Source organism: Nesoenas mayeri, assembly GCF_963082525.1.
Source record: "Nesoenas mayeri genome assembly, chromosome: 1".
In the NCBI taxonomy this organism is placed as follows: Eukaryota; Metazoa; Chordata; class Aves; order Columbiformes; family Columbidae; genus Nesoenas; species Nesoenas mayeri.
The window spans coordinates 102434521-102506609 of record NC_137541.1 but is presented as its reverse complement, the minus strand read 5'-3'; the positions used below and the strand labels follow the sequence as shown (position 1 = coordinate 102506609).

The 72089-nt window shown below is 41.2% G+C and overlaps 1 protein-coding gene across 2 annotated transcripts; it reads right to left on the bottom strand.

Annotated features, from left to right (window-relative positions):
* Positions 1-37501: 37501 nt before the first annotated feature.
* Positions 37502-68159, bottom strand: CLCN4 (chloride voltage-gated channel 4; the record flags this gene model as incomplete). Of its 2 annotated transcripts, XM_080363692.1 has the most annotated exons (11): positions 68013-68159; positions 67569-67668; positions 61510-61697; positions 55954-56076; positions 54141-54347; positions 53968-54048; positions 52861-53406; positions 50385-50571; positions 47541-47939; positions 38887-39103; positions 37502-37592 (listed from the first exon to the last, which is right to left on the bottom strand). In XM_080363692.1, the coding sequence occupies exons 1-11, from the start codon at positions 68154-68156 to the stop codon at positions 37502-37504; spliced, it is 2283 nt and encodes a 760-aa protein (XP_080219818.1). In that variant the 5' UTR covers positions 68157-68159. The 2 variants fall into 2 exon arrangements, with proteins under 2 accessions (XP_080219818.1, XP_080219819.1); XM_080363693.1 differs by lacking the exon at positions 53968-54048 and having other exon boundaries at positions 68013-68102.
* Positions 68160-72089: the final 3930 nt, after the last annotated feature.

The following is a 72089-nucleotide window of genomic DNA, read 5'->3' as shown; positions in this document are numbered from 1 at the left end:
AGAATTACAGAATCATTTTGGTTAAAAAGACCCTCAAGATCATTGAGTCCAACCATTAACCTAACACCGGCACTAAGCCATGTTCCTAAGAACCTCATCTACATGTCTTTTAAATACCTCCAGGGATGGTGATTCAACCACTTCCCTGGGCAGCCTGTTCCAATGCTTGAGAATCCTTTCAGTGAAGAAATTTCTCCTAATACTTAATCTAAACCTCCCCTGGAGCAACTTGAGGGAGTAGAGGAACCTGAAGTGCTCAAAACCAATTCTCTGGAGACCACTGCCACCTCAGATTTTTACAAGCTTCCTTCAGTAGCAGATATACTATTTTTAATATGAGCTTTCAACAGACATAAACAATTAACATCCTTTTTTTAAGAATATGCAGATTAAAATTGTTGTTCATCTTTATTTCTTGTTGAATAATGGCTTTTTAAGGAAACTTCCACCTCCTATTGTAGCACTTTCTTTTCATCTCTCGTCCAAATTGTTCCTTCAAATTGTCAGAATTACATGGCCACAGCACAGCTGCATAATTCGTACATGATCCTTTGAGAGTAATAGAACTGGATTGCTCTGGGCAGTTGTTCACCCTGAGGAAGTGAGTGCTAGGTGGAATGAAACAGACGTGTCTATTTTTGGTGGATCACTTGGGAAAATAAAGTGAGTGCAAAGTTGACAAGAAACCTGAGTGCATCTGATTTGTCAAGAGACTCTGCTGCCATTAGGTAGCTTCCCATCAGTCAGTCTTGCCTGCTCTTATGGGTTTGTCATCTCGTTAATTTTAATAGGGTTGCTTGCTTGGCTGTGGTGGTCAACACTGATTAAAATTGTTTCAGACTGTTGCTGATGAACAGTAGCCCAGCTGTAATCCTAATGAGAGGTCAAGAAAGGTCGTGAATCAGATCCTCCTAGTTTTGGACAACTGGGCCAACAGTTGTCAGAAGAGTCAGGAGTGCAACTAATAAGTTGTTACAAGTGACGCAATAAACAAGTTAAAGGCAGCAGAAATACTGAGTCCTATATATTCTATATATATATTCTATATATTCCATATATCCTATATATTCTTACCATCGAGAGTCAGGAGAGATGAATCTCACTGAAAGGTACTGTACTTGTGAAGATGCTCTGCTTTTATTAATGGAAAGGCTCAGACTCAAGGAATGTGTTCTTGTATTAAAGACATTAATTTCTAGCCAAACCTGATGGTCTATATAAACACTACACGGAGTAACATCTAAATGCAGGTCCTAATGTGGTTCCCCAGTCACAGGCCTCTATTGGAAATAGACCAAGCTTCTGGAGAAAAAACAGTACTTCTGAACACCAACTTTTTGCACAAGCTCCATATGAAAGAGCTCACTGGATCCGGAGAGACCTTCGGTGATGAGCCTATGAGGTTTGTTTTGGCCAACACGCTTGCCTGCCCAAAAGCAAAAGCAGCATAATAAAAACAGAGGACAAAGGCATCTTTCATTGATATTACTACCCAAATGGCTGTTTCTCAGAGCCATGCACCTTCAGGCTGAACCTTAGCAAGCCGAGATCTATATGGGTAACCAATAAATCAAAATGCAAATAACGATTTATTTTAATGAGAAATTGCTAATTAGTAGTAGAATCGCAAAACTAGTACAAAAACTAAACTATGCGTTTTTTGGGGGGTTTGTTTTGTTGGTTTTTTTTAAGCCTAGGAGTTGCAGAAGTGATAGATGACCTTCCAGATGGCACATGGTACAGTTTTGCTTGGATGATTTTCATGATACCAACTTAATCTCCTTTGTCTTGAAAGTCTTGTTATGTATCTTCATGGGACAAACCTTCCTGTAAGATTTCCAGACATTAGTTGTCTCTGAATTTCATGTTAGAATGTGTTTTTTCTTGTGGAGTTTTGGTATTGTTACCTCTGATCTCAGGCCACTCTTAACTGTTGAATTCAACAGAGATGAGTAGGATAATTTTGAGCTTAAAAAAAATAATTTAAAGGCTTCTTAATGAATGTAAATATTTCATTCCTGAAACAGAGGCTCAGCTTCTGGAAAGCAGCTCTTCAGAGAGGGATCTGAGGGTTCTGGTCAACGGCAAGTTGAACATGAGCCAACAGTGTGCCCTGGCAGCCAAGAGGGCCAACCATGTCCTGGGTGCACCAAGCACAGCATTGCCAGCCGGGCAAGGGAGGTGATTGTCCCACTCTGCTCTGCACTGGTGCGGCCTCACCCAGAGCACTGTGTGCAGTTCTGGGTGCCACAGGATAAAAAGGCTATAAAGTTACTGAAGGATGTCCAGAAGAGGGCTACGAAGTTGGTGAAGGGTTTGGAGAAGCAGCCGTATGAGGAGTGGCTAAAGTCTCTTGGTTTGTTCAGCCTGGAGGAGACTGAGGGGAGACCTCGTGACGGCTACAGCTTTCTCAGAAGGGGAGGAGGAAGGGCAGGCACTGATCTCTTCTCTTTCGTGACCAATGACAGAACTTGAGGGAATGTCAGGAAGATGTGCCAGGGGAGGTTTAGGTTGGACATTAGGAAAAGGTTCTTCCCCCAGAGGGTGGTGGAGCACTGGAACAGGATCCCCAGGAAGGCAGTCATGGCCTCAAGCCTGGCAGTGTTGGAGACTGGACAACACCCTCAGACACATGGTGTGAACTGTGGGGTTGTCATATGCAGGGACAGGAGTTGGACTTGATGATCCTTGTGGGTCCCTTCCAACTCAAGACATTCTATGACTCTAAGTGGCTGAACAAGCTGCCGAACCTCTATGGTTTCTGCTGAGATGTCTGTGCTCAGCTCCCACTTGCTCAGGCTGGTGCAGGTAATGTTATGTGTGAACAGAATTGTGAAGACGATAAATGCAAAGTTGACTAGTGACAGCTCAGAACAGTTTAGATATGTGCATGGTCCTTGTAACTGAATTAAAGCTGCAAGCAATAAGATGAGGGTGATACCAAACATCTGACTACTGGCCTACCTTTGCAGAAAATTGAGATGAGGTCAAATATTGAAATGAGACAGGAGACTACCAGACAGAAGAGCTTCATGATAACTGCTGATATAGCTCACACTGCCAGCTCTAGCCAGAAATTGAAGAGCTCTTTCATGAGAAAATTTTGTTTTTCCTAAATTTCCTGCAAAATAAACAGTTCCTGCCATAACTAGTCACAGTAATATCAAAGACAGTTCCTGGTCTAAACAATGCAACTTTTGATGGTCAACCAGTTAGAAGTTCTGACTTAATTACCTCAGAAATCATGCCTTGTATTTGTTTTCAAGTGCTCATCTAATCCAAAGATTTTCAGACGAAAGAGTTTGACCTCAGCATACTAATATTATTAATACATTTTCAAACTATTTTTTAATGGGAATGTTTCAAAATAGTTCAGCATATAGAATTTTTCTCAGCTCCAGAGAGCAGCTGAAAACAACTGCTGAAAAATCTCCATGAGGGATGTAGCTGGGCATTTAAACATGACACATTTCACCCTAGGTCAATTGAATAAAAAATCACTGTTTGACCTTGTTTACATTGCTTACTCTGTATTCCATTAATGAGCTGTCCAAGCCTGTCCTCCTAACCCAAAGCTGTCCTACTTGCATTAAATATCTATTTTTTGAAAGTGATGAACTGCCCCTGGAAGTCTCAAGTTAGGTGAGATGAATTAAAATCTAAAATGCCATATACTATTAGTTTGCAAACTCAGAATGATACATTCAATCTAATTAAATCTAGCAGTGTTCAACAATTTATCTAGAATTGACTTCACTTTTTGTTATTTCAGCCACATTATTCTTGTCTTTCAGTAGTCACCAAATGCCACAGAGATTTGGGCCAAGAAGCAATTTTGGGACCACAAATAGATAAAATTCCCAAGCAAAGATATTTTGACTCTAATATCAAGAACAAGAGCAAGTGATCAAGGACAGGAGAGTAGGGGAAATGAGAAAGTTACATTGCAGAAACATAGTAAAAGCATAGTAGCTATGTTTACATTCCTTCAGGTTGTCAGTGTCTGATGTTCCTCTGGGGAAAGTGATATTTAACATGATGATTTGCAAGACAGCTGCAAAAATGAGTTTCTATAGCACTACTCTAAGCTGTGACCATGCAGGAGGCACCAGGGAACAGGATGAGATACAGCTGAAGGGGGACAACCTACATATGCAGCTTCTCATCCTTTGCTGTGATAGATTACGTCACTTCCATACAGCTGGGTTGCTCGTTCACATTTTTGCCCATTGCCAAAGAACAACTATTTCAGAAATAAATCCCCATTCCCTAACATTTGATTTCAGCAGCCCAAACAGACCTTGGTTGCTCAGTGGAAACCTCAGCAGCAGACTTTCTCAGTTCATTTTTCCACATCCTTTCTTTTGATAGGTTTATAAGTTCTAACGATCCCATACACACACACTCGAAGTCAACACAGCTGATAAAGTCTTACCTATGCCTTGTTCTAGGCACCTTTTCAGAGTGCTCACTTTCTTGCTTTGGACTCTTCTCTCCTCTCTGCCAAAGAGAACTCCATGTCATAGTAAACATACACAAGGTCTTGCTTCAAAGTCATTCCCTTGATCTGCCATGCACCCATGTGAGATTGCTCATGGTGCTGAGACCAACTTTCCTGCTGCAGTTTTTGGCTCCTGTTCAGCAGACAGCATTTATTGCAACTTTTTTTATCTTTTCTTTTTCTCTTTCATGTCAAATTTATATTTGAAAGAACTGTCCTCTAGGACAACGTAAGATAAAGGAAATCCTGATCAGAGGTTTAATGACTTCTGGTCTGGGTTTGTTCGGGTTTGGTTTTGGTTTTTTTTTACTTTTAATATGATACTGAAAAAATAACATTCTAGACTTCCCTGCATGGTTTTGAGAAACATTTACTGGCATTGAAAACACTTTATGGATTCCAGCCACTATTGCAATACCTTTGATCTGGAACTGGGACTATTCCAATAAACACATTCTCTGTACATGATACACTGTATTTCTTTTTCACCTGGTCTGCTTCATTTAAATGCTTTCCTCTCTGCATTGCTTTTAACTCTTTAATATTACTATTTTAAAGGTTATGCTCTAACCAGTCCATATAGATTTTCCTCTGCTTCTTAATACGGTCATAGAAAGCAAGAAATAATATAAAAAATTATTGGGAAGACATAAGAAACACTGGTTTGAGGTGAAAAAGTAGCCTAAATCTCTTGGGACTTGCTTTAGACATGTGTAGGGTATATGTACCTTTTAGTAACAGATGTTACATTCTAAAGCATTGCATTAATGTAGCAAGAAGTCTCAGTGTAGGACAGAAGTGGTTCAGTAGCAAATATAAAATGAACAAGGATGCCAGGATTTGCTTCTAACAGTTTCAGGCAGGCATAGCAGCAAAACTGCATTCTAAATGTCAGAATAAATATTCCATGCTCAGAGACCATATTGAATATATGCAACACTGACCTATCAGTTACAACAGTCATTTGTCCGTTGCATTTGGATTATGAGTTTTAAAATGAGACGGCAATCACAAATCAAGATTGCCAAGCAACAAGTCAGGAAACAACCAAACCTGTAGGAGAATAGGTAAACTTTTGAAGATAAAAATTGCATAAACAATTCAGGAGCATGGCAGCCACTTCCATTTCAACAACAGAAGATTTCTTTCTAACAGCTTCCAACAAAGGGAAACATCTTTATACATGCAATTACATATCATGGATAAAATAAGACATTCGGAAAAAATGTTGAAGTGCCTTATACCGGGAAGGAAGACTTGTTTGCAGTACCTTGATTTTGTACTCCTAAATGAGGTAGCCACATTTTAAAATTCTGGTTGCTTTCTAAACCCTTTCATCTTTTTGCAGACATTGATGCATTTTTTCCATACTACACTAGGCATTCAGTCAACAGGACACTTAGATCTGTGATTTATCTGACCAGATGTAGATGTTTACATCCAAGTTAGAGGTATATGCATCTGGCTGTATTAACTAGCAAGAACTTAACAGGTGAAACTTGTCTGGAAATTGGAACCTGGCTTCATAAGGTATGTTTCTACACATGTTAAAAGAATCACATCCTAGGAGTGCCTCTTTTTTTCCTCTGACTGTGAAAAGTAGCATGGGTTAGCAACTCGGGTATGAATGTTTTTATGATAGACATCTCAAATCAGGCAGGATAAATCCCAATTGAATCCCAACCCAATAAATATCTTTCAAGCAAAACACACAGTTTTGCAAGATGGAGAGTAAAAGCAAATAGAAAGGTCTTCTTTACCCTCTCAAGTTTTCTTACCTCTTGCGCCACAGGGCCTAGGACAAGAAAAATCAATACATGATAGTTACTTCCTAACAAACTTTCCATCTTTGAATCTATGATCCTTATTTTCCACCTTTCGGACAACGTAGTGATATTACTCTCATGCAGCTGTACATTTGACCAAAAAGCTCAAACAAAACAGACTACCATTTAGTTCAGTTTGTCTTCTACAGTAAAGATATGTTAGTATCAAATAAATCCTAATAGATAAGGGATTGTTTTGCCTTCTGAGACATAGCTACACTTCCTGGCTCCCTGTCGGTTAAAAGGTGTTCAGCTGCACTCATTCGCATGTCTGCATCCTTCCTGCTAATATTCCCAAACGTGCTGTCATTAAGCTTTTTCCCTCTTTCACCACATTTGACAGCGCTGTCTCCATTTCAGCCTCAGTGCATTAGCAAGGTTGTCTTGTGCAACACAGTGAATTTCTGTCTGGTTTGGAGATGTTTCCTGGGTAAAACATATGATGATTTGTCATTCAATGTGTGCTGCAAATTGGAAGTCTTACTATACCTGGCAGGTGTTGAAGGGGGTGGCTGGAAGGAGGGAATTGCTTCCTGGTGTCTCAAAGTGGCCCGAGCTGGAGAGGGTGACCCAGGGGCCAGTCGTGCACTGGTGGCCACGCACCACTCTAGGCTGTTCCAGGGCTATGGTGGTCCCATCACATGGGGCTCCTGTGCCCACTGCCCCCCTGCCCTTCAACTTCATGTATTGCAATGCATTAAATTGGGTTTCCCTTTCGAACAAGGCAGGGAGAAGTGGGAAGTATTCTGGGCTGTTTTCAGAAAGGCACCCTTCTTTCACACTCCATCAGTCCCAGATTTTTAGGATCATGATTCATTTGCTAGGTCCTTGTTAGAAAGTGACCATTTTGTCCTTTTCCAAAGTAGGAATTAAATAATTCAAGTATAAATTATTAAATTTCCAGTATAGTAAAGTGGCTGTAGATAAAATGCTGTTCCAAACAACAGTGCTAATTCTTTTCAGCCAATACTCTTTCCCACTCTGCACTAACTTACAGAAATTAAGCTCACATTTCCGAAAAATATGCTTCCTGATATTTGTATTTGTGGGAAAACATAGGTCCTTGAAATAGTGTCTTCAGAATACATAGTGAAGCAACCGGGAAACTGCCATTACTTTTATATATCTCCTCTGGAATACATTTACCTCTTCATGCATGCCTGTTTTTATATGCACTGCTTGTAGATTTGATTGTGTTCTAATTAATTTATTCCATGTTCAGAAAACCTGTAGACATCACCACCTGACTGAGTCTTAATTTAAATATGCAGAATAGAATAAAGCTGAACAGAACAAAATAAAATAGAACAGAATGTACACGTCAAGATGATTAATACAGGATATTCTAACATTTATTACTTTTTTAAAGTGCACTTCAATCATATGCATATTTTAGCTTTTCTCTGCAAACATAATGGCTAAAATATTTTGTCCTTTTAAAAAAATTAGTCCTGCATATTGGATTATTTCATTACATTTGTAAGTGGTGCGAATTATCATGAGATCTGTCAGAAATTGTGAAAGTTGGCAATGCTGTCGTAGGTACCAAGATTTGACTAATTTTTTAAAAATGAAAATAAATAAAACTTGCTCAGCCCTTTTTGTTTATTTGGAACAAGAAGAAGCAAAAGCTCCCAAGATTTTGTTTTTAATGGCTTATACTGAGCAGTAATCTATCTTTCCAAATGGTTGATGGCTGAGTGTGATGGTGCTGTGGTGGTGCTGGCTAACAGAGAGATTTGCCAACACTGAAGAAGTAAGGGTTTGGCTTGCTTTCTAATGGTGTCTATAAACCGGAGTCTTAGCTCAGCTGATTTTGTCTGATCAGACTTTATCTCTCTGGTCTCCCTCTACATTCAGCAGAGAGAAATAGCCACCTCCAGGCACATCCTATCATGTCAGATGAAATGCCCTCTCTGAGTGCCTACGTGTCTCCGTGGAGGGTGCCTTGATGAATACTGAGAATAGATAGGCAGCTTTGACAGAGGGAAAAAAAATTAGATGAGGTGGATCCCTCCTGATTGATCATGAGAAGAAAAGAGCCCTGCCCCCACCCCGAGCCAGTGAAACCTGCTACAATAACTCATCCAGGCTTTAAAGAGTCAAAGTGCTGGTGATCCTGCATTCCTCAGTACATGATGTGGAGAGCTTCAAAGGGAGCTTGTTCTTCACTCAGACTTTAGCAAAAATACCAGGTCAAAGGTTGAGGGTTTGTAAACTAATAATCCCCAGATGACAGGAGAGGAGCCCTTACCAAAGTTCTTTTTTTTTTTTTCTCATTTATTTTCTTCATGGGGACTATGGTCAAAGGAAGAGAAGTTTTAATGCAAACAGCAGTGCTGCCAACATCTTGGGTAAGAAGGGAAAGACTACATATATGTTTTCATACATACATTTAGGAAAAAAAAATGCATGACACTAGAAAGAGGCTCATAGCTCAACTCACTGAAGACTGCATTAGCATTTGCGGCAATGTTAATTTTTGGTATGTTCTTTCTATCTTCTTCTAGTTTTCTTGGAGCTACCCTAACTGTGTAGTAAAGAGTTAAAAACAGGAATTCAGCTGATATCAGATCCAAATTTCCATACCCAGTCTGTACACAAATCTTCTTTACTAACGTGAGGCTTAGAAGTTTCATATAGGCCACTTTGTAGGCAGGGAATGTGAGTGGAAATTTTGCAACAACCTGAGGTGCTGAAATAGTCTTTAGGAGAGCAAATTTCCAGTCAGAGAATCTGTTGTCTCTCAGCCAGCAATCCCAAACTACACAAGATCAGAAGTTTATCTCTAGGTAGCTTTTTGCAGCTCAAGCTCCCACGGCTCAAGTACCCCCACCTCTGAAAAACGTGAGACAGAGCAGCACTTCTTCACACATGGCCCCTAACTACTTGGTCTGTGAAGGAATTTCTTCAATGGGTTTTCTATGTGTGCATATAGATAACAAAGACATTTACAGCTACACTAAAAGGGAGGAAAGCAGCCAAGGAGCAAACTGTGCGAACAGTACCGCTTTCCCAATGCACCACCACACTTCTCAACACGATACAACAAAGAAGAGCAGGAGAGGAGCCACTCCAGCAATTACTGTTGTCAGGCAGGCATGAAATTTCTTAACTGGCCAGAAGTGGGACAGAGGCTAAAAAGACTCAACTACTCTAAGACCTGACAGCAAATGTTGAAAAAACATTGTGTTTTCCACACTGTTGGTCTTTGACTCACGTCATGTTTTTCTTGGACCATTATGGGCTTAGTCTGCAAGAGATATGGTCAGATTTGATATGACAGTCACTCTGCATATGGGACACACCAAATCAGCTCATAGGCCTTTGTGCGGCTAGGAATATGGATGAAAAATAGTCATAGATGGCCAGTCTAAGCTGGTTGGCCATGTTCAACTTACAAAAGAGGTGAAGGAATAAAAAAAGAATTTTGTTGGCAGCTCCTCTCATGCCATCTGGGAATTATTAATTTGCAAGCCTTCATACCTTGAGTGAATTTGTGTTAAAATCTAAGTGGATAATAGCTGCTTTGAAGCTCTTCTCAACTTCATGCACTATGACAACCAGTTCTCTATAACTCAGCCTGTCTGAAGCCCAGATGAATTCCTGGAGCAGGTTTCACCAGTTTAGGACAGGTTATTTATGTCCACACTGCTTCTTCCAAGTGGGAACCACCTTCCCTTGCCTGAAAGATGGACTGGCTTAGCCTTTCAAGCTCTGCTTAAACAACAGCTAGAAGTCTTAGAGGATGATTCAGCCACCTCTCTTGAACACCTGTTTTAGGATCTGCTGAACTGGCCCCTTGAGCGGCAGCATTCACTCTCCCTCTCTCCCTCTTGCATTGACCACAGGAAGCTCCCAGGGAGCTGGCCCAGAAGAGGTATCTTTTCCGAGGACTCCAATAAACTACTCAGAGAAAATGGCAAAAAGAAGTGTGCAATATGAACACAAGAACAGTGAGCATAAAGCTAAAGGGCCAAAGGCTTATGGCATGCAGTGCTTCATAGGCAGGAAAATAAACTGTGCATCCATTTACTTAGTCACATAGACCTGCTTCCTACACTGTGCTGCTGTTTTTTTCTACTGGGGGCTTTGTTCTATCCTCCATCCAAAGCAAAATACTTTAGTTTTTCAGAGAAATAGCTTTGTCTGCAAATTTTTTTGTCTTTGTGAGCAATGAATAGAAAAAGTTGAAGGTAAAGCCACAGAATGGTGGCCCCTGTCCACATATTCTACCTCCAGCATAGCCAGTGTGGTTTTCTTTAAGAATAGCACATTTGTCATATAGCAAATACACGACATGCTCTGTATGGCTTATCATAGCCAAAAGTACATGACAGAGAAAAGAAAGAAAATGCTTAGTGTTACAAAATCAACAGACTTCATGCTCAGAAAAATGTAAACAATTTATTACCACTGGTATCATTCCACATGATGGTAAGAAAGCAGGGGAGTTTAATTGTTGGGAAAAAAACAATCAATCTTTTACTGGAATCCCAAGGATGAAGGAAAAACATGGCATCAAGCCCAGCTTTAATAACCTTCAATGACACATGAACCTTAATTTTCTTCAGTAGTAAGGTATTTTTTCTTCAAGTCCTTTTTTTTTTGGACTCCAGAGTCAGAAGAAATTTTTGGGAACAACTGGAAAATCCTTTTTAGATGTTTTTAAGGATTTTCTAACCCTTCTGTGGTAAAATACATTAAATAATTAAAAAGTAAGTTAAGTCAGCATAACTAGCTTCTACAGAAATCATGAAATACCCAGCTCTCAAGCTGTAAAAGTGCATTTCCCCTTAATATAAGCATACCAAATATTTGTTAGATCTGTGATCTTTAACTATTTTTTCCAGTATATCTGTCCCAAATTTCCCCTCTATATTTTTTCCCATTGGCTTATCTGTGAGGAAAATCCCAGCTGTTGTTAAATCCAAGTACAGCTGAAAAAAACAGACCTTTACATTTTCCCACAACACTTCTGCTTCTGCATTTCCTAGATGATGGATGAGGATTGGTTTGAGTCCAGGAGTTTTCCTGTGCACTATGCCATGAAAAGGTGGGGGTGAAACAAAGCAGAAGAAATCTCAGTGAGGTTTTGTTGCTTTTGATCTATGTTTCCTCCTTGAGTTTCCACTGTATATTCAAAAGTTTCGCCATTAAATTCCATTCTCACATGCAGCCAGTGAACTATAACAAAGTCAGATGGAAGTGGAATATCTCCATGAATGTATGCAAAGTTAAAATCTGTCTTTTAAGCATTTATAGACAGAACAAATTCATCTGAGAGAACCTAATACAGCTCAGAGAGAGCCCAGGGAAGAAATGTTGGCCTTGACATTAGCTCTCCCTTCTGTCACTCCTAGATTCATGTAAATGTCCTGTTAATTAATTCATAATGAGATGTTCTGTCAGAAAACAGAGCTGCATCCAGTTCCGGGGCCTCCAGCACAAGTAAGACATGGACCTGTTGGAGAAGGTCCAGAGGAGGCCACAAAAATGATCAGAGGGCTGGAACAGCTCTCCTGTGAGGATGGGCTGAGAGAGTTGTGGTTGTTCAGCCTGGAAAAGACTCAGGAAGACCTTATTGCAGCCTTTCAATACTTAAAGGGGCTTATAAGAAAGATGGAGAGACAATTTTTACTGGGACCTGTAGTGAAAGGACAAGGGGAAAGGGTTTTGAACTAAAAAGAGTGCAGATTGAGATTAGGCATAAAGAAAAAATAAGGAAGAAATTCTTCAGCATGAGGGTGGTGAGGCACTGGAACAGGTTACCCAGAGAAGCTGTGGATGCCCCATCCCTGGCAGTGTTCAAGGACAGGTTGGATGGGGCTTTGAGCAACATAGTCTAGTAAAAGCTGTCCTTTTCCATGGCAGGGCAGTTGGATTAGTTGATCTTTAATGGTTCTTCCTGACCCAAACCATTCTATGATTCTATGAAAACATCCTTTGACTTTTTACATTTGTGCCAGTATCCTGGTTCTGTTTTGTTTCCCTTTTATTGATCTTCCTTTTCTCCTCAAAAAAAGTACTTCAGGATACTGCACAACGGAAATTCTAGGCAATGTGACTCTCTAACTTGTTTTTGTATGGCTGGATGCTGCCCTGCTGTTTTGGTTGGATTCTAGCATTAAATCAGAAGGTGAATGAGTGTTTGAAGATTCCTAATGGGCAAAAATTGTAATATGCCAAAGGGAGCATGAATGACTCACAGCTATTTTAGGAAGAACTTGCTGTGACAAACTTAAAACACTTATGATGGATTTATAACTGCATTTATTTTTAGTACTAACAACTCCTGCCATAAAAAGGTGCAGAAATTATTTCATATCTCTCTCACTGGATGAAAGACCCATACAAACAGAGTAATTTTAAATTCCAGGATAACAAAAGGCACCGCAAACAAAGGGATAAAATGTTTTCCAATCAGTCTTTTTATGAATGACTTAGAACAACTGAATTAAGCTGATAATGCCCTTGTAAAGTCCAAAGACATTAACTGATTGTATTGATCTCTCTTCTACTGTAGTAAACAACCACCGGCTCCACAAAAAATGACCACATTTTGATAGCGTCTGTGATGAAACCAAAACTTTGGAAGGTAAGTTTTACCACTACTCATTACTGCCTTTAAATTCAACTGGAAAAATGACATCATGCTCTCACATAGGCAATTATCAGTGTTTGTTCTGGGAACCTTTGAGAAGAACTAAATGGTACAGTTGTTTGAATGCATAATATCCTAACATTTGCACAGGCTATATATATTTGCACAGGGCTGTGTTTATACAGGTTCCTGTCTGAAGTGGCTAGCTAAAAACAAACTCCCTTCCTAAAGCTGTACCATCGTGTCAGCAGAGAAAGGTGCCAGGTAGACCATGTCAGGCAGAGCTCTACATAGGCTTTTTGGATTCAAGCTGGTTTCGGGGGCTCAGCTGCCTCAAAACATGGGGTTCTTGGGCTTTACTGCACTTTTCTGTGCAGGTGTCCTCCAAGGCTGCATGAAATGCTGTATTGAGGCATCTTAGCTTTCAGCTCTGCCGCGAGGCTTGGAACTGCAGGGAGACAGGCAGGCTGGAGGAGAAAGGACATGGGCTGATGTGTGTGCTCCTGTGCCTGGCTCATGGCTGGACCTGGTCTGTGGCCAGTTTGGAGACAAACTTTACGTTTTCACTGCAAGCTGACATTATCTGTAATGGCTTGCAGGTTTAGCCTGGATTCTGTAAACTCTTACACATTTGGAAACGGTCAAGGCCATGATAGCAGTGGTGCAGGAATGGATCCGGTGGAGCAGGGCCATGCAGGTGGGAGGGATGCCCAAGTCCCCTGTTTCATCCTCCCGGCCCAGCGGTCACTGAGCTGGTGCTGAGTGGAGAAACGAGCACAGAGGAGTTACTGGGAGGGGAGCCTGAGGACTGGGGGCAGCGGGACAGCTCGCTGCGGTGGGGAGCTCTCCTCCTCTCCCCACACCACATGCTGGCTGCCTGGCGGTGATCCTCAGGAACAGATACACATCATCTTGAACTCATTAAAACTGTCCTCATCTCTTACAGCTTTTTTGCTTTATTTCTTTTTTGTTTTGCACAAATAAACTATGTTTACCCACCCTTCATCTACAAAACAAGGATGATATCCAGCAACCCAGTAACTCCTCAAGATATTTATTTTAATACACTGGCCTTTCACTTATGAAGATTAGAGAGTCCTCTGGGGGCCACAAAAACCCTAACAGTGAAATTCAAAGGAACGTGGAAATGTTTTGGTTTGGATTCATTAAATATCTTACATGTGTGAAAGACGTCTTTACTAGTTCTTCTTGTAAGGCCAATACGGCATGTTGTATTCTGGAACTGGGTTTGATCTGAGACATTTCTCCCGTTAAAAAGGTCCAGCTGAGTAATAGGAAGATGAATGATCTCTCTGCTCCAAGAACTGACACCTGGCAGGGAGGGCTTTGCATGCATGAGGGAAGGATACCACTGGGGCAAGAAGCAATCATTAGGATGGGTCAAACCTGTTCCATGGGCAATTCTGCAAACACCCCTTCTGTACCCCCAGTACAGGGTCAGCATGGGCTGTAGGACAGCCGTGGGTCCCACAGGAGGTATTTCTGCACCGATGTACCCCCCATCACATCCAGGCTGCAAGGGTGCAGGCTCTGGGGGTGATGCAGGAGGGACTCCTGAGAAATGTTGGAATTGTTTCAGTGTTAGAAATCACTGCCTTTGGAAATTAAAGCTGCAACTCTTCCTTCTCAACTACAAAAGCTTCAGCTAATGGCTTTAGCAGGAGCAGGTGCCCAGCGAGTGAAAAAAAAAAGAGCAGCCACTTGCCCCTGCATACAGCAGAGATACTCAGATCAGGGATGAAAAAATCCAAGGGACTGGCAGAGTTTTAAGAAGTAGTTATAAAGAAATGTAAATACATCCATAAAATCCCTGGCAGATTCTATTCTTTGCTGAAGAAATTAAGATGCCTCTTCTCCCTTGTTAAAGCTTTATATTTTATCTGTCACTTAGAGGAGCTGTTGAGATGTTTCTTTTTAAAATGTGATATTAAGAAATCAGAGTCAAAGGCACATTGGTGGCTTCACTGCCTTGCTGCTAAATGACTGTCTTAGAAACTATGCAGCTCTATTTTTAGGAAGGAGATGGTTTTATGGATTAAAATTCAAAGGATAAGGTAAACAATTGCACATAACTCTTTACCACAAAAGATGTTTTTTTTCCTTCAGTGCAGGTTAATGCTTTCACAACAGGCTGATGAGTGACGTTCTCACTGTTTTTCTTCCCTTCTGGGCTATACAGGGTCTCAGATGAACTAATAAAATATGGAAAAGCAACCAAGTGTGTATGGAGGAGAAGGGGGAAGGGGGAGATAAAGCCAGCAAAATTAGCTTCTGATCATCGACTATCTCAGCTGGAATTAGATTATGTCACTTGTGAATATTTCATAGCTACCAACTGACAGACATCTAGTCAAGCAATTAAAGCCAATCAGGGGAAGATCTGAGTGCTGTGTTTCTCAGCCACGAATTGTATTAATATTCTAAGGGGATAACCAAGAAAAACAATATACTTCTTCCTACTGGCAACAAGAAAGAAATGCAGGTACAGTTTTATCCACAAGCATGCGTTGCTGAGTGGCAATTGCAGAGGATAAACCAGCTGGAAGAAGGACTCAGGGAGACCTGTGGGAGGCAATATGCTAGGGAAGAGTGGATGTGCAACTGTGGTGCCCTGGTCCTCCTTCTCTTACCTAACTAAAGCACATTGAAGGATGTTTGGCTGGCTTGGAAGGCCTTTCCATGAATCCCATCAACAAGCTAAACTCCCACTGATAAAGGCAACGGTCCAAAGGATGCAGTAGAGGCAGAGATTCATACTGCAACACAGCCTTATTTTATTTTTCCCTTTTTCTTCTAATGTGATGCTAGAGTCATGGAGCAGATTGCAGTAGAGAGCAGAAGCAAAGTTCTTGTTTCATGAGCACCAGTGCATCAGGAGAAATTAAACCTAATGCTCCTTTTCTAGAATAACATTAACTTCTATGAAGAAATGAATTGTTCAGCTGGCCTCTTAATCTAGATGACAGTTTTATTATAATTAAAATATCACCTCTAGGAGGCCCTTTGTTTGCATTTGACAGATTTTATTGTGTTTATATAGGCTAATGAAGCAGAATGAAATTATACAGCTTATATTAAATTTAAATGACTGATTTATTGTATTTAAAACCCAAAATTTATCATGCATGTTCTTTAATGCCACACAAACTGCATTAGTTCACTGCTGGTTTATATTCTACTTTGGTAATTTGCCCAATTGAATAAGGTTTTGTGAATGCACTAAAATAAGGTGAATTAATGTCCAAATAGTTAAAACAGGAAAAACTATCTTTAAACATTTTAGAAGAGTAACAATGTTGTGATGCTAGGTCTAGCCTCAGCTTCAGGTCAGTGGTCTAATTTCATGGGTCACTATCAGTGATTTCAGTGAAGAGCTTTAATTTGAGCCTTTGCCAACAGACCTCAAGTTTCCACCAGCTCATTTTTGTTGCTGAGCTTTCTTGTTACTTATTTTTATTGATCTAGCAAACTCTGTTATTCCCCATTGAACATGTAGCTCAAATACTCCCTACTGCATACAGTATTTGATATTATAGAAAGCTGATCATCATAAATTTGAATGCAACCTGATGCACATTAATCTTACTATTTGCAGATGATGGAATTCCTCTCACTTTGCTTTAGATTTCTGTCCCATAGATGCTTACAGCTGATCTGATTAGTCCATATTTTCTCCTTCATTGACAGAAAGATTTAGATATGTGGTGAGATTCGTTGGAGATGGATTTTTGATGCTGACTTTAGGATGGGATGGGTTGTGCTCTAATGCCTCTATTCCTTTCCATATAGAGGAAGCCAGTGATTACTTCAGGTGTAGAAGACATCTGCAGTGCAGAAATCTGTTTAGTCACATTAAGCCCTTGTCTGATATGTAAATATTAGTCAGATATGTTCCAATCACAGTGAATACTGAAATTTTTTATTGTTAATACAAGCATAAAGGAAGGGCTTGGGATAAAACTATTTGTAAATTAACCTTCAAAAGAAACAACAGGAACCACTACTATTAGGGTGTATCAGACAATTCTAGGAAGTGTTATGTAGACCAAGAAGTGCTATTTAAGAATGACAATTTTGCTGAAAACTTGACTTTCAGGGAATAAATTCATTTCACATATCCAGTTTGAATCTGATAATGGATTTTGCCTAGAGGAATTAGGAAAAGAGAACTTTAGAAGATCATTTTTCTTTTTTAACAGCAGTGCTTGGTGAACTCATGACATCGCTTTTCCTTTGTAGTATTGCTATATCTTCAGCTTGGCTTTCCACTTTGGCTATTAGCTCATTGCCGTATATTGTTTCATACGTAATACTATGGGGACAGAAAGATATTGGGGCTGATTTTCAGCTCAGTTATTAAAACGGTATGACTGAGTGGACAACTTCAATGATTTCTGTGATTAAATGTATTGTGTAACAATACAGATATTTGCGGGTATGAGTAAGCTGGACCTAGGAGTCAGCTTTAGTTTCCAGGATTTAATGCAGGATGATGAGTCTCACTGCACTCATTCTTCAGCTCCCAGCTGTCTGTATATAGAGTCTATAGTGTCTCCAGTGCATGGATTTGTCCTATCTGTGGGTGGCACCCACCAGTTTAATCAGCAGAAAGCTTCACGTAATCTTCAGGACTCAACTGTGCTGATATCAGTTTCTGGTTAGTGAAAGCAAAGATTCGGTAACTTGCATTCCTTCGTGGTGCCTATCTGATCCATAGAAAAGTAAGTCTAAGCAGGAAACAAGGTAGGAATACGCTCCTGGCAGATCGTTCCTACTTCTTGCTAACTCCTTGTTCAGCCATGGGAAACACAAAGGCTCACAGACTTGTTAAGTACCTATAGTGTACAGGGATTTGGTGACTATCATGCATTAGAGGTAGGGAAACCCAGCAAACAGGATCTTCTTTAAAATATAAAGAATCTGATTCTGAAATACTCAGTTTTTATATCTGATACAAAGAACAGCTGTGTCTGCTCATATAATTTCAGCGTGACTTTTCCTCCACATGACACACGTGAGGAAATAACACTTCTCTCCCATTGAATTTCCAGTGAGGAGAGTTAACACACCATGTTAAACACACACAACCCAATACTCAAAAATACAGCTGCTTTAACATGCCACAGTTGTTCTCCCTGAAATCAAGGGGTTAACATACGGCCCATCCTGAGGCAAAGAGCCTAGACCAAAGTCTCATGTGTTGCCCTTTTCAAAGTTTCTAGCCTGAATACGGATTTGTGTCTGTAAGACAGGTCCAGTTTCCTGCCCATAGATCACCTGAAGGGCTCAGAAGCCTTGCCAATCCTGGAAAGCTCATTAGTGAAGAACACGAGTTACCATGGGAGCCTTTCTTATATTAATGAAAAAAAATAATAATAATATAACTTGGAGTGGGACAACAATATACTTCCTCCCTGGAGCCAGCATCACCTATTCCTTGTTGCCTGCCTCATCTGGCTTCTGTCCTTTTTGCTCTACATAAATCACAGTGACACAATGAGCCCTATAAACTAAGTTGTTCCTGTGTGCTAATGATGTGCTTACCCACTTAGATTGTTGAGTAATGACTAGGAAAACTGTTCTATTTTGAAGTAGATAATTTGTTACAAAATAGATACCAGAAAAAATATGAAGAATTTGTGACAGAAAAGGGAAAGGTTCTTTCTGCGAGTTTATGTAAAGAATATCTAGGAAGGAAGGGTCTTTTCTCAGTGTATAGATGAACTGTAAATTGGACATGATGTCCTTGCAAGAGATGAAGCTGTTTGGAGGTAGAGACACAAAGAAGTCTGTAGAGATGTTTTGATGCTGTAGACATTGCATTGCCACACTTATGTGGGGTAGGATTTAGGTGGTTTCTTTGTGATAACTGAGTAACTTCCTAGTTTCTTAGGACGGCAAAATTTAAAATGTAAATATGTGATTGTCTGCTTCTTTTCCCATCATTTTTGTGATGTGATGAGTGACTCATGGCTTTTTCCTTCAGAAAGTTCTGTATACAATTTGGACAAGACAGTCTCATGGAGGGCCTGAGGACCACAGAGAGTTGTCTTTACTCCAAACTAACTGGACAAAGCCCTAAAGGTTTTAAATGTCTATTGAATGCTCACAGTGTTACAGATCCCATACTTTCATTTTAATGCTGTTATTTTCATTTTTTAACAAGTCATTTTAATTAGGGATGGAAGATATTCCATTCTGCAGTTTATGGGCAGAAATCTCTATGGTAGTGTATTTAATTGTGCCTGTTACAACCACTGAGACTGTGCAGTCCAGCCTGCATATGCTAAGGCTAAATGGAGCAGAAGTGAATATGCCAAAAAAGCAGTCAGCCCTATGGTTGCCAGAAAAGGTGTTAATATTTTTCTCCATTCTAGTAGAAGCTCACTGGGATACGCAAAACTCATTTGTTAAGCACTGCTGCAGAGTGACAGATGCTGACATATATAATTTGACAGCTGCAAATACCAGGTACTAGAAAGTGTCATTTCCCATAAGTATAAAATAATGGGTCATTATTCCCTGACAGATTAAAAACCAAGTGCTTTGAATAAATGAATCAGTAATCCTCCATGCTTCAAAAGAAAAATAGAATATTCTTTTTCTTCTTCTAGAAATAAAGGTGATTTGCTTTGTTCTCTTCTCACCTGTGTGCCTCACCATCAATTGCCAATCCACTGACGAGGTGGAGCAGAGGAGGGAGTCGCTCACACCATTTACTTAATACATTTAAGACCTTTGCGTTTCCAGACAAGGGATACTGGTTCCCTCGGTAGCCAGTGCAGAAATGGCACATGCATCCAGCAGCTAGTTCAGAGGCTTATGGTCTTTTTGACTGTGAGAGTCTCCCAGAAGTGTAGGCTGGCTGGCTGACAGGAAAGGTGCAAATGCTTGCCTCCCAAGTATGGTAAAATACTGGCCCAGGTTGCCCAGAGAGGTGGTAAATGCCCATTCCAGGAGACATTCAAGGTCAGACTGGCCAGGGCTCTGAGCAACCTGATCTAGTTGAAGATGTCCCTGCTCATTGCTGGGGGTTGGACTAGATGACTTTTGAGGGTCCCTTCTCACCCAAACTATTCTGTGATTCTATGATTCTATGCTGTTACATGGCCCCATAGGAGATCTCAGCTGTGACTGCTTCTTGCCTTTATTTCTGAGCCCATGTTTCTACTGCTGGGGCACCAGCTGCAATGACCTTCATCAGGCAGACAGCTAACAGCAGGGGAATCCAGAGATTTCAGACGGAGCACCATTAGAGATCTTTATCTTGCTCAAGGCAGGGGGAAATTTGTCCAGTGCTTGGAGGTGAAGCACAGGAGGGAAGCAGAGACAGATCACACTCAGCAGAGCTCTGCAGGGGCTGTGCTTGCTGGGCTCACCACGGGGGACTGGAGTGATGCTTTGCCTAATGCAGCCTGAGAACTAAAATGGGACACCAGGCACCATTCCCAATACAAATACACTGAATGCATTTAACAAGAATCTAGTTAATGTCAAATTGGTTTCCAGTGCCTGTCTGTACTTACCAGCCTCATGCCTACAAATATGGTTATACATATGTGATAAGCTATTAAAGCATGGCTATAATATAGCTTCTTTCGTCCCACCTACCTGATTATCACAGCAATCCTCGCAATAACATTATATTGCACTAGATGTTGAGACTGAAGGCTGTTCTCCAGCTGAGGCAGTGGATATTGTCCAGTCACAATATCTCCATCGTTGTTGTGGAAAGGAGCATGGCAGGAGCTGTGGAAGTGCCTTTGACTCATTGGAGAAGTCACCTGAAGAGAGGATATCTCTTGACATCTAGTGAAGCAGGCTCTGACAATCCATCCCAGCAGCTCTGCAAGAACCAAGCAGCTCTTCACTGCTTGAGAAAACTGCTCTTGGTGTCTTTTAGGACAATGTTTTCTTTTGTGCATTAGGTACTTTCAAAAATAAGCATATTTATTCATTTATAATAGTTCAGCTTCTTTAAATCTACGTAACACAGGATAGAGCCATTACAACTGACAAGCTTGAAGTCTTGTATAATGGAGGCCTCACAGAATTTCACTCTAATTCCTGCATTAGGGACTTGTGGGTTTGTTTTTTGTTTTCATATAAGTGCAATCGCTCACATAGAAGACAAAAAAATAATGCCTTCATCCATTACTTACTGAACCTGTTTTGGTGAGGTTTTTTAAAAAAATACTTAGCGATTTCAATTAATTTAAAAATGTAACTAGCATTTTACTGCCATAACAGTATAGCGACGTAGATGCTTTGGCAAATCATGCCATGTTTAAGATCTCTTCTTTGTGTTGATTTTTAGTAAATTATGCTTGCTACTGTCTTTGTGTGTAGCAGATTAATTAGAAGCACAATAAAACCAACTGGAAAAACAAAACTGAAGTTAATGGGTAGATTTCCTACAATCTTTGGGATGCAAGACTTTTTTTTCATGTCTTCTACATTTAGCACAGTAGACTTCTGGTCTGTGACTGGGCTCCTAGGAAATGTAATCATATAAATAAGAATTAGACGAAAGTTAAAAACAGCATGACCATACTCCAACAAATATCCATAATTACAAATGCATCTGTACCAGTGGGAGTGAAAGTGAACACTTAAAATGTTCAGATTTTAATACCTCATTACTCAGAGATCATAAATATTCATTTTAGGGATGGATTAAAGGGAACTCTTCCCCTTCCCCCAATCCACTTGTTTCTTCTCCCATTTTTAACAATTGATGATGGTTCAGAGATCTGCAGGTTTTCCTATGTGTCATTCCTAGAAGATTTTATCTTCAGGCTGCCAATCATCAGGCTGAAGTGGTTAAAGGGAACATTTCTACAAGCTTCACACCAGCCTTTGTGAACTCAGTTTTGTGTCATCCATAGCATATAATGCTGATCTTCCAGCACTAGTTCTGTTTAAAGACAGACACTTGGACTGTGGGCTAGTAGTGGGTTATATTCTTGGCTTCAAGAACACACTTTTTAAGTCTTTGAAGACAAGAATCTTTGGAACAAGTTTGCAGGGTAGAAGATTACAGACAAAGTTGTGTAGCCAGTATTGCAGAGGTGAAATGAATGGATGTGCTTTCCTCAGTCTCTTAAGCTCCACATTAATCAAGTCAAATATTAAAGAGCTGTTGAACATTGTTATCAATGATTACTTAGGCAAGTCCCAAACTTCTATACGTTTATAGCATATGTGGGATACATGTTTTTACAGTAACGTTGGTTAACTTTCAGAAAATATAAGTAACTTTTAAAAATTCCTATACCATAAACAGTAGAGCTTATGCATTTTTTTTAACCCCTCAAAGGCCAGGATTTAAAAGGGGAAGAAAAAAATCAAACCAAAAAGTAAGGTTAAAATCTTATATCAAGGGATCTAGCATGCATGTTTACATGTTATTTTCTTCTCTTAGTTCTAGGTGTTGGCAACTAAAATTTCCCTTTGGTACAGCAGATGGTTACAGTAACACTACATCTGTCTCCTTAGTATTTGTTGGCAGGCTAGTTTGTTTTTGTGTGCATTAAGTAGGAAGGAGCTTTGGAGGCAGTAGGTCAGGATATGTGGTGCATGGAGCACTAATAAAGTGGTTGAGACACCGCTGGCAGCAGGAGCCTGCAAAGAAATCATCATATCAGAATGAAAACAGCTGTCTGCCAGCACCATAAACTTTAGGAAATGTTGTGGGTGATTAGTTGCTGCTCCTAATGTGTGAAAGTTGGCCTGCCTGCATACAGGCAAAATAAACTCCCTTTTACTTCTCGACACTCATACATAGAAATCACAGGATGTTATGGGATTGATATAAGCCATAAAAGCCAGGAACTTCAGTTTTAGAGTAAAAACCATGGCAATGACTGTCTCTTTCTATTTGGATGTCATTGCATGAAAAGCTAAGGTGAAAATAGAAGGAACAGGAAACAAACCTCAAACGGAGAATGGGACAAAACTCTAATGGGAAAAGCAACTCAGTCAGGAAGGAACACTCAGGCATATAATATAAGGCACCTGGCCTCTCTGAAACTTTTGGGTTTTTTAAGTAAACCTTAGTGGTCCTGGAGCAATAGCACGAGAACAGTCCAGCAAACATGGTATTTTTCACCAGAGAAAGACATCCTTCCCATTTACACCATTCCACTAAACAGAACATTCTAAATAAACACCATTTCTACAAAAGCAAAAAAGAATCTGAATTGATTGCAAAGAAGAGAATATTAAAAAGTTTGTTTTGTTGGTTTTTTTTATGAAACCCTTCAGCTACATTTGTCTGGGATAAACTGTATCAAAGGTCATTTCAAAATTGAATCAACTGTGACTGTAAATCTGGGAATTTGATTTGGATTTAAATCGTCCTTGTTTTGTGCTGCAAGGCAGTTTGAATGTTTTCTTTCTGTGAGGGATTTCTCTCACTGAATTGATTATGAAAAAGATGTGAAAACCAAGGGCAGAAGGTGGGGCTAGTTTTGGGGTTTTTTTTTCTTTTATATATCTCTGAGCCTTTTGCTTTAAACAGTCATAACAAAGATAAACATTTATAGAGCACCTGCCAGTCTATGGCTTAAAAGCACTTAACATACTTTAATATACACTATTGCACAGAAACAGAAAAAATACAGTTCTAAGGTAAAAGGTAATTTCTGCCTCATAGCAATGCTGGAAAACAGAAAGTAAACAGGGTTTAGAGCAAAGTAAACGAGAACTATTCAAACTAGGAATTGACTAGAAGAGCAAAACTAATACTTCCACTGCTGCAAAATTTGTCAGCAGGAATTTCAAAGCCTGATTTTTCTTATCTTACATAAACAGGCTGTAAATCTTAGGCCCCACAAAGTGAATGGATGGTTTAGTGCATACTCTAACAAATGACAAGATTTTATCCCCCCAACTTAGTAAGATATAGCCTTGGAAGAAATAGTAAGATCTGAGTTTAAGTGCCCGCAAGGAGTTAAGAGGGGCTGTAGAAATGATTAATGCTTTTAACTAAGCAATAAACCTAAATGCTTGGATGGGGGGAGGACTGCAATATATTTGAGTGCTTTTTCCTCACAAAAATGTCACAAAAAGATTTTATTTTATTCAGCATGATCCAGTTCATTGTATTTGCAAGAAAAGTAAAGGAAATGAAGAAATTTACTCTCAGAAATGACATTTTTGCTTTCTAATGCTAGTCGGCAGCCCAGTGATTTAAGAGTCATCCTCAGGAGAATACCAGGAGTAGCAGATTATATGAGAAAGAACTTCATTTTTTTCCATTCTAACTGGTCAATGTTGACTAAATAATTAACGATTTACTGGAGAAAGCAAGGGAGCAGTAGAACCACAGGCCTTAGGTAAAAGTCCTAGAGGTTGTGCCAGAAAGTCATTCTCATTCTGTGAAATGCGTATTCAGTATTTGTGGAAAATAGGACACCTCCAAGAGGGAGGCGTGAGAGAGCCCTGTCTCCAAGTGCCTTGTCTCACAGGACAGATTTATTTCATAAACATAAGCAAACTGCTAACTTTTGCATCTGTAACCTTAATTACAGCAGAATTTACCATTTTCTTCTTTTAAGTCAATTAGGGGATTTTTCTGCTTACTGAAGAGACTATTTTAAGAATCAATTTAAATATCCTAAATGATTGTGTATACATAGTGCAAATATGTTAAATTTAAACTTTGAAGTACTTCTTGGCTCTTTCTCTTCTAAAAGGAAATCAGCTGAATAAAAATTGCTCTGGATTAAAGAGGAATACTCTATATTTCACTCTTTGCAGAGAGATACCTCAGCCCAAGGCTGTAAAGGTACCTGTTTTGCTATATGCAGCTTTGGTCCCTAACAACTTCAAATGAGTCTTCACAAAGTCTCCATCACCTCTCTCAGATTCCTCAGGGTCAGTAGGAATCAATGTTCTTACTTCCAGCCTCATTGATTCAAACAAGCTGGATCAGGGTAATATGTGCTACACCAAGATGCTAATCCTGGTCCCAGGGTATTCTAGCTCTGTATGTACCACACTTATTCTCTGCTAATTTTTTCTCCAGCCTTCTAGGAGGGATTCTGCAAGTTGTGAATATGCTGGCTAGCCCAAGCCGTAAGTTGTGTTGCCTTCTGTTCTGGATACATATCTTTCAGAGCCAGCTGAAGATCTCTAAATAAGTGTGCTGTATTTTGCTATGACCCCCTAAGCTTCTGAGCTTTTGGACACAGCCTCCAGCACATAGAAGAACTTGGTCAGTTTTAGCCATGTCAGCCTCCTGGAACCCACCTTCTGCCTTTTGAGGCTCACAAATCTGACCTCTCCTCAGCCTGAGATGGTGCTCTGGCATTGCTGAATGTCACAACCTATAATACTTACTTAGTTTCAGGTACATGACCCAAGGAAGAAGCCATCCACCGTAAGAGCAGCACCTGGCTGCAAGACCCTCCTCAGCCTGGCACTATAAGCAGCCACAGCCTCATTTCTCAAGGGACTGCCGTGACCTTCAGGCTAGGAAAGAGCAGAGAGAAAAGCAGTCTTTGCTGGGCCATGAGTGTCACAAATCCTGGTTTAGGATCCTGAGGACTATGCCAATTTGTCATGAATGGGTGATTAGATCGCTTAAAAGAATCACCGTCAAAGATATTAGCAAAAGTTGTTTTAATATGATGTTGTAAAAGTGCTATTTAATGAAGTTTGATGGCAAGGTTCCCTCTGTTACTGTACATCACAATTATTTGAACAATGATTTAAAGCTACCAAGGTGCAAAATCGAATTACCAAGGCACAAATTGAAGTTACCAAAAATGAAAGTTACCATACTACAAGGTCATGCACGATATTATTCTCTTACTGGAGATCTGCTGTTGGTAAAAGGTCTCTTTGCCCTGAGGAGCAACCTTGAGAGCAGCCAGCTCAAGGGGAGGTCACCACCATGCAGTCACACTGCCTAGCTGGGAGAGCTCAAAGAAGGCTCGCCTTGGCTGTGATGTTTATGGAAACAAGTGGTTGGCTCATAGTCAAATCATATGCAATTGGAAAGGTATGCATGAGACATCTTGTACCTACAACTTTCTCTGTTCCTTGATAAATGAGTCTTGGAAAAGCCACCTGCTATTCATGTGTTAATCACGTGACCTGTGTTCTAAGCTCAAATTCATTGATGATCTGTTTGACTGTTTCACTCTGCTCCTTTGTGGGATTGAAACCAGAGGAGTTTCTGGCCAAGCTACAGCTCAGGCCTTTATCTCCTTTGGATCCTGCACCAAACTACTGCTAGTTTGTTTAAGGGTTTGAGTACAGCCATCACAACAGGAACGCATGATGCTGGGTCACAGTACACAAAGGGAAACTCTCTAGCCTGACTGCTGTGCCATTTACTTCAGAGGTGGGAGACTTCAGTTCTGTCCTTGTTCCCAAGCCAGGTGATAAATTGTACATTGCAGCTTTGGGGTAGGAATGCAGAGTTTCCTTCTCCTACTAACTGCACTAATACCTCTTTTTTCCCACCTGCCTTTCCCACACCAAATTTTTCTTGGAGGAGTGGTGGGATAGGAAGGGTGTCAGCCTCCTGAAAAGAAGTGGGGGGTAGGACGCCCCAAGTCCTCATTTTCTGCTTCCTGCTAAATGCTCTAAGCACACGTAAGGTGCGGGCTGCAGCAGCAGGAGTATTTCCACAAGTTCGCGGCTATTTTTCACATTGAAAGAATGAACAAGTAAAATGTGCTCTGAGACTCTGCTCAGGCATGCTGGCTGGAGGGACAGGAGACTTGTGATCTGCTGCGCAGGCAAGAGGTGAGATTTTAAGGTCTTCTCTGGTATTTTTCAGTAGTTACTATCAGCTTTTGCCTGCTCTGTGTGCTGGCTACAGTGAAACCCAGTCCACTCAATTCTCATTACACTTTTAAAAGGATATTTATGCACCTAACTTGGGATTGTAAATTGCACAGAAGCCTAAAGGTTACATATGGTAATGCTGTCCACCAAGGAGCCCACACTGTTTTCTAAATCTGACCAAATCTTTTACAGGGAAGGCCTTTTACTCAATTCTCTAATAGTGTTTACATATGTTTTAGACTTGCCATTGCAAAATGAGAGATTTCCATGCTCTAAGGGCCTGTGTGCATTCCATACACAGACTTTGTATGCCAGGGGAAATGCTTATGCAAATAGGAACGATGGTAAAGTAAGTAGAGAAGAAAAATATCAGGACAGAACAAAACTTCATTTCTTCTAGCTCCATCAGCTTGGCTATATATTCTTCCTGACAGCAACTTTGAAAGGCCAAAGGAATTCCTTCTTCCAGCTCTTCCCGTGATCTAAATGCATAATTGATGAAAATGTATTGGTTACATGAAAGCCTCACAGAAACCACCAGGAAAGCATTGCAAATTATTTATTCCTCCTTTTGTCACTATGTTTTTACAGATGTGATGTGTGGTTTAAGAAGCCAGAGCAGACAGTCATGCTTTTGCCCTGCCAAAGACTCCAAACAAAGAAAAAGCTTTCTTTCTTTCCTCTCGCTTTCTCTTTCCCTCCACAGTATCAGTATATAAAGAAAAAGAAATAGTATTAGTTTTTAATTGGCATGTCTAAGAAAATTCATGAGAAAAACTACACATTTAGAACAAACAATTAACCAGCTTCGACTCCTACAAAGAACCAGAAGTCAGTGGACAGCAGGGACACCCCAATGGCCTCTGTCAGCCTGTGCACGGCCTATGGCCCCAGCGCCGCCATGCCGAGGGTTTCAATGCCACCTAGTGGGCCTCCAGGCCTGAGCCCGCCGCAGCCATTACACTAAACCCTGCTCACTATCCTGGCATTGATTAATAAACATTGTGGCTGAATCTAGAGCCAGTGGATCACGAAATAGGCTGAGTGACCAGTGCAGCAGTGCGGGAGGATAGTGCTTGCCCCAGCGTGGTGGGGGGGGGGGTTGGGGGAAGACGCTGAAATGTGATCTGCTGGTTCAGAAGCAGCACAGAGCAGCTGGGAACCTCTGCTAGTCCTCTTTGTACACACAAGGACCTTGGCCTCTCTCAAGTGTCCTCTGGCACTTGAATACCCTTATCTAAGATTTTCCTCTTTGAAGCTCAAAGAAAATCTAAATGCGGAGACACTTGTGGGGCCCTTTTGGCGCTGCAGGAAAGATATGAAGATAGGCAGTGTCTGGCTGCTGTGATAAAGTGCCAGCTTGGTGCGGATGGAGCTGTGGTAGATGTAATGATGGGTTCGGTTTTGCATTGATCTGGGAAAGGCCGACTGCATCTGTAAGAAAATAAGCTAACTAGGATTCCTGGTATGGCTGTGTAGTGTGATGCAGCTACTGAATCCTCGGCCCCAACAGGCTGTGAACTTAGCAGGAAGGAGCTGTGGGAAGCAAAGGGCCAGCCAGATCTTCTGAGGACCAGCTAAACGGTCAGTCCCAACAGCCAAATGTCCTAGGCCTCTAGATTTTCCACTGTGCATTTCTGTTTCCAAAGCTCTACAGCACCAGGACAATGGAGGTGGGAGGAGGTGGCGGTGGCCTCTGGCTGTGCTGGGGAGGAGGTGTCCATACTGCTGCTCTAACTTCTGTCACATGTCACTCTGAGTAGAGTGCCTGGTGGTTCTGGATGTGAGGCTTGGTGTGTTAGCGGTTTGAGGGAAGGGAGTGATATAGGCTGGGCTTAGGCTTTGCTGGGGGGTCTTCATGCTGGAGTGACAGAGCACTGGAACAGGCTGCCCAGGGAGGTTGTGGAGTCTCCTTCTCTGGAGACATTCAAAACCCGCCTGGACATGTTCCTGTGCGACCTCACCTAGGCGTTCCTGCTCCAGCAGAGGGATTGGACTAGATGATATTTTGAGGTCCCTTCCAATCCCAAACATACTGTGATACTGTGATACTGTAAATGAGTGAATAAATAAATATATTGCTGATGGACCATACAGGCTGAAGGCACTACCCTCATAAGGGCAAGGGTGGAAAGGGCCAACTAATTTTTTCCTGTCCTTACCTTGCATCAATAGTGAGTTGCAATTCTACGTTTAAGGAAAAGTAAACTTCCATAAGGGAGAGAGAAGACTCACCCTTTTGTGGCACCATATTGCATGATCCAGAGAAGAGCAGGTCCCATACTTTTTAGTAAGGGGTTGGCTACGAGGCAGCTGCATTGTCCTCTGGCATTCCCCTTTGCTGTAACAAAATGTTTCAGTCTTGCCACTCATTCCTCCATCTCTATCTATCAATCAATCAATCACAACTGTTGCAGGTTTTTACACTGGAGAGGCTGGTCAGTGTTAACAGGCTGCTGTGAAGAGCACATACATCCTATATGATGTCTAGTGTAACTCTGAGCACCTACAACAGAAACTGGTCTTGTTGGTGAGGTGCTGCCTATTAGAAATGTGGAGGACGGATGTGCATTCAACCTTGCCTCTCCACAGGTCTTATTCTGGGCTAAATGTCCATCTGGATCTCACAGTGTCTGGGTTTGGCATGCACTCACAGTTCCCTTTTTTCCCTGCACCCACAGATTTATCTCTGTAACACCTTGATGGTTTTGGCATCCACCTGGAAGGCAGGAGCCTTGGGTTCAGTTCTTGCTGAACTGTGTCAGCAGATGTGACCACTACCAAAAAGACGTTTCTATTCCCTGGTCTAACAGATATTTTCATGGAGAATGAAAACAACTTCAGTAAAAGGGGCAAAATACTTCATATCCTCATGAGTGAGACATTCACCTGAGAAAAAGGGATCTGGGCAAGGAAATAGTTCTCTCTCTCCCCCTGTATCGTTGAAGCTTGAACACCAAGAAGTCATCAGTATAACATGAAGCCAGAACAGCAAATGAAAAAGAATCCGGTACTATTGCCTGTATGTACCAGGCCATCAGATGAGCAAGCTGGCTTCTGGTCCTGGTCTCTCTGTGGCTTATCTTTTACAATTCATCACCACTGAATGTTTATTCAGTGGAAATAATGCTGGAAACTAGACTGTCACTTAGTTAATGACTTTGGTCCTCAGAGTAGTCCCATTTCAACAGAAAGAGCAGATGTGTTGATTTGTTTCGGGTATTTGGGGTTATTACAGAAAAGCTGCAGTGGGAAGGCAGAGTGGGCTGGGATTGGAGACTAAACAAGGAGAAAAGCAGAAGCACTCAGAGTAAAGCAGGGAAGTGAGAAAAGGAAGGAAGAGGATGGGTGTGTGGGTCACCTGCCCTATCTGGTTATCCTTATACAGAGGGAAAACCGGTACACTTGGAAAAATGCCTTTGTATGTGGAAAGAAGCAGTCTGGCATGGTCAGGTTTACTAAAAAGGAGCTGCTGTAGCTATTGAAAGTACATGGATTTCTATTGCTCAAACCTGGGCTGGCAGAGAGAAAGGGAATGGCTTCATGTACACTCCCCCAGGCTTGGAAAGGAGAGGTGGAGAAGGGTTTATGATTTATTCCTTGTGCTCCTGCAACTAGTGCCATGTGGCAGCATCCCTTAGAAGTTGAAATGTGGCCAAAACATAACTCAGATTCAATGCTGAATATCTGTGATGTGCAAAACCTTCAGCCAGATTGTGTTTATATGTTTGTTCTACCTCTAATAACAGCACCACTAGAATTAAATACTATATAAATAAATAAATAACATTAACAGCTGCTTAGATATAGGCTAGACATTAAAAATCATGAAATACTACAATAAACCAAATTATGATTGATCTCAAGCAGTGATCACAAAAACAAAGATTAGGATTGTGCTCCGTAACAAATGGATGTTAGATGTTTTGTTATTTGGCTTGGTCTGTTGGGGTTTTTTCCACCCATTTGACCATTTGAATATTCAGTGCCAGTGTAATACCTTAAAGAATCTGAAACTATGAACCAACTGTTTAGCAGTCTGGAAAACAGAATATTCTTTTTCCCATGGCACAACTATTACAGCCACTCATTTCAACTACATTTATCAAAGGAGAAACATTCAGATAGCATTTGATGCACCAGGCCTGCAGCACTCCCCAGCAAATTGTGGGCAGTACAGTCACAGCCCAGTTCTCATTAGCAACCGTTGAAAGAGAGAGCTTACTTCGAAGGGGAGGAAAAGTTGACTTTTATAATACGTTACAAAAGAAAAGTTATTACATTGGTTTTATTTGATAGACACACACATGATTTTAGCTTTACTTGGGGTATTACTCCTTCTTAGTGATGCAGCTAGCCAGCAAACCCTTCACAGGGGATGGTCTTACTGGGAGTTCATTGCCTCCATGGACATAACTTCAAGACAATAAACCAGCTCTCCCTAGCTAAAATAGTATGCTGTTTGGTTTCTTAAGCAATCTGCACATTTTTCCTGTGCTGTTTACTGAATCTTTGTGGATTAAGAAAGGCTGGTTAATCTGTAGGGTATGTGCTCTATAATGACAGCCAGCCTGCACAGACATCCCTCCAAACGCCGCCCAAGCCAGGAACAGACTGTGTGGGCTTTGCAAATCCCCACAAAGAGCCGTGCACTGATTTTTCAGGCTGCAGAATCATTTCTCAAATGAAACACAGCTGAAGAAGTGCCAAATACCAACTCTCCCCAGTCTGTTACATATGGTAATGTCTTCCTAACCAGTTAACTGCTGTGGCTGGGGACAGCACTGTATCTGTAGGAGCACTCAGGTTGTTTTGACCCTGACTGTATGAGATAATTCTCAGGATAGCGAGGATTGAAATCATTATCTGTGCTCACACTGTGCTTATAATGTGCTCAAACTGAGCATATTAATTATGCTCAGAATGCAAGAAAGATTAAAGGAGGGATGCAGAGTTGACCCGATGCTGCAGCTACAGGTCAGCAATTCCTGTCTCATTCTGCCTAAGAGCTCACAACTGCTTCAGGATACAGTTCTCACAGTTATGTCCCAGCTGCTGGTTGCCTGTGAAGTCACTACTTACTGGCTGTGATGGTGAACATGTATAGACTGATCCTGTGCAATGTAGGAACTGTTTTTCTGAAAATTCCATCTCTTTGGTGTTGCATTAAGATACTACAGCAAGCCAAACACCAAATAAAAAACTCAGTGCAGTGTAACAGTGCCAGCAACACTGTGTTTGCTGTGTCCTCCAGCAAGCAGCAATACAAAATCCCGTATGCCAGAAGAAGCACCCATCCACCAGAGGTGCACCTTTCTGTGTGGGACAGTATCTGTAAGACGGTGCTTGGTGGGCATGCCGGGCCCCCACCATGGAGAGGAGTTGGAAGTAAGGTCACCTTTGGAGTAGAGGAGCAGGCCAGCACAGGGGAATAATGTTGCTTGTAGGAAATACATGGGGAGGAAGGGCTACCTAAAGAAGCAAAAAGGTACATGGTTGGCAACAGGCTTTTTGGTTTAGATGAAACAAGGACTTAGGCCAGGATACATGGTGCACAGCGGTAACAGGGCAGCGCTGAATTCCTCTCAACATTTTCTCTTCCATTTCCTGGCTCTGCCATCATAAGTGATGACAGGTAGGTGTAAGGCTCAGAGCCTCGTGACCACCTCCAAAATACAGGAACTCTTACTACTCATTTAAGTTTCTGCATACCTGATGCCTCCTGGCTTTTTGGTGTGTACATTGTGCTGTACTCAGGCCACAGCAATACATAGAAGAAGCTGGAAGCTCTGGGACTCCAGCATCAGCTGCTGAAAAGAGTAACCTAACTTAAACTAGGATATTGTTGATATATCCATTTTACCAACTTATTCTCTGGAGCATGTCTTGAAAGCTGTAATGCTTCTTTTGGATAAACCATTGATTAATGTCTCATTTGCACAAAGACACAATGCATTTCTACTTGCTTGGTTAGTATGTTAATCAGAATGAAGCCCATATTCTTTGCTGCTACCTAAAAGTTAGCTTCTGACAGAGATTTAAAGGATGTTTCATCCAATTAAATGGGCATGATTGAACCTGCCATTTTCAGTCTTTGGGCTTAGCTCTGAATTAAAGTGCAACTGAAAAATATATACAAAAACTGAAATCATTAGGGCTTTGCAATATCCAGCTTCAAAGAAGTTTCATGGTTATTGTAGGCAGAACAACCTGATAGGATAAATCTTTTTTCTTCTCTTTTTAGGTTTCTTTAATAAAGGATTTATGATGCTGAAGTAAAAAAAAATTCTGTCTGAAAATAAAACAGCTGTCAATGCTGATTCTTTGAAGTCCACTGCACAAACTTTACTAACTCCTTACTTAACATTAGCTAACCTGTATCTGAATTAGATATCATAAATCATTATGCAGGCATGAGCTATCCCTATAGGTGGGGAAAAAGAAACATCAAAATCATACAGACACATTAAATGAAATAATTGTCCAATTAATAAGATGTCCAAGAAATATTTCTAGTACTCTAAGTCAGTTTTATTTAAAAAATAGAGTCCAAACATTTTTATAAGGTGCAACATATATACTGTTTTCTACAATTTAAAAAAAAACAAAACCAAAGCAAAACAATATTGATAATTATAGTGTCATTCCAACACGGAATCAATGGGTCTTCTGTAACTCTTAAACATTCTTTTTCTGCTTCATCAAAGCATAAGAACTAATAGTTATTACCACTGTGACAGCCAAAGGATCTGGCTAATATCATCCACTTTAATAATAAACTTTGTGGTACAGATTGCTTCAAGTACACATCAGAAGCTGAATGTAACTGAACACAGTTCATGCAAAACAAAGGTACAATACTGAACTTGTATCATTCAAAGATTTTTGTTCTCTTGTTTAGCTTGACATTTTTGAAGTCCAACTGCCTGAACACAAGGATTGAACTGAGGCTGCATAAAGTGAGCACTATTTACTAAAGTACTTACGTAACTCTCAGATTGATTGGGTTCCGTGACTGTCTTGAGCTCTACAAATTCTAACAAATACTTAAGGCTGACATCTATGCCTTCTGGAGTCTGTTCAGTAACTTTTGAGGCATATTTGGGAATACAGATGGAAAACAGTGACTGATAATGGGCTTGTTATGGGGAAATACATTAAATCATTACATTAGAATTGCATTTTTGGAGAAAAGCATGTTATTAATTTATATTAAGTGTTTCACATTCAGCCACTCAAGTTAAAAGAGCAATGCAGACTGTAGCATGGAGTAAGTTCAACAGAAGAACTTAGAGCCAATTACCATCTCTGGAAGTGTCTGAAGTGCTAAGTTTTCCAATTAGCTAAGTCTGTCCAGTTTCAAAACCCTTCTTGTCATTCTATTATAGCATCACCTCAGCCTTGATAATGCCAAGCAGCTGACATTAGCTGTGGTGATGCTGTTTGTGGAGAGCTAGCTATCAGTCCCTGCTCTAAGTGGGTTTAATGTATTTTGAACAGACACTGGAACAAGGAGCAGCAGTCTAACCAACCATGTACAATTACACATCCAAAGCTTTTTTCCTTGACCCCTTAGATATTTAAAACTTTCCATCTAAAGCAGAATGTGTGTGATAGAAAAGAGTTGTGCACTCATTTACCTGTTTTCTGCTTGGGTGGTAGTCCCAGGGTCAAACTGCACCTGCAATAAGTGCATAAATCTCCATTCCTCCTGTTGTTCTTTCTTACAAAATGCCATGCTGGTTTTATGAATCCTGTTCTGAAGCCCTGAGGGCTCCTCATGTGCAGCCTAATAAGGTGAGGTTACAAGCTATCACAAGACTGACTATTGGTTTTAGTGAGTCAGGCCTCTGCATGTCAATGGAAATCAGCCACCCAAGTTTATGCCTATGCATAGCCACAGATGGAGTTTAAGCTGATAACCCAAGTCAATACCCAAGTGAGACTGGCCAGTTTAACCTCAATTAGGTGACTCTGTGTCTTTTTCTAAGGAAATGATAATTTTTTACAGTGCTGATATACCATCTTGGTTCCTGTTAGCAAACATTGACCTCAGTACTATTAATATGGATGCTCTTCAGGGTTAGCTTTGCCATGAACTACATTATAATGCAACATGGACTGGCATTTCCTTCACTAACAAAGGCAGCTTTGGACCTATCCTTTTCCCTGACATACAAGAAGCCTTGAGTTTGGTTTCAAATAGCAGGTGAATTCACTTCCCAGCTATTTCTCTTGGCTTATGAGCAGAAGAGGTATTTAGAAGTGTTCAATGGGGAGAGCATGCACTTGTTTCCTATGTAAACATAAAGAAAGATGGAGAAAATGTTTGTCAAATGTACGCACTAATATTAAGAGCTATAAAAGTGAAAAGCAGAACACAGTCCTTCAATTTTAATTTCAGAACAAGATTGCCCTCAAAAGTCAGCCTATTTATCTTAGTTCAAATCCCTTAGATTCTAGTAGTTTTGAGTAGAAACTGACATTTGTACTAAGCCCCGCTTGGATTTAGTTGTGGGAATGAACTGACTTTATTTTATTATGGCATTTCTGTGCAAATAAGGGAATCCGATGTTTATGAGATCAGTTGTTGACGGGTTGTTTTTTTTTTTTTTATGAGTTTGGCTGATGACAACTTCACAGAAAAACACATAAAAAACCACCAATATTATGTTGTATTTCCTATTTTCAGAAGGGAAGGGGTGCTCAGTTCTATAGTTTACACAGTTTTAACAATATCCTGTAATAATACATTGTACTGCAGATGTTCAGTTAACAAAAATTATGCACTGAAATATTTATAGGTTTTGGCCAGAGCTACATACATTTATGTCAGTCTTTTACAAACACTATTGTTAAATGAAGTACTTACTAGATTAAAATTATCCCTTTACTTCCGTTTCTTTTACTTAAACAATTTGGACCATACTTTGTGGGAATGTTGTGTGACACATGCCAGAAGGAAGCGGAGTCACTGGAGATAAGAGGAGGAATTTGTGACGTGTAACTTTGAGCATCTAACTTAGGGTGCACCTGGCTAGTTGTCTCAGTTCAGGGACACAATCATCTTGCACATTGCCTACAAGTGGGATCAACACTCTGGCTTTTGTCTGGCGTAAGCAATGGGCTCTTCTGGCACAAAAGGACTCCCCTCATCTCTGTCCATGAAGACCATCTGGACACAATGACCTTGAGCTACTAGTATCTACATGAATTTGAATAAAAATACTAGAGGTCTTAGATGCCTAAATGAAGAGACCAGACTCTAGGAGGGTCTGACGGGGATTTGGGACATCTAAGTTAGGATGAAATCTCTCTCAAATCTTTAAACTTATAGTTATAAATCAGACACTGGACAGTGTGGATTATGTGCTACTGAGCAGAATTTGGTCTTCTGTTACTGATAGCAGTACTATTAAAGTGCTAGTAAATTAACACAGTGTTGACTCTGTGCATCTCCCAGAAGTCCAGAACAAAGGTGTAGGAAAGCTGAGCATTTTTACTTAAGTGGTTTGGAGGTTGGCATCAGGGGCTGTTAAATCTTGTGTACTTGCTGCAAACAGATCAATAATTAAAGCTTTGCTATTGTTTATGTTCTCAGTCCCTCTGATGTCATCCAGCCACAGTGTTGTGGGGAGGGATTCCACAGTCCTACGACTGGCAGATGCATAAAGAATAGATCTGCTACAGAATAAATGTCTGCAACTGTTAAAATAACTTTAACAATCTTTTCTCAGGTGCAGACAAATGCCAAGAAATAACAATGATGAAAAGGAGCTAAATGGAGAATCAGGAATCAATGCAGAACTTCATTAGTTTTTGAAAAAAGGTGATGTAAACAAGTAGGGATAGGCGAGGGGTTCAATCTCTCATCACTGACATCAATAAAAGCTGGGTACCCTTTAGTGCCTTTGAAAGTTCCTCCATGGGCTTCTGTGTCTTTTCCTTTTGCCACAGAAAACCACATAATATAATCCTAGGTGTTACAGTACCTGTATGCAAAATTGCATAGATAAATCATAAATCCTTACAAATAAGTCACATTTCAACATTAATAAAAGGAAGCTGATTGACAGAAATGCTAAACTGTCTAAAATTCAAAGGACTAAAGCAGGGAGCAGGGGACATTACGTTTTAAAGTGAGTTGAAGTGTGTTCATGCTCCTTTAACTCCAGTCTTGATTCACTTAACTTTTACAAAAATAAATGAAGATGGCAAAAATTTTTTGTTTTAAAATACAATTATTTTTTTCCCTCATGAAAATGGTACAATTCAGTAACAAATAAATAGCCATGATTTCGGTAACCAAAACAATTGACGTTACTCATACACATTCTCCAGTTTGGAACATGAATCTTTCTCTCTGTTAACAGCTTATGCATAAACAGTGTCTGTGAGTCTTCACACCTGCCTCGAGAGTTACCACGAACGCTGGTGCATCCCACTGGTGCTCCTGGCTCTTTGTCTCTAAGCATCACATCTCTTACACCCACCAACACTCCAATTAAGCTGTTGGGAATCTCATTAAGGAAACACAGCTTGATGTCTGCAGCTGCTCAGAGCTTCTGAACTGCCTTCCTCATTAAATAAGTGCCATCCTGCATGCACTCCCTCCGTCAGAGGCGTATTGGGCCATTCCTCATAGCCATTACATTTTCTCTTTAAACAAAATGAAACACCGAGCATAGCCTTTGTGTTAATCTAGAAGGTATTCCTTTGGGGTTACTTTCTTCTTCCTTTACCAGTCTAGTTAAACATGATAGATTCAGGGTCCTGGTTTGCCATTTGAGCCATATGTCTTAATACATCCTTTTTAGTTATGATACCCAGCAGCCTCCTAGAGGAGAAAAGGAAAGGAAAGGTCAACAGTCATCTCATATATAATGTGTCTTTTTCCCCTGTTCAGCTGCAGGGACATTTTGTGAGTGCTTCCATATAACACTGTCCATCCCATCCATTCCTCAGTGATTATCTTTCATAAAAAAATGTTCTCACCTCATGTATTTTTACTACTCTGGACATGATCATTAAGTTAAATACTTTGGGTTGTTTACACTTTTTGCTGGGAACATGTCAGAGTGAAGAGCTACAACTCCTGACACTGTAAAACAAAGTAATGAGTTCCCTTAGGCTCAGGCTGCAGAGGGCCAACAGCACAAAACAAAGACACCAGTGCCCTGAGCTATGGCATGGGCTTTAGTAATACACAGACTAAGTGAAAGTACAGACTTTCCAAAATGCTCACCGTTTGACAGCATAATTCCTTCAATGCTGAGCGATAATTTCTCATTTATATGATCCTAAATTAATTGTATCTGTCAGGGAAGATGGGGCTTATGGGATATCTGGTCCCTGGAGTCAAGATTTCCTAACTGTATTCAGTATTCAAGGGCTTTTATGTTCTGTCCTTGAAGGCCACGAGGCACTGAATTTTGAAACCACATCATTGTTACAGTTTTTCCACCTTCCATGTACACGCTAGAACTCGAGCTCAAAATTTCCAAATCCAGGCACCTCAAATCAGGACCGAAATCTGTGTCCCAATAATTATCCTTATTTTCGTAATGCTAAGGACACTGTATCAATAGTAACAGCTGATATGCAATATAGTTGAATAACAAAAAGGCTTTTTGATGAGGACTAAATTTTAGTCTTCCACATTTGAAAATGATGGCTCTGGTTTTGTTATACTGTTGTAAAGTTTCTTCTTACTACTAGGTCCTAGGGTGAATGATGACCCCAAAATAGCGGAAGTCCCGCTGGAATGATGGGGTATTATTTCTATTGCACATGGTTGCAGCTTTTTACTCTTCTAATTTCATGTTCCCACACTTCCTCAGCTGTTTTTGTGGACTTTTGGTTTATACACATTTCCATTTTCCACTAAAGAAAGTTGAACTGATGAATTTTCTTCCACTGACATCTTTATCACAGTTTTCACAAGCATGTAATCCAGCTGTAGGTCTAGAAATAGGCACATCCTCTGCAAACAATACTACTTGCCAGATCTGCCTCTGTTGAAAACTGAATGATAGTGGGAGCCTGAATAGTTTATTTTGTATTTATCTGCACTGTTAATGCTGAAAAAAATCTGCAATTCTCTGAGTGTGCTTGACTCAGCCCGTACTCACCCACTGCGAGTAACAAGACACTGCCGGAGTCCAAGTTTCCGGAAAATATCTACCACGGTCTCCATTGGTGTGTGGTCAGTGACAGTGAAAGGGCTCAGGTTGAGAATACGCCGCAGCTTCAGTGGATGGGGACTGTTGGGAGGCAGTTCTGGGGGGTCTTCGGTGAAGTATACGATGGAGTTGCTCACCACCCCATCCTGCCTCTGTCTTGCATTCTCTGTATAAGAGAAAGATCAAGGTAGATAAGTGAGCTAGGCTTGATAGCAAGTAATAAAAAAATCCTCCTTTGGAAAGCAAAGGTACTAGCAACTTTCTGTCTTTAATATACTGAGATCCCAGAAGTTGAGGTTACTGAGCAATCTTGAATTTCCTTGAGACATTGTTCCCTTGAAGGAAATAGAAGTGATATTTTTACAAACATTTTGCTTGGTTGGGATAATGCTTTCCTGAAAAAATTTGCAACTCATTGCATTCACAAAAATCACTAATCCAGTTTTTCTCAAATTCAAATAATTATGTACCATTTCCTCCATTGTGAGAACCATAACAGAACCTTCTATTATAAGCCCAGATAAGTGGAGTCAACAGCCTGCATACAGTCCCAGCTGGCTTGGAGCAACATGTTTGTTCACAGACTTCTCAGTGGAGTGGGGGAAATTTGGGCATGATGAATGGAGTTCTGAACACAAAGGTAGGGAAAGAGAAACTCACATCCCAGGGATCTGGGGGTGGTGTGGGTGTCGTTCTAGAGTGGCACACCTTTGTGGCACACAGGGTGAATGTTGTAGTTTTGCAGTTAATTCCTTACATAGAGTTTGTATATCTACATTTTCAAATGGTGGAAAAAAAACAGCATCCTACTTAAAGGAAAACAGTAAAGGGAGGAACAATATATAGCAGTAAATGAGTTAGATACATTTTTTCCAACAGTACATATCTAACCACTCTCAAAAGTTCAAAAGCTATCATTCATACTTTGATCAAACTATGACCTGAACTTTACACTGCATCCGGACTTTACATGATCATTATAAGCCTTTTACTTCCAAATATGCTCCAACAAGATTACTTAGCATTGAAGGAGTTAATTTTCTTTGTAGTGTTTCCCTCGTTTCTACTCAACACTACACAGTACAATCAATACATGAGATAGATTTCCAAATGATAGATAACTTCTCTCTACACAGAATAAGCATATCATGTGTTCGGCCCTGAGAGTTTTACTCTTTTCTTTTTTTAATATAAATTCTTGGAAATGGCCAGAACTATTATCTTTGATTAATTAAGGTTGCTTCTGTTCTTGAGAGGTACAGCAAATCAGACATACTCAAAGCGTATGTGTATATTCTTAGAGCTCATAGCCATCAATCAAAGTGCAGAAACCTGCTCCTCTGACTTGTAACGTGTAGACAGTAATGGTTTCCAAAGTGTTCCAGCTGCATTTTTTCCCATTTAATGATCATTGTCTTGTAATATTTCTGGAACTGGAGCAGTGCTGGCTCGAACCTAATATCAATACAGTATATGATTTTCAGCCTTCTCACCCCACATATTTCAAGGCCTATTGCCATTTATAGGAACGATGCTAACTTTGTCTCATCTTGTTTTGATTCATACATCTAATTTCAAGTGTGAACATGCCTGCATGGCACTTTGATATATGATCTGTGGTAAGAGGTAACATTAATCAAACTGAAGGTAACTCCCACCCTTTGATAAAAACCCTTGACAGTTAGGTATTTCCTTCCCCAAGCTGCACCCAAAGCAACAGGCCCAAGCACTTCAGTTACCACATGGCTGTCCCCAAGGCAGCAATGATCCTGGACAACAGTGATTAGCCAAAGCCATGACTTCACCCTTCAAAGTCAAACATCTCTCTCGAGAAATTTGAATGATGTAGTACTATTGAGCAAATTCAGTGGTGTCAGAAAAATGGTGGACTTCATATGTAGTCTCACTGGATGGGGGAGTTAAAGGTAAAACAGAAGAACACATGATTTTTGCAGTCGCTGGGTAAGAAAAACAGATACAGCTTAAAAGAAGGGGCAAAACAAATGGATGATGATGTCTGGTTTTACAGAGTAATCTATGCAGAAGGCTCTTGTCATAGCTAGAGAGTGAATTAGTTCTCTCAAATGTGAAACGGCCTTTCATATTCAGGAGTTCACAGTTCACAGCCTATATTAACTATGTTGCTCTCTCAACTCCACACTGGGAAAAGTACATTATACAGGCCACCTGGCCTGTGTTCAAGACTCTGCCTTTCATACAAAGCCTCTGAAGCTGGCCAAATTTAAGAAGAGCTTTACAGGGTCAAATACTCTCCTCCATAAGACTATAAGGTAGGTGTCATCTAAAATGTAGACATTTATTCCCAGAGGGTGACTCTGCCCCCCTGACCTGCCTACCTGCTCGACAAGAACTGGTGAAAGGACACAATCATCCTGAAGGTGCTTCTGAGCAATTGGAAGTAGCATTGCCATTCACTTTATAGGGACTGGATGCATTTCTAGAGCATGCCTAGTGCTACACTTACTAAGAAAGAAATTACATAGGGGTAAATCAAGAGGCAGAGGAGAGCTGTGTGTGAACACATATTTGATGTGGGACTCAACAGCTATTGCCTTCATCCAAGAAGTCAGTTGTGTGAGGGAGGTGGAGTACTTCCCCAGAGTATTCGCTGGGCCACCACACTGCTGGTGCACAATTTATTGGGCCAGAGAAGGAAGCTGAAGCTTCTTGTTTGAAAGCATGTGTCTACATAGCGCAACATTGTCATATAGAGGCACCCAAGCCAGTTCAAACTGAGGAGTCATCTGCAGGGCACAGTGCAGGGAAAGAAGAGATACTGGTATGGGCCTGACTCTGCTTTTCAGAAGACCTCATTCCCTGGCTACAGTGCTGCACAAATGGGGCTTATACTGTTCCCAGACTTAACTCCAATACCTCTGGATGCTGTCAGGCTGAGCAGGAGATAAGAATCTGAACAGGAGAATAAAAGATGCTTCACCACATGTGATGTTTACCTCTTGGCAAGTATTTTTTTAGTTTAGGGAGACAGTGTATGTCTCCATGAACAGACCTATGAAGCAAGTTGAGGTGAAGGTTTGCAAAGCATTAGCTACTCTGTGGTAATGATAAGCAATGGCATCTTCTGCAATAAATCCAAAGCAACTTTGTCCTTCAGTGAAAGAGGATTAGCTGTCAAAATTTGCCAGCATGGTACAAAAACAATGTTTTGCTCTGCCCTGTACTGGTACCATATACTGTGTCTTTTGTGAAACCAAATCCAGATTTCAAGCCACACAGACACAAACCATACTGGAAATCACAGAATCACAGGATGTCAGGGATTGGAAGGGACCTCAAAAGATCATCCAGTCCAATCCCCCCACTGGAGCAGGAAAACCTAGATGAGGTTACACAGGAAGGCATGCAGGCGGGTTTTGAATGTCTCCAGAGAAGGAGACTCCACAACCTCCCTGGGCAGCCTGTTCCAGTGCTCTGTTACCCTCACTGTGAAGATGTTTCTTCTAAAATTTAAATGGGACCTCCTGTGTGCCAGTTTATACCCATTGTCCCTTGTCTTATCATTGGTTGTCACCGAGAAGAGCCTGGCTCCATCCTCGTAACACTCACCCTTTACATATTTATAAATATTAATGAGGTCGCCCCTCAGTCTCCTCCCAACTAAAGAGACTCAGCTCCCTCAGCCTTCCCTCATAAGGGAGATGCTCCACTCCCTTAATCATCTTTGTGGCTCTGCACTGGACTCTCTCCAGCAGTTTCCTGTCCTTCTTGAACTGAGGGGCCCAGAACTGGACACAATATTCCAGGTGTGGTCTCACCAGGGCAGAGTAGAGGGGAAGGAGAACCTCTTTCAATCTACTAACCATCTCCCTTGTAATACACCCCAGGATGCCATTGGCCTTCCTGGCCACAAAGGCACAGTGCTGGCTCATGGTCATCCTGCTGTCCACCAGGACCCCCAGGTCCCTTTCCCCTACACTGCTCTCTAATAGGTCATTCTCCAACATATACTGGAACCTGGGGTTGTTCATACTCAGATGCAAGACTTCACTGTTTCCCTTGTTATATTTCATTAAATTTTTCCCTGTCCAACTCTCCAGCCTGTCCAGGTCTTGCTGGATGGCAGCACAGCCTTCTGGTGTGTCAGCCACTCCTCCCAACTTGGTGTCATCAGCAAACTTGCTGATAGTACACTTTAGTCCCTCATCCAAGTCATTGATGAACATATTGAATAATAGTAGTCCCAGTACCGACCCCTGAGGCACTCCACTAGATACAGGCCTCCTACTAGACTCTGCCCCATTGACTACAACTCTCTGGCTTCTTTCATTCAGACAGTTCGCAGTCCACCTCACTACCTGATCACCCAGACCACACTTCCTCAGTTTAGAAGTGAGAATGCTGTGGGAGACTGTGTCAAATGCTTTACTGAAATCAAGGTAGACCACATCCACCGCTCCGCCATCATCTAGCTACCTGGTTATGTCCTCATAAAAGTCAATGAGGTTGGTCAAACACGACTTCCCCTTGGTTAAGACATGTTGACTGCCCCTAATGACACTCTTATCCTTCATATGCCTTGAGATGACACCAAGGATTGGTTGTTCCATCATCTTCCTAGGGATGGATGTGAGGCTGACCGATCTATAGTTACCTGGGTCCTCCTTCTTGCCCTTTTTGAAGTCTGGAGTGACATTTGCTTTCTTCCAGTCCTCAGACACCTCTCCCATTTCCCAAGATTTGGCAAAGATGATGGAGAGTGGCCTAGCAATGACCTCAGCCAGCTCCCTCAGCACCCACGGGTGCATCCCATCCGGACCCGTGAATTTATGGATGTTCAGATTGCTTAATTGCTCCCTAACCCAGTCCTCATCAACCGAGGCAAACTCCTCCATTGTCCTGACTTCCTCTGGGGCCTCAGGAGTAGAGGGCTCCCCAGGACCGCCTCCGGCAGAGTAGACAGAGACAAAGAAGGCATTCAGTAACTCGGCCTTCTCTGTATCTTCTGTCAGCAGGGCACCCCCCTCATTCATCAGTGGGCCTACATTGCCTCTGGTGTTAGTTTTATCTGCCATGTATTTGAAAAAGCTCTTTCTGTTGTCCTTGACCCCTCTCGCCAGGTTTAATTCTGAGGCCTTAGCTTTCCTAGTTGCTTCCCTACATCCTCTAACAACAGCCTTATATTCTCCCCAAGTGGCCAGCCCCTACCTTCCATGATCTGTAAACTCTCCTCTTCCACTTGAGCTTGCCCAGCAGTTCCCTGTTTAACCACACAGGTCTCCTGGCTCCCTTCCTTGACCTCCTACATGTGGGGATGCTCTGATCTTGAGCTTGGTAGAAGCAAGCTCTGAATGCTAACAAACTATCTTGGGCCCCTTTACCTTCAAGCAGCCTTGCCCATGGGATTTCCCCCAGCAATTGCTTGAAAAGGCCAAAGTTTGCCCTACCGAAGTCCAGGGTTGCAATTCTGCTTGCTATTCTGATCCTGTCACATGAGATCCTGAACTCCACTATCTCATGGTCGCTGCAACCAAGGCAGCCCTCAGCCTTTACCGCTTCAACCAGACCCTCCTTGTTAGTGAGGATGAGGTCCAGCAGTGCACCTCTCCTAGTCGGCTCCTCCACCCTTTGCATGAGGAAGTTATCATCAGTGCACTGGAGGAACCTCCTGGACTGTGGCTGGCTGGCCGAGTAGTCCTTCCAGCAAACATCAGGGAAGTTAAAATCCCCCACAACAACCAGGGCCTGTGACTGTGAGGCTGCTCTCAGCTGTCTGTAGAAGGCCTCATCAGCTTCTTCATCCTGATCTGGTGGCCTGTAATAGACACCCACAACAGTATCACCCCTGCCAGCCTGCCCCTTAATTCTCACCCACAGACTCTCAACTCGCTCCTCATGTGCCCCTGGACAATACTCAATACATTGAAGTCACTCTCTCTCGTAAAGAGCAACTCCACCACCAGGCCTGGCTGGCCTGTCTTGCCTGAAAAGGACATGGCCATCCATGACCACATTCCAGTCATGTGCACTGTCCCACCATGTCTCTGTAATTGCCACCAGGTCATAATCTCCTGCCCAAACACAGGTTTCTAACTCCTCCTGCTTACTCCCCATACTGCGTGCATTGGTGTACAGGCATTTCAGGATGCACAGAATCAGTCAGCATGGGATGACATCAGGAGCTGTCATATTCAACCCAAGAGAAAAAGGGTCACCAAAGATCCTTGGCAGTTGAAGATTTTATGAAAACATCTATGCAGAGAAGTTTTTGATTTTAAACCTCAGTTCTGCCTCAGATCCTATGAAAGATGCTCTTAATCAGAGCTGATCGGGAAAGAGTATCTTTGCCTGTGGAAAATGTCGGTGTCAAAGAAACAGAAACAGGTTTTGAACAGGAAAGCATTTTGATCTAAAATCATTGAGTTTATTTTTAACTGATGTCTTCGTTATCGGTACATAGCTGGACATTTTCACACATCTCCTAGCAAGCCCATTCAGTCATGTAGAAATTTATGAGCTGAATGAAAAAACTAAGTTCCAGAGAAGTCTCTCTGACTCGCTTCAGACAGCGTCTGATCTTCCTGCTTTTAAAGTAAGGGCTCTGCACCTTTAGTCCCTGCAATTTTCCTGCTGACATACCTCCCTGCAAAGGAGACATGGAAGGCTATAAAGTTAGCATGGCAGCAAATATTACAGCCATGATGTGGCACTGACAGCATAAAAGTCAGCCACGGGGTGGGCTGAATACATCTAATTAAGTTTTCTTCGTTTCTCACAGGGTTATGCGGAAGACATTTGAAAATCATTAGCAAAAGCAGGACACAATACAAACTATTTTATAATTGGTATCAGCACTTGACATTTAAAAATTTGGTGAAACTTCAAACACATATTTTCTTTCCTAGCTTGGCCATACAAGGCATCTTTTGTTGCTACCAAAGGAAGATTAGCCCTCCAAGAAAATCAGTTGTTTGAAAGGAGTTTTGCAGCTAGCAGTCTTGGACTTCATCTTTGCGTCTTTAAAATCTTCTTATACTGAGATTGATCTACAAAGCATTATAACTTCATGGAGACTTTTTTTTGCTTGTTTTTAGAGGAGAGAGGAAGGAGCAAACGGCAATGATGGGCTTTGAATGAAAAAGTTACATTCCCACACTCCTTGGAAGTGAAATTACAATTGTACAATTAGAGAAGCTGTAGAACAGGCAGTAAGGCTTGTTCTGCTTTCCTGTGTTTTAAGAAATTTGTGATATAACTAAATGCAAAATTAATTCAGTTCACGAACTATTTTCTCTAACTGAAATGACAACTTACACAACAGAAGGAAAAAAAATGAGAAGATAATTTCTTACTGAAGAGAATTCTGCACTACAAGGGGAGAAAACTGAGCTCTGCCATTTGTTTTCTTCTTCTGCATGTAGTATTGATGCGGCATTCATTAATTTCTGCTATGGAATGAGAAGAAGGGAATCAAGTAACAGCTGAGTGTCCTTAAATAAATGAATATAAATTTTAGGTCTAATCACTTACATGGAGTCTTTTTACATTCAGGGGACAAAAAATAATATGCACTAAAAAACCCCACATGGTTTAAAGAGCACTGTTATTTCAAATTTTATTTTAGCTTTGTGAGATCTGAGCAGGAAAGTGGCCCTGTAAAACAGCCCTGATTTTCCATTTCTGGATTTTCTTTTCTAAAAACTATGGGAGTTTCTGTCTGAGACAACAGCTTTTTAACAGTGCCTGAAGTGGACAGATGAAATAGGCCCACACAGAAAGAAATAATACCATGCCAAGATTTGGATATGCCAGATACTCCACTCCCTTGCAAAGCAGAAGGCAATCATGCCCAGCCAGCAGCCACCTGCCCACCCAGCTGGCCTTCGGCACCACAGGTCTGAGAGAATTGGGAGCAAACCATGGAGGTAATTTGCCAGACTCACAGATCTCTGCAGCTTTGAATGCCCTGGGTACAGGCAAGGTGGGAACACTTGCTTTCATCCAATATACCTGTCTTTTCAATCCCCACCTAGCCATCAAGACAACCAGGAAAGGACCCGATGGGCCAAAATCTGTAAAGATCTGGATCAGGCACTCAGGCAAGCAGCCCAGCTATCAGCTGGATGCCTGACAAAACTCAGCCACCTTTACCAAACAACATTCTCCACTGAAGTTTTCCACACCAAGCACAAAAGGACTGCATGTTAGAAAAACTGAGATAGTGCAACAGAAAGAAGCATAGGGACTTGCATTTTGTCACAGGATGGCAAAGGTTCATGACCTGCCCCAGCTGCTACTGGAGGCCCATGGACACTACAAGAAGCTCAGCACTGCAGTGGGTTTTCATCTTTTCCAAAAACTTCTGGCTGTGTAAGTCAAGTTCATCTCTGTTGTCTTTAGCAGAATTGCATTAATTAAGTCCATAAAAGTCAACCCACAGAAGTCTACCAGGAGGTATGCTACAACAGAAAAGCTTCCAGCTGTGGATCACAGCAACTAGGAAAAGATAGACTTGGGAAGGAAATCAGATTTGGTTCTTACGTAACCATTCTTCAAGTTGAATAACACTGGTAACATCCTACTCTACCAAAATTCCTGTCAAACTTATGTACACTGATACTCACTTATTGCAAGAATCAGCTCCCGTCTCTGTGCAAATCCAATAAGTCTCTCCGAGTCTTTCGAAACCACTACTGGAAAACCATTGTAGTCAGTCTCCTTGATAAGTGTCTCAACATCCTCCACCGTCATGCTGTCCTGAGTCAGCACTGAGAGAGGAGCTTCACCACGCCTTGGTCTCATGACATCAGTTGCCAGGGTTCGGTGGGTGAATTCATCCTTCACATCCAGAAATGGGTAGCCGTTCAGATGAATGTGAGCTTCATAGATCCCTTCTTTCCCAAAAGCATCTGCCACCCACTTGCTTGTGACAGCTGCAGCCATAAGAGGTACGATGTACTCCAGGCCTCCAGTTAGCTCAAACATGATCACCACCAGAGAGACCGTCATTCGGGTAACACCACCTGCCAACAAGGAAAGCAGTCAAGTTTCCCTCAGCCCTCTTGAAGCGTACATCTCATGTAACACATTTGTATTTTGAGTCTCACACTTATAAAAGCATGAGATTATTTACACCCTTATACTTTGCCCTTATACTTTGTGAAGCATCTTTGGGCTTATTTCACTGAAGAAAGAGACTTTTCATCTACTGTAATTTTCATCAAAAAGATGGACTGGACTTGTTCAAGCCAAAGATGCTAACACTGAAAAACAAATAATGAATGCTAAAAACCCAAGCTATTAAACCAGAGAACATGCAAAAAAATCACCTATACTGGATACTTGAGAAACTCAAACTGAATCCTGCCACTGGCCTTGTAAAATGACTCCAAGAATCAGAAGGCAGGAGCATTGGGAGCTGCTCTTCATATCCATTTATCTAGTACATTCATACTGAAGGGAAAGCTAAGCATTATCTTTGAGGACAACAGGGTTACAAAATCCTACGTAAGGATAGTTTAGGGCCACTGCAAGAGTTATGTTACAGCTTAAACCCTAGCTTTTGATATCAGTATAACACGCAGTTTGAACTGTATACAATTTGATTTGAGGCCATCTAGGCATGCAGCCATAGACAGGGATGTAGCTGTATTTTTCAGTCTAGTCTTTCTATATTAATTTCATAAGCAAGCTCCTTACTCCTTCAGTTTACATTAAAGGATAAAAATAATCACGTAACTGCAGACAACTGTATATGTATCACTGAATTATTAGGTAGGATTTCTTTGCCTCCGTTCAAAAGGTAAATGTAATAAATTTGCTATTTTTAGGCAAAATACACCATCATTTTAGATGAGAGAAATCAGAAACAGGTCATTAGAGGATTCTTTTAATCTAGCAGCATACAGGAAAATTAAATTGTTGGTTATTTAACACGATGATTCGGATATGGCTCTCATTTGAGGAATGCCTTAAACTTCTGACTCCGAAAAGCTGAGAGCAGATACCACAGTAAGGATCATTTAATACTTACTCTATATGTCTTACTCTAAGCAAGATGGTCTTGGTCTTAAGAACAAGCAGTGACCATTCTGCTGCATGTCTCACCGCACTATTAAAATCACTGCATCTTGATTTGGAACTTTCAAAAGAGGAAGTAATTACTGACTAGCAGATCGACTGGAATATCAGAGCAAAATTTTTGTGTATCATTTCTTTTATGAATGTTAAGTTCATTTATGGAAAAAAGCAAGCACTTCACTCTTTTTGACAGTAATATTCATCCCAGCTGTTTTAATGTGTCTACATTGCTGTAGGTATTTGCAACCAAAGGGGTGATCCAGATTGCCTTTATAATCTCTGGAGAAAAACAGGCACTTTTGAGGCCAAATGCATCCATTCATTTGTCTGGTTTTAGATGCCTATTGCCAGATGAGACTGATCTTTCCAGTATCTCATTTTTCTTCTTTGACTGTGAAGGGTACCAACACAGCTAGCTCAGATATTGATGTCTACACCACAGACACTAAATTTAAACAAGCAAATCTCACCCTTCCTTTATAACTGATCACACAAATTATCCTACTTTTCTAACACGAGACTCCAGAACTGAAACTTTTCCAGATCTTCCCTGACTATATCTTTCATTTCAGTTCTACCCAATTACATTAATCATGTGTTGTGTCTCCTCACTATTATTTCATCATCTAATGTTGGTATCAAGAACAACAAAAGGATGTAGAACATGGAAGTACATAAGGGGAAAGATATGATTAGGCAAAAACATGTTCAGACAGTATGTTTGTAAAATTCCTATGACTAGAAACGTGACATCACAGAATCACAGAATGTTAGGGTTTGGAAGGGACCTCGAAAGATCTGTGACGTATTATTCAATGATCTTGCTTTAGTAGTTAACAGATAATTCCTGTTATATCAAATAAATCCTGTTGATTGAATGTAATCAGATACTGGCCTATGGTCAAAACAAAAAACAAAAGACAACCCAGATGACACACAGCCAAAATAAGACCTAGAATTGTTAGCTCTGTGTAGCTTAAAATTTGGCCAGAACTGGGGATTTTGTTGCCTGCACTAACAGAAAGCATAGGCTAAACAAGGCAGTGACATTAGTCCAGCTACAGTGGATTTCATTGCATCACAGGGGAAAAAAAAACAAGCAGAACCACTCCTCCTTGGAAACTTGTAGCCTGACTTTAACTTTTTTATTTCCTTCTATGTGCTTTTGGGCAGATTATAAAGATTAGTCATGGGTGACTGCAAGCCTCTCTTGTTGACTACCCAGCAGATCACTGGAGAGACCATTTGAGGAAGATGCCCATGCCTTAGCCCATCATATCTACTACATCCATAAATGCCAGCAGAGCACCTAACACTAACAAAAAGCCCTCATAAACAATTTGTAGGTCCCCAAACATGCACGAAGCAATGACTGGCAGGTACTGTACCCAAGCAAGCTGCCGCTCCCACCATAGCATAAAGTCCTGGTGTGACGCAGTCTGCCCCAGGTCTGCACCACTTCCTGAAGATGATCCAGTCATGATGGTGATAGGCCAGCTGCTCTACTCCGATGCCAACCATCCTGCCCGCTATGGCTCCAACAGCCATGCTGGGAATGAAAAGACCTGAAGGAATCTTGAACAAAATATAGACACATGAGCACAAAAGTGACTAGTAATGATCAAATAATTTATTATTAGTGGTAGGAGAACCCAGTTTCCTCACTAAACACTAGCTCAGAAGGCCATAGCCTTTTGGCAGCCTACAGTGATGTTCTGCACAGTCTGAGATAGGTTTCTGCAGTGACTGAGTTTGTGTGCCTATGTGTCTATTTATAGCTTTATAAAATTTTAATGCATTTTTTTAAGTGATTTTGAATCCTATCTGCTGCTTCATACTGAAATTGATAGATAAACTGTGTTTCTCAATAACAGTCTGCTTTAAAAGTCAAGATGCTCCTGTTCTTGCCTTTATTGCTTTCTCAGCAGGAAGTCAGGAGCTGCTGATGGTTCTGTCATGGGCTTGAGAATAAGCTTAACTGAAAATAACATCTTGATTTCAACTTCTATCTCACAGGGTACTTTACAGTTTTATTACTACTCTTTCAGGCTAAATCCAAGCAGATTTCAAATTAAATGTCAAACACAGAATAAAAATTTAGAGAAAGGAGGTTTACTGCTCAGAGGCAGCTATTTCTTCATCTCAGCTTACTATATATTTTCCAGGAAGTTCTGTGAATCATTACCTTGTTGTCTGCTACACAGACAAGTCACAAATCATTTTAAAAAAAAAGTATGGTAATAATTCTTTTTTTAAAAATCACTTTGCCTTGGCTAAGTGCATTTCTTCTGAGATGTCAAGTGCAATTGTCAAGTTGGAGACAAATTTCTTGGTGGAGAAGACAGTTCAGATCTGTTTCATGGGCTTGCATGGATTTTTTTGTTGTTTTTAGAGAGGAAAAGTTGTTATATCTTTTTAATTCTGAAAATATACCTTGAGCTTCCTAGACAAGTAAACTAACAACTTTGGTATAGCCCAGGGGTGCTAGGGCTGTTAGCTGCAGAAGCTATCTTCCTCATCATATAGTGTTAATTTTGCTGATACAGTCAGATTTGGCCTTCTAGAGCTGAAGGGTAAAGATATTTTGTCTGCTCTTTTCCAGAACAGTTGAATAGTTGAGATTGCCCATTGTTTCTAACAAATTTTAGATATATAAAGATCCACATATCAAACAAAGAACCAAACTCAGAAGTTTGTAAACAAATAAATAAGCATAATAACAACTGGCTGCCAGCCCCAGCATAAATCACTTTCTGCACTGAAGGGCATCTCATTTCAAATCATCCTGCAGAAATGTTACACGTGTGCTCTTAAACTCCCTCTCATTCTCCCTGGAAATCAGTGGGACTCAGTGACTGGCCCTAAGTGACCTTCTACCATTAAGTAGTTCTTGTCATCAGCGGCATCCTAAATGGAGAAAACACAAAAGAAAAGCAAAACTCCAGCAACTTCCTACTATTTTGGGGGTAACAAGCCTTCTAAAAGATGGATCCTCAGCTCCAGCTCAGTTTTTAAGAGAAAGATGCCATGCTTTAGCTTTGAGCATGGCACAAAATATACTGTTTCACTCGGAAAAACTTCCCATCATCTACCGCAATCAGATCCAGAACTAAATGCTCAGATAATGGGAGCTGCAGACAGACAGATGTGTGTTTTATATGGGCTCTAGCAATCAGATATATACAACTCACCACAAACAGCTTTGTATATATTGAAAGCTTGGATAAATTCTTCTTGGACCTTTCATCACCTATTTATGTGGAGGAGGAGGAAAGGAAGGAAAAAGTTGCAAATCCAGAATAAACAAAGATACATCTGTCAGTCCTCCCTCACTCACTCCCCTCTTCTTTTCCAAGATATAGTGCTTGAAAACATTCAAAAATAGAACTTTCCAGTTACTTTTATATTTTTGTGAGGTTTTAAATCTGTAAATCAATAAATTCAAAGCTATTAGTTCCCTGAGCATAGCTGCCTCAAGGCACATTAGGACATTAATCCAACAAGACAACAATATAAATAGTCCATATCCCTGGGAGAGCTGAAAGCTGCAGTGGAAATCATCTTGGATTTGCTTATTGGCAAGAATTTAAATTCACACTCAGATTTCCTTTTTGCTTGATAAAACTGCAGATGACTAGAAGGTGGAAAAAGCAGGGCTCGTCCCTTTGCTGTGACAATGACCCACAGAGGAAGGCACTAGAGGGCGAGTGAACCAACGGGCATGTCCACTACACCTGGATACAGGGTACAGGGCTGGGTGTAGCTCAGAGGCACACAAGCCCTGCCAGATAGACCGCAAGTTGCTGAGTGCAACACATCTGTGTCGTGTGCTGACGACAGCTTCTGCTCCTGTCCCCAATTTACCTTCATGCCGAAAGTGAATATTGTGATGACAATCTTAAACACCAAAGCCAAGGCGAGCTGCCACATTGCAGTGTAGACTCCGGGCCCAGCAGGTCTGTCGGGAATGTCATCCACCGGCCGGGTCATGTTTGGGTCATTGATGTAGTCGCAGAGCTGCGAGGACTCCAGGGCACCGCAGTCATTGAAGAGCTCTGAGATCAGCTCACTGGTGCTCCTGCGGGTGTAGGGGTTGGGGTAGGCAATGATGGCAGTGATGGCTGTCACCGCTATTACCTCCAGGACCGGGTATTTCCCCAATCTGGTGGTTTTGCGCCTCCTGCACCAAGCGATGTTGCATCGGATAAAGAGGGTTCCCCAGAGGCCGCCGAAGACTCCGAGCAGGATGAAGGGAAAGAGCTCGGCCATGTACCAGGGTGTGTGGTACTCCACATAGAACAGGACCAGCCGGCTGTTTCCAAAAGGATTGATGGACCTCAGTGTGAAGGCAGCCACAAGAGCAGCAAAAAATGACCTCCAGAGGGTTTTTAGAGGAAAGTAGTAGCTGACCTAAAACCAAGCAGAGACCATAAACACTTCACACTGAGTGTGACAGAGGGTGTTTGCTTTAACTGTTCACTGGACCACTGCACACAGTAAGCCATCACCGTGTGTTTCATCTGTGATTCTGCATCTGGCTTTACTGGGAACACCAGTCCTTACCACAAACAGAACTTGCTCACAAAGGTATCAGAAAAGGCATTTTCAGATTTCAGAAAATGAGAAGTAAACACTGAAAACTCAATAAATCTAAATCCAAAGTTGCTGGATAGAGATGATAAGATGGGTGATGAGCAGTTCGACCCATGCAGCAGCAAGCTGAAAGCTGGAGAAAGCTCAGCACAGTGATACATTTCCAGTTTAAATAATTTAGTTTTCAGAAAACCAGTGTTCTTCTTTAATTCAAATTATGCTAAAATACCTGGTTATTTCTTATTACTAGAAATCAAATATTATTTTTCCTTTAGAAGAAAAATAAGCATATAAATATTTGAAAAATAAAAAGGAATATTATAAAATGGCATCAAGTGAAAATATATTTATTGAAGCAAGTGAACTGCCAGGTCTCACCTCTTCCAGACTGAAAAGTACACCTCCAATCGGAGCCCCAAAGGCAACAGAAACTCCTGCAGCGGCTGCAGCCGAGAGCACCTACAAAGCAAATATTTATGTACAAGGCATGAGTCCCTTGAAACACCAAGTATCTGGACAGGGAAAACCAAGATGATTTGAGCCAACCTCACCTCTCTCCTCTTTCCTTCGTTCTTGCTGTACTTTGAGAAAAGGCTGCTGAAGAAGTTTCCACAGCAACAGGCCACGTGGACTAGCGGGCCCTCTTTCCCAAGGCTAAGGCCTGAAGATACCACCAGAACCAAGGTGACTGTTTTGATTAAAAGTGTCCACTTTCCCAGGTAGCCCCTAATAATGAACCCACTCAAGATGGTTTTTATCTGGAAAGTAGGAAGAACATGTTGAAGAGCTGAAGAAACCTTTGCTACTCTGAACTTACAAATGGAGTTAAAACCCCAGCAAATATTAAAATATATAAATATATACATAAATTGCAGACTGTTTGAAAAGAGACAGTGATGAAGGGAAAGAAACCACAGGTAGGGTAACTTTCCCACAGTGAGAACTGAGCAGGGGTTAAGCAGACCACACTTTTACTGTTCTTATGGGTGGTCCTCTGTGTTGGTAAGGAGTCTTAGAGAGATCAATAGAAATATGAAACTGCTACATAATTCCTTGGCTTACAGGATCAGAGTTAAACTAAACCCAACTTTAACAAAGTGGAAAAAAAGCAAATAAACAACCACATACTTTTTCCAGTTAAACCAAGAAAAAAAAGAGTTCTAAATATTTGGAATGGCCGTACCATAAAAGAATGAAAGTATTATGAAATTAGAAAGTCCAAGAGATCTTATTTTACACATTTATTCTTAATTTTGTATGTGAGTGGCTAGAATAAAGCAAGTACACGTGTGTGACACATAAGCTGTAGGGTGGGACTTCAATTTGGATTCCAGCCCTGGAAATGGACTGGAGCTGAGCATCACCTCAGATGAGAGATTTATCACTTGGAAACTAGATTTACAGTTAACTATGAAAAAATTCTAAAACACAGATGTATAAACATGTAACAAACACACATGTGACTACTTTGAAACATGGAAGTGATTTAAGTATTTCAAATTATTTGTGATGGGTTTTTTTTCCTGATTGGCTATGAAACATTTGGATGCTTCTGGAGATGAAGAAAAAAAAAGTATGCCAAGATTTCTAAAATTTGGGCTGTTTATTCTGTCTGCCAGATTCCTAAGTAATAATCTCAGTGGTTCTACAGCACTTATAGCAAAAGACTGCCCTGATTTCAAAAATTTTGAGTAGCTATGCTGCTTGAATTATAGGCTTCCTCATTTTAACAGCTTAAATAGGGACAGAGGCTCAACATGTAAAATACTGAAAACCAGGCAGAGATTTTGGGTGCCATAAGGATGTCATCCCCATGTGACACGATGTACAAGGACAAAATTTGCAGAAGATGGACAGCCAGACAGTCTTTACGCATCCCAAATGATGAGCATCTTGCATCTTCAGCAGCTTAGGAAACCTTAGCTTTGTAGCTCTTCCTCTTTATTTTATTTAGGTTTTATTTAAAGCTTAGCCTAGAAAATGACTGGTTTTGTAAGTGGCCCAAGTAATTTCATCCAAGAAAAATTCTATACAATCTTCTAGTGACTATGGGCCCCAGCCACAATAAGTTGGAGTACATCAAGTGATGACTGGGAGACATTGATTTTGAATTTAAGCTCTGGCAGTGAACAAGCATGTACATTAGCCTGTCACAGTAACATGTGAACATTTTCTACTATGGAAAATGTAGATGAGCACCATAAAGGCATGTTAGATAAAGGAATGAAGGCAGATGAGGTGGAAAGACAATCTTCTTGTTCCAATGCTATCTCACAGTACAGTTCTGTAATGGGAAAAGGTGGCAAATTATCTTTCCTTTCTTTTGTTTGTTTTTTGGTTATTCATCCACAGCGAGAAACTCACCTCTGGGATTCCAGAGCCACAGGCATAGGGAGCAAACACTCTGACCAGGGAGACTGCCAGGAAAGCAAAACATAGAGCCCACATAATGTATAGAAAATAGTTTAGAATGTAAGCACTTGCACCCTAGAAAAATAACAGTAACAAATATTGTTAGACAAATGCATGTTGGTAAATCTCATGCTTCTACTAGGGAAGATGCTGGCATGGAGCCTCATCTTTTCATTTACATGCTAGATGCTGCTTTTCCTCAGGAAGAACAAATGGTTTTATATACTACAACAATTTTATTACTCATGGAAGGAAGCAGCATACTAATATATACCTAATGCAGTCCGTACAGTCTATTTGCAAGGGACCCAAACACCTGAAACAGAGCATCTTTCAAGTAGTAAAAAATGAAGCCAACCACAAAAACATTTCCAAAATGTCAAACAAATCTGTCATAAGGGCAAACGTAATTAGTGATAAAAAAGCACCTAATGAAGGAACCTGTTGTTTCATCCCATAGTGGGTGACAGGGGATGAGATGCTGATACATCTTTTCCTGAGGGCTGGTATTCAAAGGTCAGCTTTCCATGCAGATGCCAATCTTTTCAAACGGCATCCCTGTGCATATCAGCAGCCATTTCAGTCCACAAACTGGAAGGGTAAAACCATAAATAAATTCTTTCCTTCTATATGATGCTATCTATTAGAGTGTTGAAAGGCATTTGAAAACACAATAGCTTGGGAGATCCCACTCAGACTCATCTCAATCATTTTTGTCCTGATATTTTAAAAGCATTCCAGTCAATAATAAAACCTATCTTCAAACTGAATAACTTTACTGACGAAATGGAAATGCTAATGATCATTAGTCATGGTTGATTGTGCAGTGCCATAGTGAAAGCATAGTCAGTAGTGACCTTCAAGCTTTCTACCTGTCTCCAATGGTCAAGTCAAAACTGTTGTTAGAATCTGCCTTACAATACCTCTCCCTCTTCACAAGCGTATTTTTTTAGATTAATTTCAAAAACCCCACCTGCACAGACAAAAGATAATCCCGTGAGAGGCATCGAATTGATACAAGGAGCTTAAGCCTTCAAACAATCCCCTCTAGCAACATGACACTACAGAACAAAAACCAAGATAAACCTCAGTGCATGAATTGGTAAGAATCCTTCACCTCTAAGTGAACTCTTCCTACCAGATGCAATCCCGGCTGCTCAAGAACATCGGGGGCCCTGTCTTTGCTCTGCAGGACAGCGGCCTGGATATCAACATTATGATAAATCAAGTCGGAAAACAGGCATTAATCAGTTGTATCATGTCTTCAGTTAACAGAGCTGGTCAGGCCCTCTTCCCAGTCACAAAAAACCTAGAGCTGAGAAGAATTCTTTTTTGCAAGCCTGCAAGGAATCAACCTTTAATAGCACAAATGCTTGCTTGCCCCATTTTCTTGGTCTCTGTCCCATTGAAAAGACAGTAAGGGAACCACTGCCCTTGTCCTTATGAATGAACTTCTTAAGGTCCTTATGTTTGCTGAAGTTAGAGATGGCTTTGCTGATAACAGCACCAGAGCAATTTGATACCATCCCCCAATGCCCAGAAACTAAGCAGTCATGGATCGTGCAGTTACAGTGATTGACATCCATCTGTAGTAACCATGGACCTTTGTTGCTACAGCTGAAGATGGTCTCATTTCCTCACAAATGTCTTCTCCTGGCGCTTTCAATTACAAACAGCTATGGCAATATTTACTCTCACTCTAGAGAAAACTCTGGATGTGTTGCCCTGGGGCAAAATTCTTATGTCAGTATGCACAGGCAGTGACTCCAAAGAAGACTAATACCTTTACAGCAATTTGGCCCTACTGTGTTAAGCGAAAGCTGCGGTTTTGCTTCTAAATCCACTGGAGTAAAATTAGCTTTATTTCTTTTTACTTCCTCTAGTTTCACATCTCAGAAGTTACATGAAAACCATGTCAGCTCATTACTGCAATCACACATACACCTGCAGCACTGCGGCAGGACCCCAGAAGAGTCTATATGGCCAGGTCAGTCTTGCCCTTTGGGACAGCTCTCACTGTTTCATTTTCCAGATACCTGGCATTCTGCAGGTCCAGTTGCAGGTGTTTCTCATGATTAATACTAACATAACATTTGGGAAGTGAAGTAGTAGTAACTCAGTATGGTTCATTTCTCATTCATTCCATGCCATTACTAAGGCACGGAGCAGAAGTCTTAAGCACATGCACAGGAATCAGAGACCAAAACTGCTCATCAGCAGAGATGATTCTGCTAAGACTTTTCCCACTAGTGCCTAACAGGACTCACCCTGGCAGCAACGGTAATGAAGCCTGCAGGGTAACTGAGTAAAACTTGTTATTTTTACTGTATTTTGTAAGGTTTTTTACTGTATTTTGTAGGTTTGCAAGACCTAGCAATATTTCAGGTCTGGTGTCAGTCCAATTTAGGTACAAATGGAGCACAACTGAAAACAACCCTCACAAACCCAGCATACTAAGATAAAACACATCTCTCAGGATGCCATCCATGGCTGACCAACGCTTGCGCTCTCCAGAGGCTGAGAGTTCTACTCTGACTTGACTTGGGATCTCACAGCTTGCAGCCTCCCTCCAGTGGACGTTACAAATTGGGAAGTGTGTTCCAGGCATAGAGGGGCTTCCTTGTCTTGCAGCTCTCAGCTTCATGTCAGGACATCTAGAAGCCAGCCCACTGCTGGATCCAGTGTCATAAACCATGGAAGACACAGGACCCTTTCCTCTGCTTTGTATAGATGTGATGCTCCAGAAATGGGGTCCTCAGCCTCAGTGAAGTTGAGGTTAGTTCTAACCAGGATCTGCAGAATAGGGAAGCTCCAGGTCACCAGATACTGGCTAGAGATGTAGCTGTAGTGGATGGCATCTGATGTGCTTTAACCCACCCACTCCTTTAGTGAATCTGAGGTTTTGAAACTTTCTTGCATCAAAGAAACTCTTCACTTGCTCTTTGGAAGCAGCTCAGGACCAGAGGGGTGAAGGTTATCATTGGCCTACAAAACAGTGATTAGAGAAGAAAACACAGCCTGGTATGTTACAGATGCGCTATCATGTTTTCCGTAATAATTTATATCAAGATTCTGCTTTGGGTTAATTTTATAGGGGGATGAGACTGAAAACATTTTTCAAGAGGAAAAGGCACAGTTCACAGTGAGAACATATGTATGGGCTTTATCACAGCCATAAATTGGCAAAAGGACAAGGAAGAACTGATCCTTAAAATGTCAAATTTACTTGTCTATGATAAGAAAGAGTCACAGTAATGCATCAAAAGAAGACATATCTGACCAGAGTACCTTTATGGGAACTGTTCCAAGTACTTTCTGTTCAAAAAGTGCTCCAAATTAGTCCTTTTGTGCACCATGCATTTTATAGGGCAGTTACCCAAATATCAGGCACAAAATGAAATAACATTTTCAAAAGTATTAAACTATCCTGAAATGCAGTCAAATTCAGTGTATTTTGATCCCTCTTGGAGTCCTCTACAGCTACAGGAATCATGCAAAACTTGCCTATATTGTAAGCTTTTCGCTGCAAAACAGAATTTTAACTTTCTGTATTCACATTTTTATTGGGCTTTGCCTGGGATTTCAATGTAACAGTAATTGGCAGCTATATTATTAATATTTATAGCATCCATTGGGCTGTGGCAGCCAGAAAACCCACAGATCCTAGAAGCCCATTTGTTTTGAGAAAGAGCCTATAACTAAGCCAAGATTAACCTTTTTTTCCATTGCGACAGTATACTAGGGTGTGAGAAGCCCAATTTGAAGACAAAGTGAGTAAAGTTTCACAGTGCTCACCTAGCTGATAACTTGCTTATCAGCCCCAGCATAAAACAGTCATGACTGCTGATTTCGAGTAGCAGGTGAAAGCAATATATTTTCTCAAGGATATGCTCTGTTCATCTATCCAAGCCTTTCAGAGTAACAGCCTGTCAAACACATGCACAGGATTTCCAAATCCCATAACAATTGTAACATTCTCCTCTTTTTTCCCCTTCCCACATTTTTTCATTCTCTTAAATTACAATATCATCCCCAGTCCTGCAACTTTATACCAGCGTAGTATTTCTCCACTGTTACAAAGACACAACCACCCAGACCATCTGTTGATGAAAACCAGTGTGAACCTACCAAACCTCTGGCAAAGGGGAGCTTGGCACTGTGGACTGGAAACTGTACAGAGAGATTTCTGCCTGTGATCAAATGGTGGGAATATTCAGGAACAGTGAGCATCCCACTACTTTCACTATGGTTACTTAGGATTATGGAAAATTGGGCTATACACATTCACAGATGTTCTTATCTAGTACTCCTTGTACTGTAAAACTGAAGCAGCACAGAAGGGAACATGAATGAGAAACCCATATGGCCATGAAGGTGCCCTCAAACGCTTTCTGCAGGCACACTGGGGGAAGATCCAAGACAATCTCTCTAAGTCACCCATTTTTTAATTGCCTGACTGAAGATGATTTCTTCTATTGAAGTATGTCTTTTCTTCTCCTATTACAGACCAAACTGCATTACCGGTTATTTTTTTTAAAAGTCATACTTCAGCCGGTTCTCTTCAAAGCCACATTCATCCTACCTCCATGTCACATTCCATTTTTGTCTCCTGTAGAAATAGGGGGGCAGGAATCCAAGACAATAATTCTGCCCCAAAATTAGAGTTCTGAAGGAATCAATATTATTCAATACATTGAAGAGATTAGTTTGAAAATAAAATGTCCTTTTCATATTTAAAAAAAAAAATATCATCCACTAAAAGGAGTATAGAAAGGTTTCTTCTCATTTCTTCAAAACAAAACTTTCATCTGTTTTGCTTTGAAGCAACATTCCTTGTATTTAAAATTACTATGATTTTTTTCAAAAGTTCTCAAAATAAAATTTTTAAGTAAATTCATATCAGCTTTTTCCCTTCCTGTCCTTTCTCCCTGCAAATTTTTCACTTTGGTCATCTCTCAGGGAGCTCATTATTTGCCCAGCTTTCGGCACTTAGCTAAATATTTTGCTATCTGATAGAGAATTTGATTGCACAATGAGCAGCTCTTGTGCAGCTCCCACTACTACTCACGCCATTTGAATACATAAAATCTGTCTGCAATCCCGACAGTTTCCTCCTAAATGTGTGTGTCAGGGACCGCCTCTTTTGCCCCATAAAACTGTGCTTAAAATAAAAATTTTTAGAAAATAAATTATTTTTTTTTAAAAAAAAAAAAGGATAGCAGCTCAAGTCTGGTGATTATGAGAGTTATGAAACACTTTTGGTTTAATACTGTTAGAAAGAGAAAGCAATCTCGCAGTTCTCAAATTTCCATCACACACAACACTGAAACAGTGGAATCTTCCCCAAGTTAAGCAAATATTACTCATGGAAATGCCTTTTTTTAAAAAAATTTGCAACGCCCCCAGTTCATGAATTTCAGAGGAACTCTCCGGGGGGAACACCAGCAAGTATGAGAAAAGGGCATTCCCTGGCCTGCTGTGACCCCAGCCTCATCAGATCTCCCATACCTCAGACTGGCCTACAAGAAGTTCAGACCATTTCTGCCACTGGGGACATTTGTCCCTGTCATCGAAGGTAGTTTCATTAGACGTCCAGCAGCACTGCTCGTGGCTGTACCAGAAGGCAGACAGGCAGACACCCTCTTTCAGGTCTGTCATCCAATCCACAGCTAAATCTATCACTCCGGCTAACGTGCCTGGGAAAAGAAATGCAGAAAAAGCATATTAAAAAATATCAGGTTGCAAGGAAAATCATTCTAATTATAATAACAGCAAAAGCCCATGAAATGAGGAAGCAGCTGCAATGTAAGCATGTATATACCAAACTGGGAGTAACAGTGAGTTTGCAAAGAAACAACCAACTTGTTGCCTGACCTTCAGTGTTCCCTCAGAAAGCTTTTATTTTAAATATTGTGGTTTTCATACTGACTAATGCCAAACAAGGAAGGCATAGCTAAGGTACAGCCTGATCCTGCAGTCCGTTCCAGGTGCACCACTTGCCTGAGATCAGCAGGGCTTCACACTGGGTCTCTGTACACACACTGGGCTGCAGGTCTTAAACCACACTGTATTTCGGGGTAAGGGAGGAGGAGGATACTTATGTTTTCCTACAGCATGACGACCTTTTAGAAGGAATATTTCAGTACAGAAACAATAGGGATACCAAATTTTGACTTATGAACTTAACAGAGTCGGACTCTTGATGTGTATATTCTTTAGCAATCCAACATGCAGAAGAGAATTACCCTTCAAACTCTCTCTCTGTACCCTTATTTCAGTTTTTCCCCAGTAATTACACAGACCTACAGCGACACCCGGTGGCCACCGACCACAGACACGGGTAAACTCACAGAATCATTGAATAGTCTGTGTTGGAAGGGACCTTCAAAAATCAGGTTGCTCAGAGCCCCATCCAGCCTGGCCTGGAATGTCTCCAGGGATGGGGCATCTACCACCTCTCTGGGCAACCTGGGCCAGTGTTTCATCACCCTCATTGTAAAAACTTTCTTCTTTATGTTTGGCCTGGATCTCCCTTCTTTTAGTTTAAAACTATTACCCTGATGATTACCCCACAAACTTGATGTGGCCAGACACATACAAAAAGAAAAGCCTACTTTTCTGATGCATTTGTTCATCAGTGACAATAACCTGCCCCAGCAGCAACACCCTCGGAGCAGATGTGTCCTCACAAATGCAACACCAGCAGGAACAGGAAGGCTGGAAGCATCCAGAAGACTTAACCTGCAGACCTGCCTTCAGTCCCTACTGCATAGTTTCTGGAAAGCATTAAACCACCAAATGACAGAAAAGTCATTTAGTGTTTTCCAAACCAGTCTCACATACAGGGGAAAGTAGAAGTCAACAACATTTCTACCAGTAATCATTAATGAGATATCAGAAAAGCCATAATGAATTTGAGCAGAATTTACCGGTACATTTCAGTAGGACTAAAACACTGAAAAAATATTTTGGGAAATGCAAAATGGTTTGGTTTTATATTCCAAAGCTTCTAGCTCTGTGGCTCTTGCTGAGTATGCAATTACATGAAGCAAGAGTAGGGGCTGCTCCCCTTTTCCCTAGCAGTCAGGACACATAGTTGGGTTCAAGATCCAGTTTATTTGACCTGGAACTAAAGTGTTCTGCTTTTCATTTATCTGAAAAAGGAGAAAAAAGAAAAAAAAATAATAATTCAGGCATATGTAACCTGCTTTTTTGTTCCACAGAACAGAAAAACACTACCAATGTTCAGAGATCCTCACACATATCTTCTCACTCCCTTAATAAATGTTCTTGTCCCCACACTGACAAGCGATGTGGCTGCAGTGGCAGCGAATCATTTTTGATGTACAGTAATAATCTGAATAGCTATACAGATATGCTAGACAAGATCACAACAACAACAAAAAAACGCTGCAGAAGGATGTAATGATGTGTATACCAATTCTTTTCTTCATGAAGCCCTTGCGTTTCTCTTGCTTACTCTTTTCCACTTTCCCAAGTTCCTATGGAAACAAAGAACCATCTTCTTAGATGATGGTAAATCACTGTGCTGCTAGTAAAATCAGCAAGCATAGCTTGCTCAGTTCTGCAGTAAATTCTAAATTCTCCTCCAATTTTCTGAAAGTTTCAGGGAACTGTGCAAAGAATCCTTATCCCTTGGACATGAGCACTGAATACTGTGCCTCTTGTTTCTCTTGATGTACCTTTACCATCCTCTGTAGTCACCTCAGTCTTCAAAGATCACATCTTACTTAACCAGGCAATTAAGTATTAATGCTACCTAGTAGAAGATGCAAAGGAAGAGAGCTTTTTGCATGTTTTTCCCTGACAAAGTTAATAAACAGTATGAGGAACAAGCATTCAGTTCTCTAATATAACAAGTTCACATGCACCCCAGTACCTCTAAGAAAATGTGCTTAATTATGCAGCTGATCTAATCCCTTTTTCAAAATGCTTTGGGATCCACATAAGGAGGAAAATGGTTTATGCAATTTACTACACATGCTTTACAGAGACGAAAATCATGAGAAGAGATGGCCAGCACATGCAGGATAATAGTGCAATAGAGAACGCTTCGCAAGACATGTGACCAGAGCTTAAAGTTTTCCAAGTTCTGAATCTTTGCAACTTTAAGTAAAATAAATGAAAGTTGCAGATTGTTCGGCATCTCAAAAAGCCAAGCCTTTAATTTCTTGTACTTACCATAGCCGTCTAGGCTGTAATAGAGCTAAATTTATCTCCCTACTTCTCCCACCAAAGGAACAGAACTTGTTGCCCCTTCTATGTAGCCTCCTGCCCAAAATGAAAAATAAAAAAGCACTCCGAAGCCAGGAAATGCTGAATTACATTTGAGATAGTAGCCTGTTATTTCTCTCCTTTTCCTTTGTTTGATGATGGCCAATACTCATCGTTTACAACACGCTTATGACAATGCTAAAACTTTCCATTGAAAACATCATTTTCCTGATGCACCTGTGCCAGAAAACAGCATCACCCAAGTAGCAGAGCACTGAATTACAGAGGTGATTTTTTCCACATCCAGTGCCAGAACTAGAGCATTTTAGCATGAGTATGATTGTACTCTTTTGTCACATATCTTCAGAAAACACAGACTCTTTTGCCGATAGCATGTACATTCAGTTGGCTAGCAGTAATGGCTAGGTTGAGGGATAGCCACAGACCTACAGGCAGGATAGGCACAGTAAAAACTCAGAATTACTTAAAAATGAGTGTCTAAAAATTTTCGGTGTGAGTGCTGATTTTTTAGGCTCATTTCCCTGTACATTGCTTTGTATTTCTCCAGAAAGTCTGCAAACTTTCTGACTGAGACAGGCCCAGGTAGTGCTCAGTGCCTTTTTCTGGAGCATCACATGAGCAGGTTGCATCTGATCTCCACACCAAACAGCATTTGTTGGTGTTGCTGCTCCTTCCCCCTTCCCAAAATGAGCAGGCTCTGGCTCCCAAGACCTCATTTCCAGAAGCTCCTTACTGTCTTTCCAGCCACTTGACAGTACCATACACCATCTCCTCCCTCCACACAGCATCTGAAAGATGCAGGTTCAATGACACTCCAAAAATTGCCTGAGTCATACTGCCAAATGAGATGGTCCTTTCCTTCCTCCTTCCTTCAGCTACTTCCCATCAGCAGTATTTTGATTGCTTGTGGTTCTGTGGTGGCCAGCCCTGCTGAGCCCACTGTCAACTGAAAACTAATCTGGCCAAAACGCATTTTTTCCCACTAAGTCAGTTCCCAGTTTCACCTGCCCTGTGTAGCTGCACATGCAGAAGGCAACAGAGCCTCATAGCAGAGGACACCGGAGGGGGAGGATTGTTCCTTTTGGCCACATCAGCTTGTGTTGACTATGGAGGTGCAGCCTTTGGAGTGTTGCAAAATCTGAAAGATTCAATTGACCAGATTAGTGGGATTTAGGCTTCTAAATCAGTTAAGCTCACTTTAAACTCCTGGGCCTGGGTAAATTATCCAAGTGCCTTTGGAAACACATGAAGGCCCCTGCCATTCCTTTCCCTAGGAGTCCTACCTTGCTGCCCTCCATCCCCAGCAAGGGTGCAGCAGGGGCAGGGTGCTTTGCAAGACCCTCACACCCTGGGTACTGCTGCTGCTGCTTTGCCCTTTGTCTCCCTCTCCTCTTCTTGCCTCTGGAAATGCTGGGACCCAGCTGCCCAAGAGCTCACCCCGCACCTGTGGCTGACCCAGGCTGCTCCCCTTGGAACAGCAGTAGCTTTTCCCAGCTCAGAAGGAGAAGAGGGACCAGGGAGGAGCCACGCTGGTCCACGCAACCGTGTGTGATCACACAGGTACCCTTGTAGCAGGCCGCTTTCTCTGAGCAGGCAATATTTCAAGTAGAGAGGGAAACGACATGAAGTATCTCTTAACTGCACGACCAACCTCACCTCCTCCTTTCCCAAACCTCGCTAAGAAACATCATCCATGCATCAGTAATGCCTCTTACTCATCAAAGGGGTGTTGACCCTTCACTGAGGTTGAGATGATGACTCTCCACCTTTGCCCTGTCCGAGAAATGCTGAAGGCACACAGAGCACGTGTCATTTCAACAGGAGACAAAAGAAGTCTACAGAGCTCAGCCCAGATCAGGAGCACGCAGGTAATTTTTCTTCTCTAGCCAACTCACAAGTCCTTGTCCCAGTTTAAAAACAGACTGATTTGATTCTGTCAGGTAAAACATGTTGCTCTGCATCCTTGTCATCAAAAAGGTTGCAAAATCTAACACATCTCAGTTGCAGCTTACCCTTGACCTCTCTTCCCACGCTGGACATGCCAGAATTAGAGCTTATCAGAGATCAGCAGCTCTGGCTTTTTGACAGCCTTGAGGATTTCACAGAGTCACAGAACAGAATCATAGAATCATTCCAGTTGGAAGAGATCCTCAGGATCATCGAATGAGGTTTCATTGCAAGCTGGAATTGAAACCAATCTTCTGGGATCTTTTTACTAAAATGGGAGTGTGTGAGAGTACACCACATTCTGTGATTGAAGGCACTACTGACCAGCTTGTGGGAGGTCACTAGAGCCCTTCAGGACTTGCTCTAACTTTATTTGCAAACAGAATTCTCCAGATGGGTCCAACCCTGGTGTTCAGGCAGGGTTTGTCAGCCCTGGTAGTACACAGTCTGTCAGACTCTTTTCCCATCTCACCTTCCCACCAAAGCTTTTGTGCAAAAAAGCGTACCTCTACAAAATACCATAATTTGCCAAAACTGTCTACTTCAGCAATGTTTTCTCAAGAACTTCCCCAGTACTTCTGAGGCTCCTGTAAAACTGTAATAAACATTTTAACTTTACAGTTGGTAAGCAGGAATTTCACACCACTTGGAAGTTGTGAAACTTTATGTCATGCATGCATGATACAAGAGCACCCTGACATCACTGAAAGAGCATAAAAAATGGCAGCTGTTTCAATTTGGTAAGAGAAGTGCAGCTTTCCAAGTGGGAAGATGTGCTGAACTGAGCAGAAGACAGGAGCAATTTGGGAAACCAATAAATTTGCCATCTGAGTTTGAGCAGGCTGTTAAATATGTCTGTCTGGCCTGGAAGAAGATCTGAAACTGAGTCTGAAACTGTGTTTTCCCTTCATGCATATATAAAGAAGATAAGCCAGTGGATACAGCAATTTACAAAGCTCCCCTTTGAGTGGTCACGATCAACACTTTCCGCACATCATAGTAACTTCTTGCAGAATTAAGTGAAGACAAGATAAAAAAATCCTTCCAATAAAATTTACTTATGTGGATCAAAGATTCAGAAAATCAAAGCAGATCATTGAGTCTAAGGCGCTCAGATGCATATTTCCAAAAGCAATAGAAAAATCCCTCTACTGGTGAATAATTTTTTTTCTAGGTCAGCACTCAGCAGGAAACTTTCCAAGTGGATATTTTTACTATGGATTATAACTGCATGGATGCATAGCTGTCTTATTAGCTTGAAACATCAGTGGAGAGACAATAAAGTAAAAAGATAAGCAGATGGCACTGCAGCAGACTTGGGTGAGATGGTTTTGGGCGTAAGGGTAATGCTAAGACACACATACCTGCCTTTAATCCTATGAGAAGCATAACAACCCATCCTGACCAGGCATCCAGCAAACTCTTGATGAACTCCCATATGGATTCCTTACTTCTGCTTGTTATCTGAAATTAAACATATATAGAGACATGTTGCTGATTCAGTCTGACAAAATGTTAGCATATAATGTTTAAAAAAAAAACATTTACCCTCCTAGAAGGTGAATACAAATTCTCTACTCTCTGTTCCCCTGAGTCTCAATCATTTTTTAGAGATGCTCTGCTGATCAAGTTGCCAGAAGCCCTTTCATGTGCATGAACTCAAGGCATACAACATCCATATTTTTAGAAGTCCTCCTCAAGTCATACAACAAGGTATGAAGCAATAACTTCAGAAAACTCTGCTTTTTCTCACGACCAGGATGGCTCTAAGACAGAGACTGTGACGCATCAAAGCCGGACAGCTTTACCTTTCTATGGCGGTCAGTGTCACGTGATTTCTCCCGCAGCCAGTCGATGGTGTGGAAATCTTCGTAAGTTCCAACATCAGGGAAAGGTTCATCCAGAAAATCCATCAGGTTGCCAGAACCATTCATGTCCCCTGCATTAACCATATTAGGGTCTGTATGTAGAGGAAAAACAAGTATGTCAATGAATTCATGCAGCTTTGTCAGACATTTCAGAATTTTCCAAAATACCTCCACAAGCCACAAAGTCAAGAGACCATGAAACGGCAGTCCTGGTGGGCACTCGCTGAAATCTTTGTGTTGCCACTACAAAAAGTATTTTGCTGAAGACTACTTCAACAGCTTAGCAAACCCTAAAAAGCACATACAAAAAGTACAGTGTCCAAGTGCAGAAATAGCAGCTTTCCTGAAAACAGAGACCCACAACTCAGGATGGTTCTGGGCTTCTTCTGCAGTGACACATCCTGATCACACATCGGCTGGAGTGCCCTGCCTGCAGGGAGATCATTGCTTAGGCAGGGTCATCAGCTCAGAAAACAAATTATAATACACTAGAATTTACCATTCATCATGAATGCATATTTTATAACACACCATTAGTAATCATAATGCTGCATTGTGGTCTAGTTTTGCATGCTCAAAGCTCCCTGCATTGATCCACTTTCCTTCCACTGGTCAGAAGGCAAATCTTGAGATCATAGTATGTTAACTCAACTCTGCATCAGGCCTAGAAATGTAGTAATTTCTTCAAGTTTGGTTTTGAAGGGCTCGAAGTAGAACTGTTCCTGGGAGAACTCGAGTGGTTACCTTCTGTCCAATATACAAACTTTTCAAGTTTGCTTTTAAGAGAGCAGGGGAAGAAACAGTCACCACATGTCCTGCTAGAGCACAAGAGGAAATCTAGAAATACCCATCTCCAAGCTGTAACAAGCAGTTACGAGAGGCATTTGGTAGCTAAAATTGAGATGAAAGTAGGCTGTGGAATAACACACACTCCAGAGTGTGGCACACAGGCTGAGTGGACATTTTCAGCCCAGTTTTTGGAGACATGCTCTTTGGTTTTACAGACTACAGATGTGAAAGCAAAGAAACATCCATGCCCATTGCTGTGAAGCCCTGGAAACTAAATCTTGTTCATGCAATCCACATAAGCAAAGCATGAAGGAGTTACCTCATAACCACTGTAACTCTCTTTCCCACATAGAGCTCAGCAACATCTGGCTAGGTGTAAAAATGACTGTTATGTCCTTTAAAGGTCAGGGTCCCAAAGTAGTCACTAATACGATAAGCTCCAGAAATGCCTGACATCATTCCCAGTGAGAGGAGCCTTTAGTATCATGAGAACCTACTAAATGAAGTAGTCTAGGCTCACAGGGTTGGATTAATCGAACTTCAGCCACCTGAAAGTTTGGTGTCTGGACTGTAAGAACGACCTACACTGGCTCTAGAGACAGCTAAAGATGTGTGTAAGGGTGTGCGGCAGGGTGTCTGCTCCTTTAAAGCTATCAGGTCAAGGACCTTTTTAATGGCAAGAGGCGTTAATAAGCAAGGGAGGAAGCCTGAACAAGAACGTATAGAGACATAAACTTGACACAAATTATAAGGGAAGCAGTGATGAGAACCAAACCAGGTCAGTCATACTCACTGACGAGGACACACAGGAGTGTGCAAATGTCTGTTCCAGCAAGGTTGCCTGACCAGGGACCTTGTCAATTGAGAAACTATGGGAAAAAGAGAGCAAACCAGAAACAGAATACATGGAAACTCAGATCTGACAAAGCAGACATGGAGATCATGACAAGAAAAAAACTCCACCACTCACACAGATTGAGGAGCTATTAACTGTGTGTGTGGATACTTCAGCTTTGCTACTGGTTGAACCTGCACATGGGAAGTGGCAGCCATGTCCCCCAGCATGGGCAGAGACCCCAGATCTATGGGCAGGAGGGTCCTGGGCCATGGCAGCTGGAAGAGGCAGCCATACGCTTCTTCATCACTTAACAAAGTGTTGCTCTGAAGAGTGATTAATCCCATCCATCCTGAAATAGGTGCCTAGGAAACAGGTCCAGAGGGTTTGTAATCTGAAATGGCAAGCCTTAAAAAACAACGACAACCAAACAACACCAAACAAAAACAACAGAGAAAACAAACCAAAACAACAACAGCAAAACAGGTAACAGGGTTACAAGAAGAAAAACAAAAAAGCCATACACACACCAAAAAAAGGCAAAAAAAACCCCACCAAAACCAAAACCAGACCACACATGAAAAAACACAAGAAGAAATGGTGAAAGATACAGACTTTGGGGGTCTTATAGAGCTGGCCCTGCAGACCCTGTAGGTCCTTGACAGACACAAGATAAGTTTTGTAGGTCACTGATGAAGCCAGCATGATACTAACAACTGCTACCCACTTTCCTCCATCAGGTCCAGAGATAGGGATTTCATGAGTATAGAATTTGGACCCTTGAATCTGTGAGGAAATTTCCCAATTCTGTAATTGAGACAGGCAAATGCATGGCAGGCAAGCTATCAACTGTCCATACACTCTGCTGCTCTTCTCAGATCCCTTTATTTACTGCCTTTTTTCTCCCTCTCTCTCCATTTTCAACTGTTTTACTTGAATCTTCTCCATTTAATCTTTTTTCCTGGTGCTGACTTTAAGGATGTAACAAGAGTGAATACTCAGCTTTGTCAGTGTCTGCTTTTTGCACTCTACCAGGTAGCACCTTTTGGCTGACACAGACAATGTGCTCAGCACGAGCAGTTGAGGAAAGCATTATTTTTATAGGCAACAATTACATCACCATTATAATTCTATAGTTCCATAGAAGCACTTTTAAATGCAGAAATGAAGTAATCTGCAAGCACCGTGGCATGTTTGAAAGAGAATCAAGCAAGAGAGTTACATCCAGGAGAAGGAAACCAAAGGCTGCTGAGCACAAATAAGCAACCACAGGATTGAGGCTATTTAAAAAGCAGCAGTTAAGAGGAGTTACAATGGGGAATAGCAACAGCTGGCCAAACAGATGAGAGCACACTCCTAGATTTGCTAAAGAAAATGAGAGTCTGGAGGTGGGAGGTCGTGGCTGACACCAGGGAGCTGAAGTTGCAAGTGGACCTTGAGTTCAGTGGCTTGCAAACCATGATCAAGGAATGGAATGGGAAGCTGAAATGAGGGAAAAGGATTAGATGATCCCATTATTTTGTAACACTGTGATATTCTGCTGATTATTTACTTCGACCTATTTTTTTTTTACGTACAGTGGAAAGGACCTGTAAAGAACATGCAGTTCAGACCGCTTGCTAGCACGAGGCAGCCCCCTCTGCTATATAAAGAAACTTCTGGTAATTCTTATGCTAAAAGTATTGGCAAGTTTTCCTTAATAGTACCAGAAAATTAAGCAACATGCTAGTCATATCACGCAAAAAGTAGCTATTAAAGTATGCAGTCAATGCCCAGTACATGATGCCCAGCACATGATGCCCAGCACATGATCCCAGTATTGGGATGGATTTTACCAGGCCAGACCACAACTATGCAGGATAATTACAATCTCAGCTTGAATCTACCCCCAAAATACGTGCTACATAACATGTCCAGGGAGAGAAAAATGTGCTAGAGACCAGAGGGCCATGGAAGACTAAGAAAACAAACAAACTTTGAACTCCAGGTAGCATACCAATACCTGGAAATTGCAGCCAGCTGGCTGATTATCAGCCTTAAAGTTCACTTCAGGTACTACACTTTTGAAAGCAGAGATTTGATATCAGATTATGCAAACCCAAATTTTAGTATATAAAGCCTGGCTACAGCACTTCTGAACTGAGTACTACCAAGTTCCTATCTTATGTCCTTGCACTAAGCACCCTAAGTATCACTTTCAGTCTCTTTATTTTGTGTTTATTTATCTCACCTTACTTGGACATCTGAAATTATCTCCAAAGTTTATTTCAGGACGAGCTAACTTGCCATCTTAGAGATTCTTTCAGAGAGCCTTACACAATCAACTCAGTAATAGATATTTTAATTTAAAATAAATAGGTTAAGGGCAAATTAACCTTATCCAGATGTGAATC